At 45.5% G+C, this 68,505-nt stretch overlaps 1 protein-coding gene and 1 pseudogene across 2 annotated transcripts; both read right to left on the minus strand.

Moving 5' to 3' along the window:
* Window positions 1-1,074: 1,074 nt before the first annotated feature.
* On the minus strand, window positions 1,075-19,682 carry LOC126488729 (60S ribosomal protein L31-like; annotated as a pseudogene).
* Window positions 19,683-20,291: 609 nt separating this feature from the next.
* Window positions 20,292-46,397, minus strand: Casr (calcium sensing receptor). Of its 2 annotated transcripts, none has more exons than XM_050122382.1 (6): window positions 46,213-46,397; window positions 42,707-43,013; window positions 37,423-38,307; window positions 26,059-26,289; window positions 23,702-23,825; window positions 20,292-21,805 (listed from the first exon to the last, which is right to left on the minus strand). In XM_050122382.1, exons 1-6 carry the CDS (start codon window positions 46,395-46,397, stop codon window positions 20,292-20,294), a joined length of 3,246 nt encoding a protein of 1,081 aa, XP_049978339.1. The 2 variants fall into 2 exon arrangements, with proteins under 2 accessions (XP_049978339.1, XP_049978338.1); XM_050122381.1 differs by having other exon boundaries at window positions 23,702-23,861.
* Window positions 46,398-68,505: the final 22,108 nt, after the last annotated feature.

Consider the following 68,505-nt stretch of genomic DNA (forward strand, 5'->3'; position numbering starts at 1 on the left):
CTTACCTGGAACTTGCTGTTCTAAGAAGTCCGTTAATTAATTATCTTCATCTACAGAGTTCCTAGAAAACTCAAAATCTTCAACAGTACAAAGAAGGGTTTTACCCCTGGAAATGTTCGAGTCTCAACACCTTAAAGGTAGTGATCTCAGATGTGTGATGGGAACTCTCAGCGAGAGTTCAGATGACGTCTTTAAAACTAATGCCACCATATATGAAAGGTGATGACTTTCTATTCTTATACAATGGCAATTTAGGAAATGAGCAGAAGAAGATAAGAGATGCAGTAAAATGAGTTATCCATTTCGTTCCCTCGGTCTTCTGTCTGTCTGCCATCTGTGATTTATCTGTTGTGTGTGTCTAAAGCCTGTCTGCCCCTAGCAAAGGGCCTTGCTCTGTATTTCTTGAACAGCACAGAAAATATGGCTTGGGAAAAGAATGAGGGATTTTTCTACAGTAAAATGTTAAGAGAGTTTTACAAACTCCAAATGACCCACAACTGTAACACAAACCACAAACAGTGTGATCCCTTGTACCCATGTGTCGCTTCCAACATCATAGCAGATGTTTGTTTTCTTTAAGGTTGCTTTCAATCAGTTGGCTGCTTTCAGCATCTAATATCCTCCTCCTCCTCCTCCTCCTCCTCCTCCTCCTCCTCCTCCTCCTCCTCCTCCTCCTCCCTTTCCCCCTCCTCCTCCTCCTCCACCACCACTACCACCACCACCATCACCACCGCCAATGGGTATATTGTTTAAGATTAAAGCTATGTATTTAGGGGGGCTGGAGAGATGGCTCAGTGGTTAAGAGCATTGCCTCCTCTTTTAAAGGTCCTGAGTTCAATTTCCAGCAACCACATGGTAGCTCACAACTATCTGTAATGAGGTCTGGTGCCCTCTTCTGGCCTGTAGGCATATACACAGACAGAATATTGTATACATAATAAATAAATAAATAAATAAACAAACAAATAAATATTTGTAAAAGCAATTCCGTGGGGGGAGTGCAGGGCATAGTAAGATTGATTACATTGTTTCCTTTTTTGGGCAGTTCTCCAACTTTATTTGACATTCAACAGGTTAGTTCTCATCCACATTGACTGCCTGTAGATTTTTGAATGTGGTAACAGGCGCATAAATTACCAATGTGTAGAGCTTGTTTGGTGAGTCCTCATCCTCATTAGGTTTTTCCGAACAAACCTACCCAGTTACAGTATGGAACATTTCTTTTTATTTTTTATTTTTTTGGTTCCCCGTCGGGGAAAGTATGGAACATTCCTATTCCTTTGATGCAGACGGCTTTATTGAGCCTGGTATCAATCCGCACATCTGAAGTCCCTCCCCATCTCCTTCATGGCAAATTTCTGGATTTCTTTGAGTGCCCTGGGGGCACGATCCTTGAAGCCCACGCCAGGGATGCGCTTGTGAATGTTGATGGTGTATTCTCGGGTCACCATCTCATTGATGGCAGAACGGCCCTTCTTCTTCTCGCCACCCTTCTTGGCGGGAGCCCTTCTGCCAGGTTCAAGTTAGAAAAGGGTTACACTGTTTCTTAAAGGCAGGTTAGGTCACACAGGCGGAGCACACACTAGGGAAAGAGGCAGACTTCTTTGTTTTAAGTTATTCCAGGGGCATTATTAACTTGGTGGCGAGTCTGGCAGCAGCTCAGATTCTGACAGCGAGCATGTTTTCAGTGAAGTCCTTCCCAAGCTAAATTCCAGCCCACGGCTCACCAGTAGAAGGCATCCCATGCTTTCCAGGCTCCATAACCTTATGATCTGATGTCAGCCATTCCCCTCACCCTTGAGATACTCTCTATCTCCAAAGATCTTTCCTAAAGGAGTTTTTTAGTTTGTGTCCAAAACTGTTTTTGGCCCAAACCAGATACTCTTAGCTTTGCCTCTAATACCCCTAAGACCATTGCTTTTCTGAGCTGTCCAATAAAAGCATATTGCAATCCTCAAGAAATGCCTTCATAATAAACTGTTTATTACCACCCAAGAAGCTTCCACAGATTTTGGATAGGCAGTCTTGTCACCAAGTGGCCATTGGCACTTGGCTTATCCTTGCCAAGATGAGCTATCACAGAATTATTGAAGCACCACACGGTCCCACGCCAGGTTTTTCCCTCCTCAAAGATAAGCCCACACACTTACTTTATCATATACAAAGTCGGCTAGAAAGGAATGCAAACTCAAAACTGCAAGGGGGCGCACCTCAGTTTCAGCCATTATTCACCCATAGTCTGACTCCGTAGTTCGAATCTTACAGCTTTCTATCTTTTCCAGTTTTACTAAGCACTTCACAGGGATGTTTTCAATCAACTCATCAGCAGGTCTTGCAGCTTGCTACTGTTTTCTCCCCCCCCCCCCCCCGAGATGTTACAGCAGCTTGGGTGTGGAGGTCAGAGGACAACCCTGAGCCTTAGTCCTTGATATCCACCTCGTTCCGAGTCTCACGTCTGTCATTTTGCCTCCAGACACAGGGCTCCCGCTGACCTGCCGGCTTCTATCTCCCTGTGAAAGCACTGGGGTTGTAGATGTACGAGTGTGCACCCAGCCTTAACGCTGGTTCTGGACCTCAGAAAGCAGCTCCTAATGCCCGTGCACAAAAAGCCTTACCAACGGAGCCAGCTGACCAGCCACTTTTAATTTATTTTATTTTTAAGGAAATGTATTTATTTATTTAACATCCCGGCTGCAACGTCCCCTTCTTCCTCTCCTCCCACTCCCTCCCCACTCATCCTCTCTGTTCCCATCCCCCAACCCACTCCTCCATTTCTGTTTCAGAAAGGGCAGGTTTCTGGTGAGTATCCACAGGACTTGGCATATGAAGTTGCAGTAAGACTAAGCACTTCCCAGTGTATTAAGGCTGCTGCCCAGCCACTTCTAAACTTTTTGTTTAGAAGCAGTGGAGTGGAGCCAGGTGTGGCAGCACACACCTTTAATCCCAGCATGTGGGAGGCAGAGATAGGAGGATCTTTGTGAGTTCTAGGCTAGCCTGCTCTACATAGTGAGTTCCACGACACCCAGGGCTACACAGAGAGACCCTGTCTAAAAACATCAGAGAAGTTATTGCCGAAGTCTGCTTTCAGCCCATCAGGACAGGAACCTGCTCACTCTATAGATAGTCTCTTCTCTTTTGTAATGGTAAATTATTTATTCACGTCTTTTGTGTATTTCTATTGGATTTTTGTCCTTTTTTAAAAAGTTCCTGTTATTTGCCACCTTACTTCCTTTCCCTCACCTGAACAAGAAAAGTCCTTTTTTTTTTTTTTTTTTTTAATGTAATAGTACAAACCAGTAATTTCTGAGAGGAAAACTTTGAAGAAATTTCTCACCTTAGGCTTCTCCTGCAATTCAGATAAGCGCCACTAGGTGGTAGCAGATCTCTTGGCTATGACTTCCACCTCGCATTCAAATTAGTTTTCTGTATTAAAGACAGTACAGATTTAAATTGCGATTAATTTAAAACGTGATTTGAGCATTTAAAACTTTATAGATTATTATAATATTAATAATTATGATTTTTAAAAGCCAGGCATGGGAACGCAAACTTATTTTTTTAGATATATTTACTTTGTTATCTTACGTGTATGGGTGTTTTACACATACATATGTTTGTGCACCAAGTGTAACCCTGGCGCCTGCAGAGCGTTGGAGCTCCCGGGACTGGAGACACAGATGAAGTGCTTTGAACTGAATTGGGGTGCTCACAAGAGCAACAAGTGCTCTTAAATGCCGAGCAACTCTCTAGTGTTGTGTGCCGCCATATCTGGCTACTGTTTAAATACAAATAAAAATAATTTTTTTTTTTTTAAAAAAGCGTAAAAAGAAATGTGTGTAAATCTGTCTGTCATTCTTTCTCTAACCGGGTCTTATCCTTACACTAATTAGGATGTTACTCCTTTATTGTCTCTTATAGTTTCTTATGGGAATATGTTAGCAAAAACCAGTTGGCATAGCTTTAAGCTTGGCAGCCTTAACTTCTTGCGGCTCCTGTCTACTCCAGCACAAAGAATGTTGGGTATAGGGAATGGCCCAATTACCTTTTTTCATTTGTCCATAAGTTTCCATTTTTATTTTTAGAGTTTCACTTTTGTCTGTTTTGTTGGCAAAATCAAGAAATGAAATCTATGATTTGCTGAGACCAAAAGTCCCCCCTCTACCAAACTGGGCTTCAGCTGGAGGGCAGACGTTTCCCACTGAGTCACCCTGCGTCTGGAAGCTTTCTAACTGGAAATGTAGCTGTCTGTTTTACATGGGATCACATTTGCCACAAACTAGAGTTACTGCAATTATTTTTTTTTCCTTTTCTTGGGGAAGGGGACTGGCAATTGAAATGAGGTCCTTAGATGTAGTAAGCAAGCTCTCTACCACTGAACTATCTTACCGGACCTGATAATGATTTTATTTCTTAGTATTTTTCTTTTTCTTTCTTTTCTTTTTTCCGTTTCTTTCCTTTTTTTTTTCTTTTTGGTTTCTCAAGACAGGGTTTCTCTGTTTCTCTGGCTGGAACTAGCTCTGTAGACCAGGCTGGCCTTGGACTCACAGAAATCCCCCTGCCTCTGTGTCCTGAGTGCTGGTATTAAAGGTGTGTGCCACCACCGCTCAGCTATTTCTCTATCTCTTACAGTCTTGGGGGGGGATACAATTAATTTTAAAAAGGAAAACTCTATTTATAGAGGGAAATAAAATTACACTGTGAAGTTTTGAACAAGAATTGAATAAATCCTTACAGTTTTGAAAACAAATTCCCTTGGCTTTAACGTTTTCATACAAGTGTATATTGTATGTTGTATATCCCACAGTTCTTTTCCTAAGACATGTATGTATGTATGTGTGTATGTATGTATGCATGTATGTATGCGTGTATGTGTGTATGTATGTGTGTATGTATGCATGTATGTATGCGTGTATGTGTGTGTGTATGTGTGTATGTATGTGTGTATGTATGTATGTATGTGTGTATGTATGTATGTACATATGTATGTGTTTGTGATGTGCGTGCACGCTCAGATTGCTTGCAGGTACCTGAGTCCAGAAGAGGGTGTCAGATGCGCTGGAGCTGAAGTTGCTGGTGGTTGTGAGCTGCCAGCCGTGCATGATGGGAACAAAACTCTGGGCATCCCGCAGGCACAGACCAATTAACCTCTGAGCCGTTCCTCCACTCCCTTCCCTCTAGTTCCTATTGTAGGATTCCCAAACACTGAAGCAGACTGTGCAACAAGGACTTCTGAACCTCCATTCAGATCAAGCAATTATTATATATTTCCTATATGTATTTTAATATTTATACATTTGGGTGCACAGACATACTTGCAGACAAAAATTCCCTACTCAAAAATTAAAGTAGAATAAATAAAATTTCAAAAAAAATACCAGCCTTTAAAGGGCACATTTGCATTTCTCCAGTGCAAGTGCAGTGAGTCATGATTGGGGATGCCAAGTCCCTTGAGAGCTGTGCCATCTAAAAGAATTTTTATTTTATTTTTTTGTTTATCGTAGTGCTGGAGATCAAACCAAGGCATTAAACCAAGGCATAACTTTCATTTGTTTGTTTTTGTTTTGGGGATAGGATTTCTCTGTCTGTAGGTCAGGTTGGCCTTGAACTCACAGAGATCCAACTGCCTCTGCCTTCCAAGTCTTGAGTTTAATGGCATGAATCATCACTGCCTGGCAAGGTGTAACCCTTGATAGGTAAGTGTGCTACCACACTAAAATAGTCACGACATTAATATGTAATCTTCAAAATATATTTATTTTATGTGTTTATATACATCTAAGTGTATGTATGTGCACCACATGTGTGTAGGAGCCTGAGGAGGTCAGTAGCAGCAACAGATATTCTATAAGTGAAGATACAGATGTGGGTGCTAGAAATTGAACCTGGGTCTTGTGCAAGAGTAGTAATGGCTTTTAATTGTTGAACTACCTCTCTAGCCCCAAGAAAGGCCTTCACACATACAGACATAGACAGACAGACAGACAGACAGACAGACAGACAGACAGACCCCCCACATAACTCCAGTACTCAGAGGGCAGATAATTATCTATGTTTTGTGTGGTTATATGTACCTCTTATAAAGGAGGTAGTTATCTATGTCTGTGTGGATGTATGTATCTCTTTTAAAGGAGGTAGTTATCTATGTCTGTGTGGATATATGTATCTCTTTTAAAGGAGGTAGTTACCTATGTCTGTGTGGATATATGTATCTCTTTTAAAGGAGGTAGTTACCTATGTCTGTGTGGATATATGTATCTCTTTTAAAGGAGGTAGTTATCTATGTCTGTGTGGATGTATGTATCTCTTTTAAAGGAGGTAGTTATCTATGTCTGTGTGGATATATGTATCTCTTTTAAAGGAGGTAGTTATCTATGTCTGTGTGGATATATGTATCTCTTTTAAAGAAGACCGGGTCCACTGCCCTTTTAATATGTTGTCATCTTTGTTTTATCTGAGTTTCCTCTGCTGTGTTTAATTGATTGACTGCCAGTTCCGAGCAGCATGTGAGGTTTTTCAGAAGTGGCCGTGGTTTGAACCCACAGTCTTGGTTTGAACAACTCTTTCCTGGTTCAGGAAGATTTGCAACCATAGACTGTCAGATCAGAGAACCTACTCCCCCACACATGAGAAAGCCTAGACCCTGAAAGTGTAATGGTTTCCTGTTGTTGCTATAGTGTGTTACCACAGAGCAGACACTTCACATGACACAGATGTGTCATTTCACACATCGGGAGGTCGGAAATCCACGTGGGTCCCCTGGATTACATCATAGTGCCAGAAGGCTGGAGACAGGGACACCGGCTTCTTTCCCAGAGTCTGTTTTCCTTGGCTTCTGGTTGCTTCCACCAGAGCCAACAGAACGCCATCTTCAAGTCTCTCTCCTCACCCTAACTTCAACTGTCTGCCTCCTTCTGTTGGGTGAAGAACCCTAGAGATTACACGGGCCCACTCCAACAATCCAGGACACATTGTTGGTCTCGGGGTCATCAGATGAACAATCTGAGCTCCATAGGCAACCTAGTTACTCCTGGCCATTAACATAACAGTCACAGATTCAGTGGGCCAGGGCATGGGCATTATCGGGAGCCATTATGTAAGTAATTAGGAGTTTCTCACCAGGACTTTTAACACATGGCAGTCTCGGGTGTCTGTTTTGTACTGCAAAAAGATAGGCTGAGTAGAACCCTATCCAAGAGCTTAATGATCGAGGTATTTAAATTATTGTATGATAACTTTACCTTCAGACAGTGGAAGGCTAGCACGAGTGTGCCCATCTGAAGACAGTTAGGTTTTTTGTTGTGGTGGTTGTTGTTGTTTTTTGAGACCAACTTTCTCTGTAGCTTTGGAGCCTGTCCTGGAACTAGCTCTTGTAGATCAGGCTAGCCCCTAACTCATACAGATCCACCTGCCTCTGCCTCCCAAGTGCTGGAATTAAAGGTGTGTACCACCACCTGGCTGACAGTTAGATTTTGAAAATATATTTATTTTTATTTCATGTATATGTGTATATCTATGCACCATGTATGTGCAGTGCCCATAGAGGTCCGAAGAGGGAGCCAGGTCCTACTCTGGCAATGGAGTTACAGATGAGCCTCCAAGTAGTGAGACTCCTTAAACTTGACAGATATCCTCTGTCAAGTTTAAGGAGGTTATAACTGATCTTCCCAGGACTTGGCCATTATCTCAAATTTTCTCTCTGGGACCCTAAAAGTATTTCATCCACATTCAGCAGGAAGCAATCTAGAGAACACATTATTTGCATTCCCAAGAGAAAAGAGGGTGTGGTGGTCTTTGGCTATTTTGTAGGTCATGGATATTTGTTATATTTAGGGGAATATAGGCTAAAAAGACACCTATTAATATCAGATATTTTGTATTGGCATGGATTTTGGTATATGTGTACAAATTCAAACTCAATTTTGTTAAACTGTATAAATATATATATTTGTACTCTTGTTTAAAAGACTTTTGTATATTGATACAAACTTAAGGTAAGTTTTGTTATAGCACACTGTTAAACTGTTACTCTTGTTTAAAAAATTTGGTATGTTGATAACAATTTAAGGTTATCTTTGTTACATCATATTGTATATATGTTTTTGCTCATGTTTAAGGTCTTGTACCTATGCAGTTCATTTAAAAATGTAAGGTAATGTTGACAGAGGTTTCTTTCCTGCCCGATCCCTCAGTTGTTCAGCCCCAAAGAAACACACAGAGCTCTACATTAATTATAAACTGACTGGCCTATTAGCTCAGGCTTCTTATTAACTAATCTTACATCTTACAGTAACCCATAATTCTATTCTGTGTTAGCCATGTGGCTTGGTACCTTTTTATGAGGTGTTCTTATCTTGCTTCCTCTGTGTCTGGGTGACTACTGCAGACTGACCCTTCCGTCTTCTCAGAATTCTCCTGTTCTCATTGCCTCACCTCTACTTCCTGCCTGGCTATTGGCCAATCAGCGTTTTATTAAAATGATACAAGTGGCAGGATACAAGACCATTGTCCCACAGCAAGATAAAGGCAGGTGGTGGTGGCACACATCTTTAATTCCAGCACTCAGGAGGCAGAGGCAGGCAGATCTCAGTGAGTTTGAGGTCATCACAGACGGCATTGTTTAGAACGAACGCCAACACTAGGTCCCAACAGGTCAGGCTACAAATGAGAATAGACTTTACCAGTGCTTAAGTCCACTTCACCAACCGAAACTTCCCGAACAGGCCAGTTTCAGTGCGTAGATTTAAAGTCCCTCTGCCTTAATCTTTACACGCAGAGGCTAACCTGGACTAACCTGATAACCAAGCAGATAGCTTTCTTTTGGTGTCTCTTCCTGCCACAGCTGTACAAGGAACGGAACAGGGAAATGACCAATCCACTTTTCCCTTTGAGTTCTTCTTTTCTTTCTCACTTCTTTCTTCTTACAAAACCAACCTTTTTCAGGGGGTTATTTATTTTACTTTATATAATAAAGTGTTACCTGATTCTAGAGTCATAAAATAAACTGATGTAATTTTGCTTTTTTTTAAATTAAATTTTTAGAAGTGTGTGTGTGTGTGCCTTGCATTTGTGTGTGCCTGTTTTGTTCTTGATGGTAGCAAAGGAGGAGGGCTAAGCATCTCCTTGACCAAGCAAGGTAGGCCCACTCTGTGGTGAGAACAGAGCCCATAGGCATAGCCAAGAGCTCAAAGAATCAAGACAGACTCAGTATAGTGAGTAAGAAAGAATTTTTCAAGCAGGGCCTCCCCAAACTAGGATGGCAAGGGGCATGTATTGGGAAAACAAACACACGCTTGCACAGGAAAGACTCCCCATCATGTGCGTACACATCAGCATGCTGAGTCTGACGTCATACATGTTACAAAAACTAGTAGATGGGACTGCCTCTGGGTGGAGAATATAGCATTATATTAGCAAGGCTTACTCTAGGAGACATAAAAAGAATCAGAATGACCTTGTGATTTGCACTGATTTTTTCTTTGCATTTTATTGAAGGACAGTCCAGAAAGAGAGAGAGAGAGACAGAGACAGAGAGAGGGGAGAGAAAAAAGAGAAAGAAAGAAAGAAAGAAAGAAAGAAAGAAAGAAAGAAAGAAAGAAAAGAAAGAAAGAGAAAGAAATCGAACCATTAAATAATTGGTTCATTTGAGGACAAGGTGAAAATGTCACCTTATAAATGGAGCAAATGTCACAACTGGACTCAGCAAGCTCAGGCAAGTATTTCCTGCTCTGCTCCAAAGAGTGGTCTTGGCTTTGGCAGTAAAATTCGTCAGTTACCTTTTTTTCTTTTTTTTTCTGGCTTTGGAGACTGCACCCAGGGCCTCAGCATATGCTAAGATAAGCTTTCCCTCAACTCCCGAGTCATACACAGCCAGTTCTATCTAAAGGCTTTCAGTGAATTGAAACATTAACTCCATGGCAGACTTTCAGGTTCTTTCTGCTGTGATGGCTTGGCTAACTCTCCAGTGATTAATCTCCAGCCAAGTCAGGGAAATTCTCCAGTGTGACTTTTAAGCTGCTGAATTTTAAAGAATGCTGTGGCTGCTTCGTGATAATTTTCTATTACAGGAAAAAGTTAAAGCCCCTCTCCCCCAGAGGCAAAGAAATAAGTGTAGTTTCCTACGCTCTTGTTTAGCTTTAACAGCCAGGACCCCGCCCTGCGGTGGTGGAGCAAGCAGCCAGGACCCCGCCGGAAAGTGATGGCACACACCTTTGATTCCAGCATTGGGGAAGCAGAGGCAGGAGAATCTCTGTGAGTTCCAGGCCAGACTGGTTTACAGAGTGAGTTCCAGGACCACCAGGATGGTTACACAGAGAAACCTTGTCTTGAAAAGTCAATAAAATAAACAAACAAACAAAAACAACCACCATGACCTTTCATGGGTTTTCTTTTCACCACACATTTATTCCTACAGGGGGGTTATTATATTTTATTTAGATTTATTTTAATTTTGTGTGCACACACACAGGTCTGTGCCTGTGGATGACCTTGGGGGCCAGAAGAGGGAGTTAGGTCCACTGGGGCTGGGGTTACAGGTGGTTGTGAGGCTACTCAGGCAGGCAGTGGGAAGAGAACTTAGGTCCTCAGTAGGAGTGGCAACCCTCTTAGCTGCTTCTGTTAAATGACCATGGCGTAGGTGTCAGAATAAATGGGATAAAATTGAAGTCAACAAAAAATGATTTGGGCACAGGGCAGAGTCAGGAATTCTTTATGTTACTTTTACTTTTCAAATTTTTCTTTAATTTTGAAGTTATTTCTAAATAATAATAATAATAATAATAATAATAAAACAACCCCAATGAGCAAAAGGAAACCATGACTACAACATCATCATAGCTAATAACCCTGGTGACAGGTTTCTTTCTGTTTTATTATAAGTCGCCCTTCTAGAAGTTATTTTCGTTATCTCTATTTTGTGGTGCTGGGGCTCAAACCCAGGAGCTGGGGAGAGCTGGGCAAACACTAGAACGGAATGACATCCCCAGCTTTGCTTTTTATCTAATTGTGAGGGGGCGTTCATCTTTGTTTTCTCTTTGTGGAAAGCAGCTAATGGAAAATGAAACCCAGGAAAAGATTAAAAAGAAAATAAAACGATGCCCCATTCTAAGACCCAGACATAATCACTGACAGAGGACCATGTTCTTTTTTTCCCGCGCACCAGACGCTGCCACGCATGTGGAGAGGCACGTACACATGCCCGTCACTAAGAAGCAATACTAATGGTATGTAGCAGAACCACCAGACCCCACACTCCCTCCGAACTCCCCCTGCCTGCCCTGTCTCATCTGCCTGCAGGTTGCTCCCCCTGGCAAACACTCAGTCGTTTCTGCCTTTCTCCCAGAGTCATTTGATCCACCACCGCTGTGGACATGAAAGGGGATCACATTTTGCCCCCCCACCCCATCAAGAAAGTATGGGTTTCATTTGATGTTTGATCTTAAAAGATGTGGCTTGACTTGCTGGATGACAGATTGACCCATTTATCACAGCCCATGACCTCCCAGCATGCCCTGTGGGCTACAGACCTGCGTGTCACTGGCTATGACAGCTACAGGGCAGCCTCTGGGTCTGTTTTTTTTTTGGGGGGGGTCTTGGATGCGGAGGCAAGGTAGGGTAGGTAATGAAACCCTTGTTTAACAACCCTGTGAGGGATAAAGAGCAGATGGCTCTTGGTTGGGTTCCATCCAAACTTGAAAAACCGGCTTCCCAACATTTTGTGTCCAGGTGCCAGAGCATGAATCCCTTTCTGTTTAAGCAACAGAGTATCGGCTTCTGCTGTTTCCAGTCAGAATAGCTGATAGAAGGCACCATTGAATTCCATACTTTACAGTATTTAAAAGTAAATCTCATTATTTTGGTGTTTATCTGTATCTTACCCACATTCTTGAAGGTGATGCTTTTTCTTTCATTTTTTTACCCTTCTTTCTTCTGTCTGAGACAGGGACTTCCCTCTGTAGGTCAGGCTGATTCCAAACTGTTGATTCTCTGCTCCCTCCTGAATGCTGGCATTATCAGAGTGTGATACCACACCTGTTCTTTATTTATTTAAGACTTATTATGTTTGAAAGTGTGTGTGTGTGTGTGTGTGTGTGTGTGTGTGCGCGCGTGCGCGCGTGTGTGCTTGGCACATAAATTGGTGCTCAAAGAGGCCAGATAAGGGGGTGGGATCCCCTAGAGCTGGAGTTAGTGGCAATTGTGAACTGCTTGGTGTGGTTGCTGGGAACTGAACTCGGGGCCTCTGGAAAAGCAGTAAGCAGTCTTAACCGCTGATAACCGCTGAGCCAACTCTCTAACCTTATACCTACCTTTTAAAGTTTAACTGTCATTTTTTTTTTCAATGTTAGCCATTGAACTCAGGATCTCTGTACACCAATAATTTTACACCAATTACTAGGTTTGGTGCCTAACCCTAGTTTGCAGCTTTAGTAGGGGTACTGTACCTTCTTCACACAGGAAACTGAAGCAAAGTAAGTCTGCTATACTGGTTGAAATCCTGCTCTTGGTTTTCCAATAATTCACAAAGTCAATGGGTTCATGAATAAATAAATCAAAATGTTTCATAGACTCTGGGCTACTCTGAACTACAGAAAAGCTTTAAGGGGGCGGGGTGACTGCCTGAATTGAGTGAGTCTCATCTTAAATAATGTGCTTAGCCAGATGGTGGCGGTGCACGCTTTTAATCTCAACATTCGGGATGCAGAGGCAGGTGGATCTCTGTGAGTTCAGGACCAGCCTGGTCTATAGGACAGGCTCCAAAGCTACAGAGAAACCCGGCCTCAAAAAAAAAAAAAACTTATTTGTTTTAAAATTCAGCTACATGTTTCCTTTAAATTCTTTTATTTAGATGTTCTATTGCATATATTTAAGGTTGCAACATGATGCTGTAGGATGGGATGCAAATTCACACAGCCATCATTTCATAGAGCTGCCTGCATCCATTGTGTGCTACTGTAAGAGAATACCCAAGACCGTGTGATTTAAAAGAACTGAGATTTATTTCCTGCAATTCTAGAGTTTGCGAAGTTCAGAGTCAAAGGGCTCACACTTGATAAGGTCCTTCCCACCCTGTTACCTCCTGAAAGATAAAGCACGGGTGTGCTTACTGCTTACTCAAGGTTCACGGGAGCAGCGAGGAGGGTGGGGGGACAGGGGAGGAGAAAGGAGACTGGCTCGGACTGGTCTGGTCGGCAGGAACCCATCTCACATTCCAAGATAAAAGCACTAATGCACCAAGGACTGTAGCGTTAAGGAGGTTCACGAGAGTCCGTAATAAAGGATAACGAATGTTTACTGTGGAACACTCACAATAAGAGCCGCAGCGTTCCTCTGCTCTGTGGGCGCTGGGAACTGAGAATCAAACTCCAACAACCAACCGAAAGAAAGGGGGAAAGGGATGAACAGGCTTCCTGTCTGTGCTAATAGTCCCTCAGACCGCACCACAATGGGCCGGTATTCCAAAGATTATTGGCTGAATGAGTTCCCACAACACGTGAGGAACTGATTTCACCTGTTTTTGTTTGTTTTCTTTTTTTAAGGCAGGGTTTCAGTAGGTAGCCTCCACAGGCCTGGAACTCCTGGAACTCACAGAGACCCACCTGCTTCTGCCTCCAGAGTGTTGACTTTAAAGGTGTGCACCACCACACCCAGCCCTGAGAACCTCTTACAGGTTCCTTCTCACAAGGCTGCTTCCTCTAGGACAAGTTTCCACCACCTGTCTTGGGAGGATGTATTCAAGCCACCAGTCCAACTATTTGTTTATCTATGTATCCCTTTTCAGCAAGAAGGCCAAAATAAATTCATTCAGCAGGAATCAGAGATATAACTAGGGATTACTTTAGTCATTGTGTTGGGCATTACTTTCTAGAAATTTTCATCATTCTTAGTACTAATAGTATTCTTTTTTTAAAAAAAATCAGTAACATATCAGGCATGGTGTGGCGCACATCTGTAATCCCAGCACTTGGAAGGCACAGGCAAGAGGATGGAGGGGCCAAGGCCAAGGCCTTCCTTAAGTAGAAGGTGAGTTTGTGGCCAGTCTAGGCTACATAAGACCCTGTCCTGAAATAAAAACAAAGAAGTAAACAAAACAAAAACAAAACAAACAAAAAACAACCAAAAGCAACAATGAAAAACTCAACCAAACAAACAAGAAAACCCCCAAAACCCAAGACAAAATCAGCACCAGCCGTTCATTTTTCTGCTCCAGTAAACTCCGAGTAGAATGTAAATGTTGTTGACTGTCAGAGAGAAGTGAACAGTCAAAGAGATTCAGGGCGTTTTGAGCAAGGGCTGCAAGTTTAATGTCCAGGGAGAGGACCACATTCTTTCTAAAACATGTCTTGATGCTTTAGTCAGGCGTCAAGAGCTATACCGAACCCAAGGGCTTTTCCTGGGATTTCATCTCTTCTCTGTGTTCAGTAACCATGCAGGCAAGCATTTGTCTTCCAAATTCAAGGACTTAAGTTCTGGAGTTAACGGATTTTACAGCTGAGACAAGGTTTCTCTATGTAACAGTCCTGGCTGTCATAGAACTCACTAGGTAAACCAGGCTGACCTCAAACTCATAGAGATCTGCCTGCTTCTGGCTCCCAAGTGCTGGGATTAAATGTGTGAGCCATCACCACCTAGCTATTATTTATTTTTAATTGTTATTTTATTACATTATTTTATGTGTGGATGTTTTGCCCACATGCATATCTGTGTGCTACATGCCTAGCACCCTGGGAGGTCAGAAGAGGGTGTTTGGCCCCCTGGGAATGGAGTTATTGATGGCTGAGTGGTAATTGGGATCAAATTCTGCTCTCTCTGCAAGAGCAGCCAGTGCCCTTAACCAACGAACCATCTCTCCAGCCCCAGGAACTCTTAATATAAACAGATGGTCTTGCAGGCTCAGGGGAGGAGAGGAATGAGTAGCAATCCCCAGCCAAGGGAAATCCACCCCAGACTCATTTGATATTTGCGGTAGGGCTTTCCCTTCAAGTTCCTGATATGTCCTCAAGCTGGTCCTGGCCAGCTGGCCCTGTGGACCTTTACCGGTTCATTCCCCAGGACTCACCCCACTTGCTGAACACAGAAAAGCCCTTCCCTCTGTTCTCAGAATGCGCATATTCCGTGACTGGTCTCGTCCTTGCATGCAGGGCCCCATCTCGCTCTGCTTAACAGCCCACTTGTTGACACTGAGACAACCCTTGGGGCTTTTCATCTGTCTGCATCAGGAACCCAGGCTCTCCTGAAGATTTCACTACAACTGCCTCCTACTCCCGCTCCCCCAGTTCCACACATGTCTGATGTCCGTGTCTGCCTTTGTCCTTAGTGGACTCTAAAACAACCAATCAATGCATATCACTTCCTCTGGTGACTCACTCTGCACCCTTGCTGGTATTCTGTCTAACGATTTTTTCCCACTCCCTCTCTCCTTCCTTCTTCCTTCCTTCCTTCCTTCTTCCTTCCTTCCTTCTTCCTTCCTTCCTTCCTTCCTTCCTTCCTTCCTTCCTTCCTTCCTTCCTTCCTTCCTTTCCTCCTCCCCTCTTCCCTTTCATAGGTTCTTGCTCAGGATGGCCACCATTGCTCAATCCTCCAGCCTTGGCTTCCAGAGTACTAGGATCACAGGCAATATGCTACCCCATCCGTTTAACACTAATGATTTCAAACATGGGTGACAGGCAGAAAGAAACTCAGGCTCTGGGCAGAGGCAGACACAGCCATGTGTCTTTAACCAGGACAGAAGGCAGCATTGCCCCCAAATGTGACTTTCAGAGAGAAAGTTTCAGCATAGCCCAGCTTTCTCCATGTTTGAGACACTACCACATGAAAATGCACTAAGTTCCTGAGACTGTAGCCAGCCCCAATTAAATGCTTTCTTTCATAGAGTTGACTTGGTTATGGTGTCTCTTCACAACAAAAACAAAACAAAGATGAAAAACAAATGAACAAAAAAAAAAAACAGTGATGAAGACAATGATCATAAATTTAACTCATATAACCTTTTATGAAAGAGAAAACCAAACGCCAGTGTGATGAAGCTACCGTCTATTAGGTTTCTGCTGCTAAGGGATAGATTGGCCTAGCATGGCTCAGAACACAGGGTTCTGTAGCCAAACACAGGTTTCTGTAGTGAAAGTCCAGCGAGACTCAGAACACAGGGTTTACACTTTCCACACGAATCTGGAGAGAACACTGGCCAAGACCTGCTCCTGGGAAGGGTGAGTGTTGGGAGGAAGGGTTCCACAGTGAGAGCCAGAATGGAAGTCTGAGATGGTCTCTGTCTGATGTCTTAAAGCAGAGAGTTCAGGCAAAGCAACGACCCATAGGATAGATTTGGACTGGGAGGATAGTTTGGGAGTAGAGTGCTTGCCTTCTATGCTTTAAACCCCAAGTTCAGTTCCTAGCACTGAAAAATAACTGTTTCCTGCAGTTGCTAAAACAAATGACCACAAACCCAGTGGCTTAAAATAACACACATTTATTATCTTACAGTTAAAGAGATCAGAAGTCTTCAAAGGGTCTCTCGCTGGGCTGACACCCAGGTCTCCACCTCTGTGTTCCTTCCTGGAGATTCCTGGGGAGAATCGGGACTCTTACTCTGCCAGCTTCCAGAAACAACCCACACCCTGTTGTCTCTCACTTCCTTCCACACACAAAGTGGGGGGGGGGGGTGGATGGTCTGCAGCCTTCCTCCCGCTGTGCCACCTGTCACGATCATTCTGTAGGCTCCAGCCTCGGGATTGACTGGAAGGAATCTTAATTCAATCAGCAACTTAGATCACTGTGGCTTTGATGCAGCCACGTGCTCTGTTGTAATTGTGGCATCTTTGGTTGAATACTATTCTGTCTAGCACACAGGTCTGCACGGGCTTGTCAGTATTTTAGCCCGTTCCTTATTCGTGCCTGCTCTATGGGCTTGTTAACTACAGAGTCTCTGTATAGACACATTTGGGCAGCAGTCAAGGGGTCACCACATGGAGGGTTCATAGTCTCCTGGTCCCCAGGATGGACCTGGAGGGAGCTGAGGGAGCTTGCAGGCCTAGGAAGGGTCAGTCAGTTGAGACAGTGATTATCCACGAAAACCTCCACGGATCCCATGGTTGGGGAATGGCTTGGGGATACGATACTTTCGTGGTTTGGATATGGTTTCCAAGGGGTCTATTGTTGGGGGCTTGACCCCTAATGTGCTGGTGCTGAGAGGTGGGGCCTTGTGGGAGGACTTTTGGTCCCTGGGGGATCTGCTTTTTGAGGAGTTAAGGTAGTTCTTATGGAGACCCTGAAGTCTCAAGAGTGAGTTGTCGTGAGTAAAGCTAACCCCCAAATCACCCTCTGGGTTCTATTTTCATGTGTAATCCCTTCCTTCCAGTGCTTACTTGCCATTGTGGTGACCAATGATGGTCATATGGTCTTGGCCCACGAACCAGCAGAACTATGAGTTAAGAAAACCTCTTTTCCCTATAAAGTTAGCTTGCTTGGCTATTCTGTTACAGCAACAGAAAATAGACTGCCACAGATACACAAGAGGAAGCCAGCACAGAGACACGATTACTGACAGCTAGGCAAGATGGCTTCAGCAGTGCTAAGAGATGTCCTTGACTGAAGACTCACCCCATCATGTTACAACTTGCCTGGAAGGAGGAAGTGGGGGGGGGGAAACACCACATTTTTTAGCTGATACTTAAAAAATCTAATTCAAATGAGAAAACTCTGAAATTCCTCAGAAAAAAAAATTAACTATAGCTTCGGCTGCTGCCAGAATACGAATTTGAGATAAAATGTTGGTTGCTATAGAGACATAACGAAATTCCTCTCTTATCCCTGTGATTGAATGCAGAATTATGCCTGGTGTGGTGGTTCTATCTTTTTTTCTGATAGGGATAGTCCTAGAGATCATTTGATTCGCAAGTCCCTGTCATAGTGAGCACACTGCAGCAGCCAGTCGCGTGTTTTCCTTGATGAGCCTCAGCGTCTCCTCACGGGATAAGGAGAGGGCTTGAGGAAGAAGGGACGGTGTGCACTGTAATCAGGACAGGAAGGATGAACGTGTGACAGTTTCTATCCCCATAGTTTTTGAAAAGCCACTCAACTTTTGACGGCTATTTTGCTTGTTTGTTTATTTATTCTAGGGCCAGATGAAATGTTAAAAACGAACCCTCACTCTCAGCACTGCGTTTTGCTCAGAGGTGACAGCAGATGACAGCGGGCTCTGCCAGGCTGTGCCCTTTCTGGCTGGAGTGTTGGTATCTCACCAGGGCAGCTTTGTGTTCTGTGACCAGGCCACTCTCTCAATACCCTTCACGATCAAAATGCCAACTGTTATCCTAAAAACTCTCAGAAGGAAGTGGTCGGGGAGGACCCACCACAAACTGTAAAGTTAGGCCATTGATGGATTTACGCTCTAAGGCTTGGTCTTGGGGTCAGCATAGCTCAGTGGGATCTGTCTGAGAAACCGTCAATCAGCAATAGTGCTGGAAGTGGTACTCTTACCACAGAGGCAGAACACTGGGTTTCTGGAGGTGCTAGTAGGACGTGGATCCTGCTGATGCCTTGATCTGGCCCTCAAAAATTCTGAACTTATTCTGAATCAAACTATTGTGATCAGTGGATTAGGCCGTAGCATTTGAGTGCTTAGTAAGAGTTTTTCTTTAAGTTCTGTATTAGTCAGCTCTCTCAGCATAATACAATACGCCAGACAACTAGAGAGAAAAAAAGGTTAATCTTGATGCTGTGTTTGGTGTTTCTGGTCCCTGATAATGTGGACCATTGTTTTGGGTCCCTGGCGGGTGCTAGACAGCAACAATGGGCTTATGTTAGAGGAGACTCTTCATTTTATGAACAGGAAGTAAGAGACAGAAAGAGAATGGGGTGAGAGTCCCATAACCCCCTTCAAAGACATCTTGAACTATGTCCTACTAAGCCCCACCTTCCAAGAGGGACACCCAAGGGACCAATCTTCTAACATGTGGACCTTGAGGGTCACAATCCAAACTACAGCATAGTCTAAGCCAATGGAAATTAGTGGCTACTATATTGCTAATCATACTACACTAAGGGCTTATTAGGTATCAGGCGCCATGCTAAAATATGTTGCCACATGCTCTCACCCCATATGAGAGTTCCACGGGAAGAAAACTGTAACACCCTACTGTAGACTCAAAGAAGCTTACGGAAGTTGTGGTTCCTAGCCTACCACCGCTTATCCTGCCAGTGACCAAGCCAGAGCCTGAACCTTGATCACTGTGGCCCCAAGTTTGAGTTCCTAGCAGTAAGGTGACCTGTGAGCACCTTTAATCTCACTGCTAAGGGAACCATGGCCTTCCCTGGGAGCCACACTTGCCTCTGGGAGCTTATTCTCCACAGAGCCAGGTCTGGATCTGGCTTCGCAAAGCCTTTAGGGCAGGGTAGGAGGGGAGTTTCAGGAACCACGGGGTCTTGAAAGGGACCACATGTGCTCTGCTCCCCTGAGTGAGGGTACAGAGATGGGAAAGGACAACAGAATTCGATAATACTGCCTTGGAGACTCCAGACTGCAAGACTTTGGCAACAGAGCATTTTCTTAAGGGTCAAGCTACGCACAGCAATACTAATTACAGAGACAGCTCATTGGATTAATCAGTTTTTTTCCCAGGGCTTAGAGGTGAGCTTATGATCCCGAGATCTAAGCATGGCACTGCCATCAGGTCCTGGACGCACCCCGACATGGTGCCACAGGAAAGACGCAGGCTCGCTAGATGCCACACGGTAGCAGCAGCAGGGAGGATAAAAAGACCACACTTCTTAAGGTCTCCATAAATAAGAGAGGACACATCCCCATGATGTCTTGAACATGTAAAGTCCTGTCCACTGTCAATGCGTTAGACAGCCCCCATGACTGTCTAGCTTTCAGACTCAACTCTGGTAGTGGCAGATCTGATGTCCCATTGGTCTGTCTCTGGACTGTGATTCAGACCATGCTGTCCATGAAATCTCAGGGCAGGCATTTCTGGAACTATGTATGCATTCTTAAAGGAGGGAGCAGGTGGGTAGCTTAGAGCCTTGTTTTCACCTGAGCTGCTGGTGGATAGAGCAAAGAAGAGACTTCGATAAACTTGGGTGTGATACTGAGCTCTGGAAAACAAACCCCGAAACACGGCTCTTCTTTTAACTTTAAAGAGCACATTAGTCAGCCAATTTCATTTAAAGCAGTGCATCCCAAGTACAGGTATTTGATGTACCTATCATCCTGGCTTCCTGGGAGGAAAGGAAAAACTCATTCTTATTCCTGGGCATCTAAGAAAAGCTGTCGGCTCAACAGTTAATCTTTCCCTCCATTAGGAGTGCAGTATGTTTTCCGTGACGGAGCTACCTCCACCGCTAATGACAAAGCTCCGAGATGTAGACATGACCAGGGCTGGGGACATTTCTTCTGTACTTTCCATTTCTGGCTGGTGGTCCCCCACCATGGGCCCTTGCAGACCCGTTTCCTGCATAGTCATTTCTGAGTCCGTGTCTGCACACTGCAGTGGGAGCAGAGCCTGGTGTCTGCTCAAGGTGTCGTTGCTCTTCTGGGCCTCCAGGGAGTTGTGCCGCGTGGAGTTTCTGTGGGCCATAGCGCTCTTTTGAGGCTCGTCAAAGCTCAGAGAGAAGGTGACTGTGCCACTGCCAAAGATGACCTTCTGTTTGCATCTGGGCTGCTGTGGCGGCTGCTGCTGTTTCTGTAGAGTCAGCGGCTGCTGCTGCTGCTGCTGTTGTTGTTCTTGCTGGGTCAGGGCCAACCTCTGCGGTTGCTTCTGCCTCTCCAGCTGTGGGAACGGGTCTTCACTGTTGCTCTTGCTACTGATGGAGGAGGGAATGGAACCGGTGGAGCCTCCTAGGCTGCTGGACCGCTTCCGGGAGACGTTGCTGCGACGTAGCGTGGCACGGGCTGCCACTTTGAAAGCATGCGCCGCGGTGCTGCAACGCACCTCCTCGATGGTGTTCCGGGAAGGTTTGAAGAGGATGATGTAGACCTTGTTGAAGAAAATGCAGGCCAGCAAGCCAAAGCTGGCTGCCAGGATGGCGATCACCTCCACAGCGGAGACAAACTTGCCGTAGGTGCTGGCGTAGGCGGGAATGAAGGAGATCCAGACAATGAAGAAGATGAGCATGCTGAAGGTAATGAACTTGGCTTCGTTGAAATTCTCTGGCAGCTTCCGGGACTTGAAGGCGAAGAAAAAGCAGATGGCAGCCAGCAGGCAGGTGTAGCCGATGAGGGAGCCGAGCGCCATGAGTGAGCCCTCGTGGCACGTGATGAAGATGATTTCGTCCTCCAGCTCGTGGTTGCGGTAGCTGGAGGGGGGCGCCGTGTAGAGCCAGATCACGCAGATGACGATCTGCATGAAGGTGCAGAGGAAAACTAGCAGGAACTGCAGGTTGAGCCCCCACCACTTCCGGTGAAAGCTGGTGGGTATCTTGGCCTCAAAGACCAGGAGGACGCGGTTGGTCTTCACCAAGATGCACGAGATACAGAGCACGAAGCTGATGCCGAAGGCGGGCTGGCGCAGGCGGCACGTCCAGTCCTGGGGCTCCCCGATGAAGAACAGGGAGCTGGAGAAGCAGCAGAGCAGCGAGAAGAGCAAGAGGTAGGACAGCTCGCGGTTGGTGGCCTTGACGATGGGCGTGTTTCGGAACTTGATGAAGACGCCCAGCACAAAGGCGGTCAGGAAGATGCCCAGCACTGCAAAAAGAGTGAGAGCGATTCCGAAGGGCTCGGTCCACGCCAGAAACTCAATCTCCTTGGCAATGCAGGAAGTGTGGTTCTCATTGGACCAGAAGTCATCCGGGCACTTGTCACAGGCGCTAGCATCTGTAAAATGAACCAGTGCACGCAGATTCAATCACCGTGTGGTGCATGTGGAGGGTGGATGTGGTCGCTTCATATTTTACTTACTGATAATTTATTTTGACATCTATTAAGAGTAAACATCTTCGCAGGTTCTACTGCTCCCCTCTTCAACAATTGAGGGTGGCCCATTTTTTTTTTTAACACTGCAGTATTTTATAGCAGACACTACCTTGCACCCTAGCAATCTAACATGACACATCAACTCGGTTTCAAGCTTTGTCTGACTTACGATCTTTTTAAAATATGGGGCTTTTATGATTTATTTGTTTTTAATTTTTATGTGCATCGGTGTTTTGCTTGCATGTATGTCTGTATGAAGGTGTCAGATCCCCTGGAACTGGAGTTACATACAGTTGTGAGCTGCTGCTGTGTGGGTGCTGGGAATTGAATCTGAGTCTTCTGGAAGATCAGCCAGTGGTCTTCATCGCTGAGCCATCTTGCCAGCCCCAATTTAGGATTTTTTTTTTTAAAGTGAATTGTTCATACTTGAGGTTTTTCAGGATGGAGTTGTGGAAACAAACAGAGAGTAGCCTGGTTACATTAGTGACATGTGCTAACATTGCTGCTGTGTCCAGCACAGCCTAGTTATCTGGGGTATGTGACTGGCTTTGTTGCCATGCGAGAATAGCTGTCCCTTGTATGTGGCCAGCCTTCTCTGTTCTCAACTCCCAGTGAGGGAGGCCACATATTTATCTACATCAGTGGTTATCACAGTTCATACAGCTCCTCACGTTGTGGTGACCCCCAGCCATAAGATTATTCTTATTGCTACTTCCTAACAGTAATTTTGCTATGATTACAAATCTTAATGTAAATATCTGATACTCAACCCTTGTGAAAAGGTCGTTCAAGCCCATAGGGGTCATCACCCACGGGCTGAGAAACGCTGGCTTAGATAATGACTCTTTACTAAGTTGTCACTGCCTGCTAGGCAGGGTACAGTTTGGAGCAGGGAAGAGTATAAATTTTTCAATTAGAGATCCTGGCCATGCCATTGACTAGCTGTATAACTTTGGTCAGGCTCCTTAAATCTAGAAACCTGTTTCCTCATTTCTAAGATGGAGGGAATGATAGGCCCATTATCATGGTACGGTGGAAAGATCAAGACTTATAGTCAATATTTACCTCATGCTTCCAATATGCTAGTCAAAGTTTTATTTAAGAGGCATATGTTTAGAATTTATATATTAATTTGTTTAATTACCAGAGTTCCATAAGGGGTTTGATTGTGATTCTGCTTTAGACGAACTTGAGACTGAGCTGGAGAGATGACTCCGTGGTTAAGAGCACTTGCTACTCTTACAGAGGACCCATGTTGGAGTCCAGAAACTGACATGGCAGCTCATAACTATCTGTAACTCCGGTTCTAGGAGATCTGATACTCTCTTCTGACACCTCAGCCACCAGGCTTGTAGTCAGTGCTCATTCACACACACACACAAAATAGTAAATAAATGAATAAATGATGAATGAATGAATGAATGAATGAATGAAGAACTCGAGACCCAGGAAGACCATCAGAGAGACTGCAAACACACCAGGCACCAGCAGGCAATCTGTCACAGCCTGCTAAGCCTGGAGCAGATAGTACTGTGCCCATTAGGGCCATGGAGCTGTAAGAAAAGGGACACCCTGTTGGAGGGAGAGAGGTATGTGACAGGAATGTTTGTAAACGTGTGGAATGATACCCGACATTCCTTTCCTCTTCTCTCTCATGCCCAGTGGAATGCAGTGCTGAGGTATGCTCTCCTCGGAGGGAGAATGGTTCAAGCACTGGCTCCGCCCAGGTCACCCATGGGCTTTGCCTTGAGGGCAGCCCAAGTCCGGCACAGGATCTGTGAGGGTCTGGTCCTTTACCTGTCTCATCGCTGTACTCCCCATCAGGACACTCCACACACTCAAAGCAGCAGGTGGGCTCCCCCTCAATGATCCCCTTCCTGGTCCCTGCCAGACAGTCCCGGCTGCAGTTGGAGAAGGGTACCTGTAGACAGAGAGCACAGAAGGGAGAGGTTTGCAGCTGGGGGTGTGCGTGTCAAGATTCAGCCCTACAACTCATGAGTAAAGTGAGGAGTCTGGGTATGTAAGGATCAGTAAGGCTGACTCTGGGTCATTTTAGATGGAGAGAGGGTCAGGGTCCTTGCTCCTGTTCCCTGTAAAAGCAAAAGGTGGTCAAGCCAAGTGTGAACGTATTTGGCAGTTTGCTTCAAACACACAAGTAAAGTCCTGGGTCTCAGTTGATCTCAGTAGCAACTTCATGAAATTTGTAAATTGAAATTTGTAAAAATACATAATTTATAATTAAACGTATATGGTATTTTTGTGGTCACTTCAACAAAATTCTCAGAAAAGTGTCGTTTAGACTCTGAGATTTGTTGGGTTCCTACTGTGTGCTAGCTCTCAGATGATATTTCTATAGAAAATTGAAATTTAATTTATAATCCTGTCAAGTAGTTAGGAACACAAAAGACTGCATTTATAATGATTACCTCGGTTACACGTTTACTAACGATGAAGTTTATTTAGCATGCTCATAGCCTAACAGAGGACATTAGGTTTACAGGGAAGTGTACAGGGATAGCTCCAAGCAGGAGGAGAGATGAGACATGTACCAATGACAGGTAATTGCTTGCATTAATAAGGCAAATGCTAACCCGATAAAGTAATAGAGGTACAGGATGGTGGGATAGCCAGTCAGTTTGGGTTCTGGTCATTTTAAATGTAGACAAATTAGTGGGCATAAGACTTTAACCTGTGGAATTCCATAAACTTTCATCAGGGAAAGGTCAAGACCACATCTCGTAACTGAGAGGAGAATTTGCCCCAGGTGGGATTAACTGTCATAGGAGACCTCCCGATGGTAAAGCCATCTCACCTTCTGAGAAACAGAAAAATCATAGCAATTTGGCAATGAGAACAAGTTGACTCTTTGTTTACTTAATGAAAAGTGGCTCGGGAAGCTCAAATATCCTAACAGAAAGCCAATGCAAAGAGCCTCGCAGTGGATCTCAGCTAGACTCCCTAGGGATGTCTGCTTTTGCAGCGGAGCTGGGGTTCTGAATCTTGCTACACTTTAGCAGCCTAGTTAATGTTTTCGTTGCTAAACATGACGACCAAAAACAACATGGGGAGGAAATGGTTTATTCCGCCTTCAGGTTGCAGTCCACCATCACCGAAAGCCAGGACTGGAACTGGAGGCAGGAACTGAGGCAGAGGCCGCAGAGAAAAGCTGCTCACTGGCTTGCTCTCCATGGCTTGCTCACACTGCTTTTGTATGCAACTCAGGCAACAGCCACCTTGGGCTGGGCATTCCTACACCAATCATTAATCAATAAAACACTTCAAGGATTTCCCCAGAAGCAAATCTGATAGGACCATTTTTCTTTTCAATTGAGGTGTCCCTTTTTCCCCAGATGATCCTAGCTATGTCAAGTTGACAAAAAACTGGCCAGCACACGGCCACCCAGAATGGTCATCATCTCAGCATACCCTATGGCTTTTCTTAAGGAGCATCTTCACAGAGTGACAGGCTTCTGGTTATTAATCAGGCTTTCGTATGAGGCATGGGGCAGGACACCTTGACCAGAGTCATAAGCATCTTTCTCTTGGTCATAGAGTGAATGACCTTTCTGATGTGTGGGTCAGCCTGGAGCTATTTGAATGTCCCCATTCTAAAACATAGAGCTCTATTTTGGGCTCACATCTCTTCACGTTGAATAGAAATTGGGCTAGGAGGAAAATGCCATAAAAGACCGTCCCATGCATGCTGGACATTTAGCATCCCTGAACCCCAAGTGTTGAAGGCCATTAATACTTCCTGATCATTGTGACAGTCTATAAGGAAGTCGCTTCAATCTCCAGTTCAAACCCCCTCCATAAAAGTAGGTCAAATGTCTTCCTCAATGCCCCTTGAGAGCCATTGACTGGAGAGATGTTCGTTTAAATATTTTTGCTCTGGTTGGGGGAAGTTTTAGCCTGGGAAACTTAATGACTAGCTGGGGAGTTAAAAGAGGGGTGAGTAATAAAGTGTGGGTTCCCAGGCTCCCTCTCATCAATAGACACTCTTGCAGTTCGTGGGACCCCTGGACATTCAGTTTCCTATGCTCCCCAGACATTATCCGAGAAGCCAGTGATGGATCCCAGCCACGCCCCCAAGCCAGCAGCTCCCTGTCTGCGGCGGCTGTGTCTGCGGCGGCTGTGGCTTGCTCTGCTCATACCTCCCTGGAGAAGCCACTCCACAAGATCTTCTTCTCATTGATGAAGAGTCTCTCTCCCTTCTTGGCGTACGCGTTGTAATGCCCAACTTCCTTGAACACGATGGAGCCGTCCTCTGGGGAGAGGTGCCAGTTGATGATGGAATAGTTCCCCACCAGGTCACCACACTCATCGAATGTCACCTGCTCCCCCATGTTGTTGGTAAAGTTTAGGTGCCGCAGGTGCTTCAGGACCTGAAGATGAACAGAGATGAATGAATGGGAGCCATGAACCGCCACGCGTGGCTATGTTGGTTGTGTACTGTGAATGTTTCATAAGGAAGAAACCTGAACTGAAGAGATGTAACATGAGGGACTGTTCGTTGGGGTTTCTGTCCCGCCCGGTACCCCACATCCTGCAAGACCCCCAAAAATCACACAAAGATCTCCATAAGTTATAAAACTGATTGGCCCATTAGCTCAGGCGTCTTATTAGCTCTTGTAGCTTATATTAACCCATTATTCTTATCTATGTTAGCCATGTGGCTCAGTACCTTTTTCAATGGGGCAGATCACATTCTGCTTCTTGGTGGTCTGGGCTGGAATGCGGAGGAATGGGCTTCCTCCTTCCTAGCATTGTCCTGCTCTCATAGCCCTGCCTCTACTTTCTGTCTGGTTGACCCGCCTATACTTCCTGCCTGGCCAATCAGCGTTTATTTAAAACATGATTGGCAGAATATGGACAATTCTCCCGCACCAAAGAGGATGTGTTTCTCCAGTTTTTCTTAGAGTGCTTGCATGTGTCCGTGGTAGCTCTCGCAAGCCATGACTTTATTGACCATACAGTGTAAGTGGTGTAGGAAGCACTCTTTTGAAGATGGGGAGGAATACATCTTCCCCAACTACAGTTAACTGAAAACCTCTGCAGATGCAGCATGACCTTGTGGAACCATGACCTTCCTGGCAACCCCTGAGTCAGGTGTGGGGAGGGAGAGGAACAACACCCAGACTTTTGTTGTCTGAACTTTCTTTCCCTGTGGTTTTGAGTCTGTGGAGATGTCTTGCTGCCAAAATAGAAACAGAAAGAGTGCAGCTGGAGCCCTGGCCACCACTGTTGATAGTCAGTCATGGCATATTCTTGAGTTTATCTAAGGTCTTAGGGGTCACAGGGACCTCGTGCAAAAAGCAACTGTGATAATTGCTAATACACATGAGTTATTTAAGTGTTTAAATGCATTTTACTGCCTTTGAGGCACGATCCTTAGTGCTTCAGGCTATTTAATCCCAAAAACAGCATGAACACCCCCATCACAGCTTTTTGTTTGGTTGGTTTTGTTTTTGTTGTTTGAGGCAGGGTCTTACTGTGTAACTCTGGCTGGCCTGGAACTTACTTTGTAGATTGGACTGATCTTGAAATTAAAAGATCTGCCCACCCCTGCCTCTTGTGGGCAGGGTTTAAAGGCCTGTGCCACTATGCCCGGATCCACTGCCCGTTTTATTCAATGGGAAGCAGAGGCATAGAAAATCAAAGTACTTTGCCCAGGATCACAAGCCCATGCCTGGAAGCACCGTGCTCTGCTGAAGGCCTGGTTCTACAACCCTGAGGCACCAAGTGAGAAACCAGGTCCAGACAAGAGCACAGCACAGGCGTTTCTGCCACAGCTCAGGAGCACTTCTCTCTGTCCCCTTCAGATCCTGTTTTCCTGCCTGAGGTACAGTGTGGCCCGGCTGGGGTGGCTAAAGTGTCTCTCTCAGCTTGAGCACTGGCTTTGGGAAAGCATCTTGCAGTCTAACAGAAAGTTCATGCAGAGTTGCCATCCAGCCCAGCAGTTCTACACGCAGGTACCCGTTCAAGACACATGAATTAAGTACACGCCACACAAAAACTCCTTGTGTACAAATGTTCATAGTGACATTACCATAATAATCCAAAGTGGAAGCAATCCAAATGCCCATCGTTGGAATGACCGGATGAATGAAATATTTCCTTACGATGGGTTGGAGACTCTGTTCTAGAAATTCTACACCAACGATTGATTCAGGAAAACTCCTCTTCTTTAGGCACTGGGTTACTGAATGCTTTCCCCTTAAGGTCATGAATAAGACATGTATGTCCATTATCACTCTGCCTAGTGATATCACTATGATAACCAGTGAAATTGGGCTAAATCAAGCAGATTCAGACAAAAAATTTAAGACCTAGGTTCTGTAGCTCACTTCCTGAAACTAAGCACATAACAACAATAGACTTTTAAAATAGATTTTTAAAAGAAACAATTTCTGGGGCTGAAGAGACGGCTTGCTCAGCAGTTAAGAGTGCTTACTTCTCTTGCAGAGGACCCAGGTTCGGTTCCCAGCACCCATATGGTGCTGCTATTGACTGTAACTCCAGTTCCAGGTGATACATGCCTTCTTCTGGCCTCCACAGGCTCCTACATGCGTGTAGTGCACATAAACTTACACACACACACACACACACACACTGAATAAATAATAATTTATAAAAGAAACACTTTCTATTTTTTCTTTTGAGTACATTCCTTAATATATATTAACTCTTCCTCAGGAAGCATGCAAAAGTAATAATTTAAATTTTAACAAGTTCTGAAAAAACTATAAAAGATTTACTTATTTATTATGTATAAGTACTCTGCCTGCATGTATGCCTGCACACCAGAAGAGGGCACCAGATCCCATTATAGGTGGTTGTGAGCCACCATGTGGTTGCTGGGAATTGAACTCAGGCCCTCTGGAGCAATAGCCAGTGTTCTTAACCTCTGAGCCATTTCTCCAACCCCAAGCTCTGGATTTTTTTTGCCTTTATAATCCTGTTTATAATTCTCCCTCTCTCTCTCTCTTTCTCTCTCTGGTTTGAGAGAGAATATTTTTGCGTGTGAATGTGGTGCATTGCATGTGTGTGTGCATGTCACGCATCTGTGCATGTGGTGGTAGAGGTAGAAGAAGAACATCTAGTTCTGCTCTGTTCACTGGGGAAAGGCTCTCCCACTGAAAGGAACTAGACTGCTGGCCAGCGAGCCCCAGTGATCTCCTCATCCTGCTTTCACAGCTCTGGAGTGATGGGCACATGAGCTGCGTTTACATAGGCTTTCGGAGTCAAACTCAGGCCCTGATGCTTGCATATCAAGTGTGCTCCTCCAGGGTGCCATCTCTCCAGCCCCTTGTGCATACTCTTAATGTCTTTATCACAGTATTCCTGTCATTTGCTCCTTAATAATGCAGAAGGTTTTGAGCAAATTTATCAAGCCATACTGTCTGTGGCTGAGACAAAGGGAATGGGGCTTTCCTTTTCCTGGGGGCACTGATCAAGTGTCAATCACTGTTAGGGCATCATTAAAATAATTTAAAATCACTATGAGTGTCAATGAGAAGCCCCTACTATGAGCACGTCTAACATTTATTTTCCTATGAAGAAGCTAGGAAGTGTGGATTGGACAGTTTCCCCTGCCCCCAACTGTTGGAATCTCTGCTCCTTCCCTGACTGTCTTGGGCAAAAGGACTATCAATTAAGCAGTCAATAGAACCACTCTTACACCAACACCAGCTTCTGGGAACGCCCAAGGGACGCTCTGTGGAAGCGCCACTGAAGTCTCAACACTTGCTCTGGCTTTGGGGGTGCAGTGCTGACTGACCGCTAGAAGCAGTGTAAGTGGAACTTCCTCTGTATATCTGCTTATCTAAGTCAGGGAACGTCCACTGGGCAGCTGGCAGGGGGACTGCTGTGCCGGTGCACATGAGACAGTGTTAGGACCGGTGTAGACACAGCCTCTGCACGAAAGGTGTCCTGTGACTGACACAGACTGTGTTTCCAGTTCTTTAGGTCTAGCCAGCTCCCTTGGGAGAGTGGCTGGCAAACTGAGTCACGGGGGCATCAAGGTGTGGCTGACTCTCAGAAGCAGGGAATCTCAGGGAACTACAGGCCTTCCTGTGTGAGGGCAGAGGTCTGAGAGCTGCACAGAGAGGTAGTGGTGGCAATGGCCGTGACGCTGACGTTGGTAAGAGCACCAGCAGTTCCAAAGGCCAAGGGCCTAAAGACACCCCAGGGCTGGGAGCTGTATTCTTGGCCGCTGTCAAAGGCTGAGGAATCCAAACTTTGAGGCCAACACAAGAGTTGTAACACTTGTCGGGCTGAGTCCCAGCACCCGAGGCTTGCCTGAGAACCATGAGCCAGAGGGAGCCGGCTGCTGCCGTTCCCTCTCATCTGATGCCGTCACTGCCTCCTTCAAATAGCTGCGGGGAGAAAAACTGCCGAAGACCAGCCCTTATTTCTCGTCTACGCATAAGTAATAGATACTCGGGAAATAGTGGCCATATGATCCCTGACGTACCAGGACCGCAGCCAGCTGATTGGGAACATGACTCTTCTCTGAGACCGCACACCAGGGAGAAGGTGTGTGGTCGGTCCACGCACTGTCTTGTCACTAACTTCACTTCTGTTTTCTTTCGGCACATGTCTGTGGCCAAGTCTCCTCCTTCCTTTAGCTGTTTATTTCACAAGTAGGGCCAAACAGGCCGGTTTGAGGAGGAGAGATACAGTAGTATTTGATACAGCCAAGAAGACGTTGGGTCTCCCCTGGCATGGTCAGTCAGATCCATCTGTAGCTTCTCCCACAACACACTTGCTCCCTGGAGAAAGCATGTACATGAACTTGGGTGCGAGGACAGGCGTCCAAGTTCAACACCGCACCAGTGTCTTCCTTGGGACCCATCGTTGGGCCAGCAGCCTCTTGGGTTCTAGAAAGCGTGTGTGCAGAGGGACCTATGGGCCACACTGCTCTTTCAGAGAAAGCACTGGCCTTGACAGGACACGGGTCATCTGGATGTGGCCTTTCTTACCGGCTAGCTATCTGACTTCGGTAAAATAATTGTAGTTACCCTGGGTCTTTCCCTATACACAAAGCAATGGTGCTCAAGATCTCTGTTTACTGAACCTGTATCCGTCATAGGCACCACCCCCAGGACTATGCATATTAACTGATCATTAACTTATAACAAACTTGTAAGTCTTGAGACGCCCATTTCTCAGGCCAGGGAAGTGGGGCATAGGGCATTAAGCGGCATCCTAAGGTCAGAAAATGGTTGGCAGCTGAGAATGGCTGAGTCAGGAGGGGGAGTCCAAACTGAACAGATGACATCACCGCCTGCTCATGTGTAGCAGTTAGATTGGATGGGCCATAAGACTCTCTGTCTCTAGGTCAACAGCTTAACTAGTAGGAAATTTAGGTTGAGAGGGAATTTTAAAAATGGGATGGAAGGTGGGGGCTCGAAGAAAAGCCTCAGTGGTTAAGAACTTGTTGCTTTTGCAGAGGACCTGGGTTTAGTTCCCAGCATCCACATGGTGGCCACAATCCTTAACTCTAGTTCCAGGGAGTTTGATGCCATCTTTCTGGCCTCACTGAGCATCAGGAATGCAGGCAATACATAGACATCCATGCAGGCAAACACTCATACACATAAATAAAAACAAGTCTTTAAAATAAGATAAAATAAAAGTGGGGTGGGGTAAGAATCAAGAGGCCATAATTGGAAAAGTAGTCCAAAATGAATGATGCTGTGATTATCATTTATGGTTTATGCTTTTCTTCTTTGAGATTTAAAAATGTTAAATATACTCTCCGGAGAAACAATCTGCATAGGATAAAGCCTGCCCATAGAAGTGTAAAGTTCTGAGTTCTATTCAGACACACACCTTTGTTTCTCTTTCTGCCATCACCCCACCAGGCTCTTTGATGCTCGTCCCCATTTAGTCAACCCCACAGCCTCACTGCAAGGACCACCACTGTTCTGACGCTAGACAAAGCCAGAACGCCTTGTGAGTGGTTTGTGCTCTTCCTCCTCCTCTCGAGTCTGCTGTGAAGCTAACATTCCTCTGACTCATCTGTCCAGTCTGCACTTGGCACCAGCATTCTTCCACACAGACCCTTCTCCATGAACCCCACCTATTCCTCAGGACCAGCTGGCATGACATTTTCCATTTCCTTCTTTACTTCAGATTCTAATTAATTTGGATGGTATTATAGTCTTTCATCCTTAGTAATATGAGTGAGAAATATATTTTAGTCAAAATTTGTGTCTAGTCCAATACTAGTCCAGTACCTTGTTTGCTTACTAAGTCTTATTTCTTTAAAAAAATTTTAAAAATTATTATTATTTTATTCTGTTGGTGGGTATTTTGCCTTCATGGATATCAGCATACCGTGTTCATGACTGGTGCTGGGAGAAGCCAGAAGACAGTGTAGGCTCCTTAAGGCTGGAGTCTCCATGTGGATGCTAGGACTGAGCCTGAGTCCTCCGGAAGAGTAAGCAGCTGGTACTGGTAAATTGCCAGGCCATCTCTACAGCCTCCTAAGCTCCATTTCTCACTTTTAAATAAATTATTAATAAGTTTTATGTGTATGGATGTTTTCTCTGAATGCATGGTCATGTCTGTGTTCCATGTTTAGAGGCAAGAAGAGGTCACTGAGGCCCCTACAACTGGAATTAGAGATGCTTGTGAGCCACCATGTGAGTGATGGGAATTGAACCCAGGTTGCTTGGAAGAAGAATCAGTGCTCTTAGGCTCTCAGCCATCTCTCCAGTCCTTATTTTTTTTAAGTATCTTTACTAGTTCTTTTGGCATGCTAGCTTGTAAGTTTTATATTTGAGCACGTTATATCCTGCAGTATTTGCCTTTAAGTCATATAATAGGGAACATCGAGGTGAAAAATCACTTTATACTTAATAGCAATGAGAGAGAGTCTTTAGACTGATTATTCCTGGCAAACACACACACACACACACACGCACACACGCACAAACATCTATTTTTAAAAATGGCATTGGGATTTGAAGCCAAAACCTCGTGACTTCTAGGTAAGCTCTCTCCCACTGACTTATAGCTAGTGAGGATGTGGGGAAAAGGGAACCTCTGTACAGTACTGGCAAGAATGTAAATTAGATTAGCCACTATGACTGCCAGTATGGAGTTTCCCCAAAAAGCTAAAAGTGGAATTACCATATGACCCTGGGTATGGATCCAGAGAGTCCAGGTCAGCATGCCACAGATACCTGCACATTTCAGGACTACTCATATAACCAGGTCACTAGGTGTCCGTCAGCAGATGAATATACACATGCATACATGCAAACATACACACATACATGTACACATGCAACGAACATATGCATGCATACATACATATACACATACATACATATACATATGCAATGAACATATGCATGCATGCATACACACACATACATACATATACATATGCAATGGAGCTTTCATCAGTCACAGATGAGAATGAAATTATGTCATTGGGTGAAAATAGATAGAAACAAAGATGATCCGAGTAAGAAAATAAACCAGACTTAGAAAGACAAATATCACGTCTTGATGTTTCTCTTATTTGTGGATCCTAGATTTATACAGATACCCAAATCTCATGTACGGAGGTGAGATTGTCTGGGAGAAGGATTCAGAACGTCTGGGAGACTGAATATGGTCAAAGCACATGGCATACTTGAATTAAAGTGTCTGTGAAGCTCATCACTATGTACACCGAATACACGTCAATAAGAAGCAATTAAAATAAAAAAGTATTTAGGTATTTCTCCCAGAAAAAGCGTTCTTCTGTTTTCAGAATCAAAAAAGGGAATGATAATTCCACTGAAAAAGAAAAAAAAAGATTCTTCTTGAGTACATACATCAGCACAGTGTGCTGATTTTTTATTTTCTTTGTGGAGTGACGGGAGGAAAAAGAATGAGTAAATGAGGGGAGAGAAATGCAGGCATAATGAACCACAGTGCCTTCACGTATCTCTGAGAAGGACATGTGGATCTCCAAGAAGAGCAAGTTCTGAGAATGCCACTTTCTTGTGTGGTGATATTTCCATCTTGTGGCCTTCACGGGTATTTCCACCAAAGGGCTCTAGAGTCAAGATGTATGCATTGTGAGCCTGAATGGGAAACACCTATCCGCATACATTCTAGGAATCACTAGAGGTTAGCCAGACACAAGAGCCTAGAAATCTTCCACTCCCAGGCAGGACTTTCCATCAACTGAAGAAGCCGAGGCTTGGCAGGAAGCCAGCAAAAGTGAGGACGAGAGATGAACAGAATGGACGTTCATGGGAATCTGACTTGAAGAGATTTCCAGGAGAAAATGAGTTTTGACAAAAAGGAAACGTTCCTGGTAGCTTGGAAATAAAATGTGATGCTCCTCGTGGGTGCCTTTCATGGGACATAGACACGAGGAGATGAAAGACAAAGATACCACGCCAACAGCTAATGAGAAACAAGATTTCCGCACCAAAAATTAATGAGCTCTTTGAAGGGTAATGTGAAGCAAATGGCTTAGAAGCAAAGAGCTGAGAGGTGGCAGACACAGAGCTGCAAGCTGACTCTCGGATTAGACTGTACATAGGCGGCAGGCTTCTACATATATCTCCCGATGGCAGTCACTGCTTACTGGTAGGTACATCTATAGTGAGAGACGTGACCAAGATCTTAGAGTCTGGAGGCTTCCAGGGCTCAGTGGAGACTATAAGAGAAGATGCGTTGGCTAGTGCCAGGTGCCATTCATCCTCAGAGCTCAGGACCCACTCTCCATTCTGCACCCATCCCTCCTTCTTAACCTTTATGAAAGTAAAGCTACCGTAGCGGCTACACACAATGACACAGAGGAGAGGTACACAGAGACGGGGATGGAACTACCTGTGCTGGGAATACCTCTAAGCTTTGTAGCAAGAACAGCCACAAAATTTCCTCCCCCCACTTTGTGCAGGTCAATTTGGTTTGCATTTTCTATTCCATTACTAATATGTTTGAGCCATTTCCTTCCTCCATCTTACGTCCTAATCTGGGAGGAGATCACAGGAGAGCCATGTTTCTCACCAGAAATGTCTTTCTATTCAACCCTACCCTGCTCCTGTAGCATGTTCAAGAGCCAAGTCTTCCTTTCATGGAACACGGATGTGACGAGATGGAAGACAATGATATTTATCACCTAGAGATTGTCCTTTAATTCATCTTAAAATTCTGCAACTGAGCCGGGCAGTGGTGACACACACCTTTAATCCCAGAACTCAGGAGGCAGAGGCAGGTGGATCTCTGTGAGTTCGAGGCCAGTCTGGTCTACAGAGTGAGTTCCAGGACATCCAGGGCTACACAGAGAAACCCTGACTTGAAAAACAAACAAAAAAATCTGCAGCTGAAACATGACTCCAGAAGTCTTCATTGTAGCTTCACTGTCTGCTTTGGTAGTAGTTCAGTGTGAAGAAGGAGGTTTGGGTATTCCACAGAGATCAGAAACTTTGGGATAGCAGTGGTGTTTGAGTGAGGTTTTTTCGTTCAAGGAGGGTGGGAACGTGTGAGTCCTGGCTTGTTTTATGAGCACAGATAGTTACTCCTTAGAACCACATGGGAGTCTCTACATTAACACGCATAAGCTATACACTCTTTGTTTCTCGGTATCTTCCCTGAATGGTAGCTGAGATCTATATATAAATCTGTTTACTTATCATATTTTGTCAACTGATTGATTATAAGTATGTTAAGATATCAATATGGTAAGGACTGGGGGAATGGCTCAGCCAGCAAAATGCTTGCCCTGCCAGTGTGAGGACTTGGGATCAGATTTCCAGCACTTACATAGAAGGCCAGCCATCATAACACATCTCTGTAATCATCACTTTGGGGGAAGGAGGAGGAAACAGAGACAAGAAACACGTTGACCATCAATGAGATCCAGGTTTGAGACCTTGTCTCAAAATATTAGGTGGACAGCTATTGAAGACATCAAACAGTTGATCTCTGGCTTCTGCAGGCATGTGACACATGCCCCCCCCCACATGAACATACACTACACACTCACACATACAAATTATGACCGTGATAGCCACACATCTGTTTATAGCTTGCAAGTTTACAACTTGCTTTCATATCTCTGTATCTTTATATTTGTATTTTCATATATCTGTATCATCTTGAAATGACACTTGGTTAGAGAGCAGGTCCGATATAAGGGCTGTGTTACAGGGGAAGAAGCTGTTGCTTAGAGAGACCTGGCTTGCCTAAGATCACAGCTTAGAAAGGGGGTGCTTGGAGAGAGAGAGAGAGAGAGAGAGAGAGAGAGAGAGAGAGGAGGCTGGAAAAAAATTTTGAAAAAGCAAGGGGGTGCTGAAATTGAATCATTTGATTCAGAGCCAGGGGATAACCCCATTCCATTCTCACGAAGTCTCTCTGATAAAATCTGGAACCGAGAAAAACATACAAAGAGTGTAAAACAGAGTCCGCATGAAAAACCAAAGTTCACATGTAAGACAGGAGCAGACGTGTCAGATACAGTCTGGGCCTGGTTGTTTCCTTCAGAAGTTCGTGGGTTGACAAACATTGTGATGTCACTTCCGTGTGTAATTCAGAACTTCAAGACAACTAAGCGGCTATCCTGTAAAATACCTGCAAGACCTCCACTTACACGCTGATTTTCCTAGCATTTGGGCTAGTGTTTCCCTTTGAAACATTTATCTTTTTAGGTTTGCCTTGCCTTCCACATTCTTGTGTCCCAAGCTTGTGCTTACCTGGCCAACTGGCCAGTCCAGCACAGGCTGAGTGACGTCACAGCGAATGCAGTGTCTGAACACAGCACTGCTTTCCTACTTGTTGGAGTACGGAATAGAATAGGTATTAACCAAATACCGCTTATTCACAAGGGAAGATACCTTTAGCTCAGGTGTTTACCAAGCCACACTAAATCAGCTCCCAGACACTTGAGAACTTGCAGGAGGTGTCTAGACAACGGACTAGTAATCAGTTGAGCTGTAGCTGTCCAGCAACAGCTAATCAAACACCAGCAGTTTGGTCGAAGTCAGTCTCTCAGATGTTTGAAAAGGTTTCAGGAATCCAAAGTTCTACTTGGTGCTCATTTTGATATTGTGATTTTTGTAATCACTCTGGTTACTAAGATCGTCCCTATCTTAGCTGACTTAGAATCACCTGGGAGATGAAGGCATACCCACGAGTGTGTCTAAGAAGGTGCCCTCAGAGGGGACAGCCTGAAGAGAGACTCATTCTGAGGCAAGCACCATCCCACTGCCTGCGGGAATGGAAGGAGGGGAAGAGCAGGTCCTTGCCTCTGCTTCCTGGTTGGTCAGGAAGTGAACAGATCTTTTATGCCACATACTATGACGGCTGTGATGTCCTTCCCAAGAATATGAGACCAAATGTGTTGTAGACTAAACCCTTGGAAACCATGAACCGGGTTGGTCTCTCAAGTACTTGTGTGGTGCTGACACAAAAGAAAACAATGCAGTCATTATGTTTCTTTCCTGGGTCAGCCTGATTCTGCCTTATGACACACAGAACTGCTAGCTGAGTGAGAGACTTACCTGCCAGGCCTCAACCTTCTTGATGTCTGCACAGGACCCATTGGTGAACAGCCCTCGTCCGGGTAAGCAGGTGTATATGTCTTGCAGGGCATGGGCAATGGAGTAGACAGCTAAGTACACGTTGTAGGAGATCCGTAAATGTTCATAATCCATGTAAGGTGTCTCCACGCTGCTGATGTTCTCATCCCCTGTGCAGAGGGGTCGGAAGGCAGTGGAGCTATTGCTTAACCTGCTGCCACCTTCCTCGTGACTTCTTAGGAAGGTGTCCACAGGCAAAGGCCCTTTGGCGCCTTCTTGCAGGTGGCAATTGAAAGTCTCTTCCCAAAACTCTTTGGCAAACCCATTGTGGACCGACTTCCGGGGATGGACTTTCTGCAGGAATTCTCGGAAGCCTGGGATCTGCCCAGCCTTCAGACCGAACCCAATGGTGCCCCCAACCACGTGGAAGTATTCAGGCATAGCAATCAAGGAGGAGCTGGCCCAGGCCTCGCTGGCCAGCCAGATCCTGCCTGTGATGTTGCGCCGCACAATCTCCTTGATGAGGGGCTCTAGGTCTGGGCCGCTGGAGAAAACGACGATGACCTTGGCTGTGGAGTTCTGGATCACTTCCACCACCTGCTGAATCTCCTTCTTATCCGAGTACTGGGAGATAAGCTCGCTGAAGTCGATGCAGATGTCCCTCTCCTCGGCTTCCTCCCGGAACTTCTCAATGCCTGGCCGGCCGTAGTCGTCATCGGCTGCGATGGTGCCCACCCAGTTCCAGCGGAAGTACTCGATGATGTCGGCCATGGCGGTAGCCTGGTGCTCATCATTGGGGATGGTGCGGAGGAAGGATTTGTATTGATTCTTATTGCTAAGAAGCCTGCTGGAGGAGGCATAACTCACCTGGGAAAAGTCAAGCCATGAGTGAGTGAGTGAGGTTCCAGCCGAGTTCCAAGGCTTACCTTAATGTCACTTGTCAAACAAGTTTAATGTGGGCAGGATGGAGGTGAGTGAAAACTCAGTTTCACCCAGACACGAACCCTGTTAGCTTATTGGGGGAGCTTCCTAGTTCCCAGGGCGTGATTCTTCATGATGCTACCTTGAAACTGGGTCTAGCAATAACCTTCGCACCTCTATAGAGAAACGTACTAATCTCTTCAAGGAGTCCTGTGCCCCCTGTACCTTCTAGCTTCCTCTAACGCTTCTCGTTGGTTGTACTAGATCTATGTGTTCACTTGACGCATGCTTTGCCTGTTGGGCCCAGCTTCTGATCTGAACTTTATAACTGCCTCCACTGCTATGAGTGCTTTGTACTTAATCCGCCTCTTGGAGAATCAGCTTTTCTCTGGTTATGAATTTCAGTCTCTTCAAAGGACCCCAAAGAGGTCCTTCCTCCTCCTCTGCTCATTTTCCCTCTTCCCATTTCCCGTCTGTTTCCCTGGGCTCCTCTCCTAGTTGCCCCTGTTCTTTAGGTAAAACTAACACCAATTCTGGCAAATTCTGTTTAGCTTTTAGGTTCAGTTAAATCATTCAAGCTCAGTATGTAAATTCAGTTGCCCTGAACTTCAATAGCAATAACAAACATCACCAGTAAAACACCCTTTTTTCTGCCTTGTCAGTGTTTCAACCATCATACAAAGCCCCTTGTTGAGCTTCAGGGGAGGACTAAACCTCCATGCCTAGCTTCTGATGGGAACCTCTAAAACACTGCGGGAGCTTAAAAGGAGGTCTGGAGAAGGTGTGCTGTTGACAGGCCCCCCTCTGCACTGGAGGCAGCTCTGCGTTTGCTCATAAATGTCCCTCAGGGAAGAAATTCTTTGATGTCGAGAAATGACTGCTGGGAAAGAGCCCAGGTACCACTATGTAGTATAGAGCTCTGCAATGTTTTAAAAAATATTGTGATTGAGCTAGGTGGTGGTGCACGCCTTAATCCCAACACTCAGGGGGCAGAAGCAGGCATATCTCTGTGAGTTTGAGGCCAGCCTAGTCCTCAGAGTGAATTCCAGGATAGTCAGGGATACACAGAAAAACCTGGTCTCAACAAACAAACAAACAAACAAAAATCCTAGCACAGAAGATTGACAGCGGAAGAGCTGGCTAACCCAGGGTCCCTTCTCCCCAGGGAAGAGCTGGCTAACCCAGGGTCCCTTCTCCCCAGGCACCAGCAGATTCCTGAAAGCTACAGAGGACCCACACCTCTGCTTGGGCCCCTGGTAGCACCCCAGGTGTCCTCACAGCTCACCAATCAGGGAGTCCCAAGTTAGTAGAGCATATCTTCTGAAGAACAGAACAGGTTTCCTCGTAACAGCATCCTTCTGGGAAGTGGCACAAAGCTCAACAGTGTTTGTCCACTAGTTTTCTAAAGCTCGCTTGAACTTCTTCAGAAACCAAGCGGAAGAGACGCGCAAGGATGCTTTTCCTATACTTCTTACTAATTAGCTTTGTTTGGGCAATGTTTCAAAGTCAACATTTCCAACAGGCTTCTTTTCATCGATTGAGAGTCTTTACATGAAGAGCGTCAAAGATACTGGCCTAGGAAAGACTCAGTCAAATTTGCCAAAGGCAAGCATAGCTTCTCTGGCCGGGTTTTGATCATAGATGCTGTAATTCAAAACTGACAACTTTTGAAATCTGAATAATCCCCTCTTGCTCCCACAGAAGTTCAGGGTCTAGGTGGTTAGATGAAATGACTTGTGTACATGTTTCTAGAGCCTGTTTGGAGGTCTCTGCAGGGAGCACAGCTACTTGGTACCCTCGACTGTGATCCTCTTCTGTTCAGGGAAGATCCCCCTTGACCATGTGAACAGTGTCAGGAGGAGCGTACGTGTGGTGAGGGAGGAAGGGGAAACCTGCCTAAGCAGCCAGATCAGCCGCATCAATCCTGGCGACCAATGATGGGGAGGGGCAGATGTCCCATCCAGACCACTGTCACATCCAAAATGTGTCACATTCAAAAATGTTATTAATTTTTGAAAGCTTTGTGGATCCAAAAAACTGACTCGGGAGTCAGGGTTTTACAAAGACAAAATTTACCATTACTAACGTTTGCCCATCATTGGTCATTTCTTTATTTTCTTTGGAAAAAAATGAAACAAAAATGTTCATAAAGGGATACAAATTAAAGCTCAAACTACCTCTCATGGACATAGTCTCTTAATGTATTTACTATAATATTCAACCAGTTTGAAATGATGGCCTATAAAATCAAGAAATGTCACTCAAAGAAAAGCCCTTAAAGCCACATCAAACTTTTCTTGACAGAGGGGAAAACTAAGTGGATAATTCAAAAACCTTCTGACCACAGTTTCTTCCAGCTGGTCTTTTTTTTTTTTTTTTTTTTTTTTTTTTTTTTTTTTTTTTTTTTTTTTTTTTTTTTTTTTACAGTCACTTGGTGGTACGGCTGAGTGTAACAGGGCTGGGCATGGGGCCCTACCCACAGAGCAGAGTTTCCTTGCTCTGTCCTGTATCCACTGGGGAATGATCAATGCTCTGCATAGGCTGTAGCCTAGCTTATCAACCCGTAACCTCTGCAGGAGGGACCCAAGCAGAGTGACTTTTAGAGCTCCCTGAGTGATTCTAAAGTGAAGCTACAGCAAAGAACTCCCGATGAAGATGAATCTATTAGTTTGACTGACAATCACTATAGGTTTTTTTGTTTGTTTTTGAGACAGAGTATCACTGTGTTGGTAGTGCTGGAACTCACTGTGTAGAGCAGGCTGGTCTCAAACTCAGTGTGTGTGCACCACGGCACACAGCCAGCTGCAGTCTTCTTAACACATTCATCATTCACACCCTTGGCCTTTGACCCTCGCCATGCAGAAGCGAAGCTCTCTCCTTCTCATTCTTTTCTTTCTTCTTTCCTTTTTATCTAATGCCGCTTCCATCTCCTAGCACTCGGCTACCAGATGACAGCTCATGGTCAGGGTGCACTGAAAATAGTGCCGCACAGTCTGCCAGACTTAAACATATCCAACCTGACTAATGCAGACCGGGACAGAACATTATGGTACAAAAATGACAAAGCCAGGGCTTTCTTATGGGCCACATCTTTACTTCCTGGAAGCAAGGGTTTCATACACAATGACAAGAGTGTCTGTGTTGTTGCATGTCTGCAAAAGGATTGAGGCTGTCCGCAAAGAAGCAGACCCCCTTGCAAGAAGAGAAATGGCAATTCATTCATATGAATTTTGAATATTAAATTTTAAATATTAAACACTGAAAAAAAAAACCTGAAGTCTGATCTCTAATTTACAATCGACGGCTAGCCCACAACCAAGCTTATCCATGGACATTTAAGCTCTACTTGCAATTCACACTTCTAAGATCTACTTGCAATTCACACTATGATGAAGGGATGTAATAGATCCATAGTCACTAATTCCAAGAGAGGTTGGCTGGATGGGTCATAGTGCCAAAGGGGACAATCAGGTAATAAGATGGCATTTAGAGTTTGCTGTCATGTGGTATGGAGGAGGAACGCAGCTTTGAATCAATGCTTATCAATACTTGCTTTGGTGAGTGATTGGTATGTGAAGATGCACCTTCCTCCCGCCCAGGATGGAGACTGTTTGTTCATGTGGGCTCTGTAAATATTTGTTGGCAGAAATTAGAGCATGCTCCATTTCAGAATGTGGGGACAGTGATCATACTTCTGCTTTAAGGGGAGACCTGCTTTCTTTCCCACTGAGCTAAAGTGACGATAGGGAAATTTTGAGGGGACAGAATTAGGGGCAGATATTTCTCTTTTGATGGTGGTATTCACATCCTGGGGCGTTATCCTTGCGATAAACAAAGAATGCCAGTTACTAAAGGAGTAAACTGGGAAATAACAGGAAAAAAAGATCAGGATATGTACATGCAAGTTATGTTTAAAAGAGAACTGGAAGAGCAGTGATGGTCTCAAGGTGTCAGAGACCCCAAGCGCTCATGGTACAGGGCCGAAACAACCTTTGTTCCCGTGGCAAGCCACAGAGGACACTGCTAGCCGCAGATCTCCAAACCTGGTCCTCCTCCTCCCAGCCTCTGGTGCCCATCTAAGAAGATGCCAGTTGGCCTGGAGAGATGGCTCAGTGGTTAAATGGTCGAACTGTTCTTTGAGAGAACCTGAATTCCATTCCCAACACCCATGTTGGGTTGCTCACAACCACTTGTAACTCCAGTTCCAGGAGATCTGACTCCTCTGATTACCAAAGGTAGACACAGGCACTCACGTACATACCTGTAAGTGCACATGCACGCGCGCGCGCACACACACACACACTTAAGAATAATAAAAATAAGTTCTAGAGGGAGGTGTCAGTACCTGTGGGATGTAGAAGAGCCCAAGCAGGTTGGCCACGGCCGTGGAGACGCCCGAGCCGGTCGCTCCCACCACTGCGATAGTGGAAGGGATGTGCTCTGAGCAGTTGCAGAACTCATCCAGGTTCAAGGAATCGATTTTGTTCTGGGCAACAAAACTCAAGGTGGCCTCCAAGGCCTTGGAGACAGTGTTACAGGTGTCGAATATCCTGTATCCCAGCGTCATGTTGGGAAGAAGGCTGGGGCTGCTGTTTATCTCCTCGATGGCAAATATCATGGCTTGTAACCATCGAAATCCACGGAAGTTGTACCTGGAAAAAAAGGCACGGACATCGTGGGAGAGTCTGGTCAGCTGGTTAGTGTACTGGCCTCCGGAGCTGGGCTTGGATCTGGGCTCTATTACCCTGCCATTTTGGGATCTGGTTCAAGGCCCTTTGTGTGACAACAGGAACATTTTCCAATTGGGCTGGCTTTAAAGATGTCATGAGATTTTGAATTAGGGAACAACAATAAGAAGGACTATTTTGGTACTTAATGAATAATTTATAGCTGCGTTCTCTAGCATAAGATTCTCAGTAGCTGGCGTGGAGGGTTAGTGGATGTAAGGCGTGGCTGAGTGTTGTGCCTGCCTCTGTGACAACAGCACTCGGCAGGTGGGAGCAGAAGGGTTGTGAGTTGCAGGCCAGTCCTTGGTTACATGGCAAATCCTTGCCTTGAAAAAAGTCACCAGGGGACTGTAAATATGTTAGGGTATCAGTATGTGGGACCTAAAAACAACCCCAGGCTTACAGACTTGTCGTAAATTTAGACTGTGACATTGCTGGAGGTTGAAGTAGAAAGTGAAGTGAACCCTCCGTAGAAATGAGCCTTTGAAGACCATGCACAGATGGGGTAGTAGATGCCTTGAGAATCATATAGGCGGCGGTGGCGCATGCCTTTAGTCCCAGCACTTGGGAAGCAAGGGTAGGCCAATCTCTGTGAGTTCGAGGCTAGTCAGGACCCAGAGATACACTGTCTTGGGGAAAAAAAGCAAAAAAAAAAAAAAAAAAAAAAAAAAAGGTATGCTTTGGGCTAATTCATAGTTTCTGTTTCAAAAAATGATCATTATTGCTTTTTGAAGAAAATTATTTTAAGTAAAAATCAGATAAATCAACAATGAAATGGTGTTTGTTTTTCATCCTCCTGAGCCTTGGAGGGTGAAGGCTGAAGAGATGTGGTACTCAGTGAATCTGAATCCAGCAGAAAAGCCAGCACAGGCTCCTCCTCTGTGCTGTGGACTCATGACTCTAACTCAGTGGCAGGAGGGACCTGACCAGTCCACCGGATGGTCGCGTTTCCAGAGCTCCTGATCTACCCTGAATGTGAAATCTGCCCTGCCGCTTTATGCTTCTTGCACTATTTAATTACTTGTCTCAAACTTGTAAGATTTCTAGGAGATACTAAATTATTTTCAGCATAGTAATTAAATATTAATTTTATTAAACCACTGCTAAGGTGATTTAGCTGTCTTTAATACATTTCCAGGGCAAACCCCTTGTTTGTTTTGATATCTATTCTGTAAAGAACAGCGCAGACAGCGCTTGTCCACTTGGGTCATGCGAAGGATACAGTCAATATTAACACTATTCTGCACTTATGTTTCCTAAATTCACGAGAAAAAATATGAAAATGTTATTGGCTGTCCTTATGGCATGAACAGAAACCCAGTTTTGTTCGGATAACGTTGATCTTTCACTCTCATTTCCAGCTTTCGGGAAGTTCAAGGTGAAAGGCTGGGTCCCTTCTAGAAGTTGCAGGGTGCAGAGGGAAAGTGCTGCTCTCTGAAGAGCAGAGTAATGTGTGATGTGCGCTCACGGCCTCTGTGGTGTCCCCATCTAAGGGAGGTCCCACTATATAGTTCTAAAGGGATCACAGCCAAGGAGGGACCGTCAGATTGAAGACAGACAAAATGGTGACGGATTAAAAGAAACCGTATCGGGGGAGGGACTATATGAGCAATGGGATTCAAGATCATGAAGGGGAAATCTACAGAGACAGCTGGACCAAGCTCGTGGGAACTCATGCACTCTAGATCGACAGCTGTGGGGCCTGCAAGGGACTGAACTAGGCCCTCTGCGTGTGGGAGACAATTGTGGTGCTTGGACTATCAGAGGGACCCCTGGCAGTGGGCTAGCTTGTTGGAGCCCATTCTTTATGGTGGGATGCCTTGCTCAGCCTTGATGCAGGAGGGAGGGGGCCTGCCTCAACTTAATGTGCCAGGCTTCATTGACTCCACATGGGAGGGCTTACCCTTTGGAAGGAGTAGATGGCGGGTAGGCTGGAGAGGAAGCAAGTAGGGGAGAAGGGAGGAGAGGTGGGTGGGAGAACTGTGGTTGGGGAGTAAAATGAAGAAAAATAAATGAAAAATAAAAGAAATTACATATAAGAGGAGCTGATGAGAAAACAGAGACTATTGAGTTGGAGACGAAAAGATTTTGGGGGTCATGTTAGCTGCCTTCAGATGTTTTGAGAGGCCATAAGATGCTTAAGCAACCTGTGATGTCCCATCTCGCCAGGTATGTCCTCTGTGTGTGACAGGGTCAAAGGTGCGTAGTGTGGGGAGTAGGGTAGAGAATGGAGGTCCAGCTTTTTTTTTTTTTTTCAAGACAGGGTTTCTCCGTAGCTTTTTGGTTCCTGTCCTGGAACTAGCTCTTGTAGACCAGGCTGGCCTCGAACTCACAGAGATCTGCCTGCCTCTGCCTCCCAAGTGCTGGGATTAAAGGCCTGCGCCACCACGGCCGGCCGGGCTTTTTATGAGAAAGATGCTTTAACAGAGAAAGTCTCCAAATGCAATGGCTTGTATTTAGAAACTGCTTGCTTGAGTCTTAGTGGCTACATTGTTTCTTTTAACTAAACCCATTTATTGAAGAGGAACAACAAAACAAAGGGAAGCGGCCAATGCTCATGAGTCATTGGAGCACGTAGGCTAAAGAGAAATTTCCTATGGAAGTTTACAAGAGCTAAATGGGGCTTCCTTCTATAAATTTCTAATTACTCAGTCAATGAATGGATAAATTAATTAATATTGCAGGATTGATGATGAAACTCAAGTGAGTTCTAGAAAGGGCTGTACCAGACTGTGAGACAAGGTCCTGCTGCTGAGACAGGGTTTTACGTAACCTGGAACTCTCAGTCCTGCTTAATTGCTGGAATTTCAGTCTGTACCACCCTGCATCTTGCATTGAGCAGCATCGCTGCCGGATGCTGTCACTAGAACAATGATGCTCTAGTATCAAATGACTGGCCCTTGGCCAGCCTGGTCTTTTCTATGTGATACCCTGGTGTTTTATTTTATTTTATTTTTTTTAGAAAAAGACTTCTTTAGGGAAAGAAAACCGAGGAGTCAATATGCCTCAGCATGATAGCCCACTATTTGCAAAAAGAGAGAAAAGGTTTTTAATGTTCTTTTGGGTCTAGCTAGTTTCTCTATCTACCCAGAGATAGACAGTCCTTGATACAGCCTTTCCTTACCTGATGCACTCCACGGACTCTGGCCTTGACTTCAGATCTTGATCTTTGGCTGCTACTCCAAAATGGATAGGAAAGAGACCCCCAAGAATAATGTCCCCCTTCTTTTGGGCTCGCTGGTCGGGCCCGTAGGCAGAGGAGTGACAGGCAAGAGCCAAGAGGGCCAAACAGCAGCTATAAGATGCCATGGCTCTGCCTTCTCTCTAGGGGGGCAGTCAAAGGTGCTAGTGGTCTGGGGGCCCCAAAAATGTCCCCCTTTGGTGCAGTTCACGCCTTCTGGTGGGGACACATGTCTACAGAGTGGTTAAGGACACAACAGAAGTGATTGCGCTTGTTTCTCCATTTCTGCCTTCTCCGTTGCAGAGGTGTAGGATGGTTGGTCCTCGAGTCCTGAGAAGCGACATCATGTAGCCACCGCCCCAGGTGCTGAAAGAGAGAAAGAGAGAGAGAGAGAGAGAGAGAGAGAGAGAGAGAGAGAGAGAGAGAAAAAAAGAAAGACTACATCACATCTGTATGATGACAGAGGTAGCTGAGAATTTCCATTTCACGGGGCTCAGAGGTAGCAGATTGAGATGCATGGCTTAGAATCACAGTTTTACTGTACTGTGTGTGAGTCACAGAAAATGTCAGTTGCCTGTATTGCAGAAGGGCTGTATCCAGTTCTGAGAGGCAACATTCTGAAGAGGCCACTCATAAGTGTCGTTAAGTGTGGGCTGCTCTTCATCTGCTGACCATAAACCGCTCATCCTTCTGCATGAAGGATGCATGGAAATGACCCAGAAGTAAGAGCTCGTTCAGTTAAAATACCAATGACACTTTATTCCCCGTATGTTTGTATAGAAAACACAGAACAAGTTACATTTAAATTCAAACCTGACGTCAGATCCAGCAAAAGTGTCAGAGAAAATCCTTCGTTCTTTACTTATTTTTATGGCCCACACCCTTTAGTTAAGGTCTCTGTTTCCAGTGTGTAATGTAACAATTTACAAGACTTTTAAGAACAGTTTATAGGAAACACAGTCTCTTAAACGGTGGGTGTAACAGCAGGTCATGCAATTAGCTGTGGGGAATCCTGGCAATTTTGATAGAGGCCAGCAAGATGTCTCAGTGAGTAAAAGTGCTTGCTGTGCAAGCCGATGACCCGAGGATCTGAGTTCAACTCCTGAAAGGGCAGAATGGACTCTTAAACATTGTCCTTTGATCTTAATGTGTACAGCGGCAAACATACCCCTCCCCCCAGTTTAACTTTAAAAGGAAAAGAAATTTTGGCAATAGGAAAGACTTTGTGAAGAAGCTATGACCAGAAATTAATTCCAAATCAAATGCATGTTGAATCTGAGGCACTCTGGCAGCATTTGCACAGACTGCACCATGTGACTTCACTACAGCTGTGGTTCTGAACCCACAAGGACCATGGCACTAGCCTGCCATCACACTGGGTGACAAGCTAACGCTTCCGGAAATGCCTCCTTTTAAGACAATTGTGTGTACAAACTGCAGTGTTCCATTAAACATACCAAGTTTCTGTCTGTTATTATTTTCTTTTTAAGATTTATTTATTTTTATTGTGTATATAGTATTCTGCCTGCAAGCATGTCTACAGGCCAGGAGAGGGCACCAGATCTCATTACAGATGGTTGTGAGCCACCATGTGGTTGCTGGAACTTGAACCTAGGTCAGGACCTTTATAAGAGCAGGCAGTGCTCTTAACCACAGAGCCATCTTTCAGCCCAAAGTTTTCTGTTCTTAGACACAGTGGTTTAGAGCAGAAAGCAGATGTTTAATGTGTCCCTGTTGCCATTCCTTGGCATGTATTGAAACATTGTGTCTTCAGATTGTATTGTGTCAGAAGGTTTGATTTTTAAACTTTGCCATTTCAGTTGCTGACTTGATTGTCTTAAAAAAAAATTCAACAATTTTGGCTTGGGGATGGGGCATATTTTCAACAATATGTATTGTTGTCAGAAGGTTTGATTTTCAAACTTTGCCATTTGAGTTGCTGACTTGATTGTCTTAAAAAAAATTCAACAAATTTGGTTTGGGGTTGGGGCATATTTTCAACAACTTCTGATTTCTAAACAGATTTCTGTCATTTTTGTACTACATATTTATATGAAGCGGCATGCTCAGCATCAATGGTTATAAACCAAATATCAATGAACTCTCAAGAACACTGAAGATGAGGCATCGTTTTTAGCTGAGATTTAATTTTTCATGTAAAAATAAACACACACACCCATATCAGTAGTATGCAAATTCCTGTTGCCCTTATTAAATGTTAAAATTATATGCATACTATATATCCTATAGGGTTTTGTTCTTATTTTAATACAGGATCTCTCTATAGGTTTGGCTGGCCTGGAGCTCTCTATATAGGCCAGGCTAGCCTCAGACTCACAGAGACCCATCTGCCTGCCCTCCCCCCAGTGCTAGGATCTAAGGTATGCACCACCATGCCTGACTCCTATAAGATTTAATTGTAAACTAGTCACAGCCAAGAGTTATTTGAGCAGAGGTTTGATTTGGAAATTGCCTGTGTAAGATTCCCCTGTGGGCTTATCCATGCAGGAATGTCTTGACTATTACAGTGCAGGTGGGCCCAGCCCACGGTGACTGGCCCCAGTCCTAGGTAGGTGGGCCCGGCCTAGTGAGGATCATGTAAGGGACCCTGTAAGCAGGATTCCTCATGGTTTCCATTCCAGGTTCCCGGCTTGAATTCCTGCCTTGATCTCCCTCCGTGAAGGGCTTTGATCTCCAAATGTAAGATGAAATAAACCTATGTAGCCCTAGCTGTCCTGGAACTCACTCTGTAGACAAGGCTGTCCTTGAACTCACAGACATTCCCCCCCCCCCCTGCCTTGAGTGCTGAGTGTAGGGGAAACTCTGCCCAATTGGGGGCATGTTCGCTTCGGGCTAAAGTTTACATATAAATCTGGCAGCGTGAGCCCTGCTGCTCTCTTTTTTTTTTTATATCTTCTGCTCATCGCTGGATCCCTGATGTTGTAAGCTATTCCTTCATTAAAATTTGCTGTTTCATATTAAGCTAGCCTGGTTATTACGCCAATGACAGCTGAGATTAAAGGCATGACGGTTTTTGTTTTTCACAGTAACAGAATGAAACTAGACCATTAAATAGTCTTAATACTTTTCTGATTTATTATCCATAAAGATTTTGTGTGACTATTCTATATGTCTATATACCTAAATCCATATCTTTTTTTTCCCCCAGAAAACAGTGGTGACAAGTGCAAAGGGGTAAGGGTCCTGGTTAATTATGGATCAGTCACAGATTCTGACTGTAGCCTTTCTGCTGTAGCCTGATTGGCCTGCTGAGAACCTCTGCTGTGTTTACCCCACATCCCAGTCCCCCCCCCCCACTGGGTGGGTCAAATGTCGATTGCCTTTTGATGTGGTCTAGTAGATAGTCTTTCTCAAGTCCAGGGCCAGGGACTGTACTGTCACCCAAACCTCCTCATCCAGATGCCTCTCCAAGCTGCTTTGCCTTAACAAGTCCCTAACTCCTCTCCCTCCAAGATTTGCTGCTCATTCCTGTTTTCTCTTACAGAACTTTATTTTCTACCCACCAAGAAAGAAGCTGGGGCATCAGCCCTGTTTCCTTGGCCGTCCCATCAGCACCCTTCACACTGCAGAGCCTACTTCCTAAATCCCCCTGGAATCCACCTAATTCTCCCATCTTCTCCCAAATTGGAAATTCACCCAATTTCCAAGGGCATCTAAAAGTCTATTTTTTTTTTACCTGAATTTATACTTTTTTTCCTAACTCGCCTTCCCAGTGTAAGTGAATTTTTATTGTTGTTGTTTAGTTTTTGAAACAGGTCTTGTTAGAACTCTCTACGTAGCCCCCAGGCTGTCCTCAAACTTGAGATTCTCCTGCCTCAGCCTCAAGGCTTAGAGGCATGTCCTACCATACTCAGATGCAGCCTTTGGTTTTGTCACTTTGTGATATATCTTTGCAAGCCTTGCTCTGCTGCATGGAGGTGTATGTTACAGCCGAGGGCCACACACTCTAGGGAAGGATGGCTCTGTAGTTTAAGACTCTCACGGAGCCGAACCTCACCACTGGACTGTTCCTGCCCTTGGTGTGCCAAGGAAACAGGCTTCTGACTTGGTTAGGGTGGCTTTTCCCCTGCATTCTTTCCTAACTAGTTATTCCTAACAGTGCCTGTCTTGAGTCACAACTCAGTTATTCTCTTTACGTTAAGTTTATTTAAATCACATCAGCCCTGTTTGCCTTTCTCCAAGGCAGCAACACACACAAAGCCAATGCTAATATTTGTTTTGTCTCCCCCCTCCCTGCTAACTGGCAGACACATATCGGAAACAGCTGGTTCCGAGACTAAGAGGTCCTCGCCATCGTGAGGAGAGCAGAAGGGGTGTTTCAGGACAGACAGGTGCTTTCTCACTGAGTTCCTTACCCAAGAGGTGTGGGAGGGAGATGGGGTCTCTAGGTGGATGATAATTTATTCAAGGAACATTTACTGGGCTCCCCTTGTGTTAGACACCAGGGCATATGAGACACCAGGGAAAGAAATGCAAAATTCTTGCCTTCCAGGTATTTATAGTTTAAAAGGAGACAGAACATGCATTATAATTACAACAGTGCAATTATTATAATGAAGCGGGAACTAGGGACAGAGCCAGCACAGACCCGAGTGATGTTCTCTGGTGATAGCTTTGGGATTGAATTGACTCACAGTTTTGAATGACACACAGCAGAGGCTGGCTCTTCCTCATCGTGGAAGCCTACCACAAAGTGCCACATCTGAAATCTAGTAGATGTTAACTGAGTGACTGAAGCGGGATTGTAGAGATCAGGTATGGCTGAGCAACTTGCAGACAGACTAGAGAAAGCAGCCACCCTCCCTCCCTGACTTAAGGACTCTGTGGGCAGGACTTCCTCATGGTCTCAGGCGCATCTACAGCGCTGAACAAGGAACCTGAAGCTGAATGGATACGTAAAAAGAATCTGTTGGGCTTGCCTTTGTGCAAAAAAGTAAGAGGTCCTTGGTTCGGCTAAGACCCACGGTTCAGTTGGAGTTGCCGGAGGATGAAGACAGGCTTGTCATCAACATCTCCACTTTCAGTTGTCACCAGAGTAAAGCCCTCCCTTACCTCTCTTTGATCTTAACATTTCTGGAAGCTGTGTAATTCTCCAGTCAAACGATCTTGTCCACCTAGAGAAAACCCAGGAGCAGATCTTCTGCATGCAAAACCTCTACACATTCTACACATGGTTAAGGCCCAGGAAGCTCAAAAACGGTAATTTCTCTGTTTGAGGGCTTTAGATATAAAATTTCTAGATTGCCTATGAAAGACTGTGGAGAAAAAAATGTTTGCAAAGCCGAATCGATTTCCAGTGGTGTCCCCTGTCTTTATAGGCTGAGCCCAAGGACTTCCCCCTGGTTTTTTGTAATCTGTGTCCTCTTTGCCGCGCTGACTGTGAGCACAACCTGTGGGGGTTTGAACTAGTGTTGTGGAAAGGAGGAAAAACGTAATGAGGAAGAACAGGCGGAAATAACCCGGAGACATTAAATATCAAACAGCAAACTTGTGTACCTCTGGCTCTGGCTACAGCTTTCCTTACTCTTGCAGCCGTCCATGGTAAGGGCTTCTGAACACCCTTGTTGCCTAAGAATTAGAGAGGGACATCCTATCTGCCATCATCAGTGTGACCATCCCCCATCAGCATGACTGTCCCCAGTCCCGGGTCAGTCTTCATTTCTTCTCTTATTTTGCAATGGGGGTCTCTTTCAGCACTGTAGGGAGCGCAGACTGCCCTGTCACACTCTGCTGCCCCTCTCCAGCCTGGCTTGTTTCTGGCCAGCTGCACAGGTTTGGCGCCCCACCCCCGCCCCTGCGCCCAATCTCCCTGACAACAGGTGTGACTTTTGGAGAGTCCACGCCTCATTTAGCCCTGGTAATGGCTTAATTGAGTCGGAAAAATGCAAGGACAGGAGCGTGATTAAAAACCAGCTGAGCTGGGTTCCTGTTAGTCGCTGGAACTCTACAGGAAGGGAGGGAGGCAGATGAACAGGAGCTGGGAGGAGCAGCCTAGGACTTGACGCACTGTGGAGAGAAGCCAGAGGAAGCAAAGGCAGGAGAGGAACAGGCGAGGGTGCTGATGTCCATTGACTTTGCTTTTGGAGAGTCCTAACAGGCAGAGTCCTGCCTCTGCCCACAAGGTGGAAGGCTGCATGTATGACTGTGGGCTGCATACCCATATGTAGCATGTCCAGAACACAAGTGCTGCAGGAGGAGCTCACGATGCTCTCAAGAAAAAAAGAAAAAAATAGCGATGGAAGTTGAGAAGTGTAAATTCAAGACCAGGACTCTCTGCTCCTGAATTTTAAGATAGAAAACGTTGTGGGGTGGGGATTTGCTGCATGGACCCTGTATATGACTAGTTTCCAGAGAGAACTGGCTGAGTTACTGGGGCCACAGATCAAGAGTTAAGAAGCCTTTTTTTCTTCTGCCCTATTTCACTTCATGCCTACGAGAGCTCTGCTGATGGATGTGTGGATGCCCACCAGGGTTAAGGAAATGGATCATTTGAACTGCAGAGATACCCAAGTCACATCTTTATAAACACAGCAGACCTTCCAGCCTTACATCATAAAGCATCACGGGATCACCTTCCACGCCACGTGGATCCCTGACTTGCAGTCTGCTGTCCTAACACTTTCCACCGCCTAGGGTCCTGGGTACAACGAGTTTAGAAACTGATGTGCTCTCTGCCACCGGGTACATTTACCTTCAAAGGCCCCGAGGAGTCCTCCAGAAAAGGTCACCGCCTCTTGCAAATAGACATTTGTTCCCACCCCCACAACGCTGTGAAACATGGGCTTGGAAGCACAGAAATGGCGAAAAGCCTGAGACCCCGAATCTGAGATTTTCCTCAGTTCTCTGAACAAATTGTCTCACGAGGAGACACACCTCCCTCCCCCAGTGTGGGTGTCACATGCATTTCAAGGGCAGATTCTGGCTTCAATCTGCTCCCCTAGAGTGTCTGTACTGCCTGCTATGGGCCAGCACAAGGAGCCCTTCCCACATTGCAGCTCCACAGCTCTGCATAGTGCAGGGACCAGCCACAGGGAGTGATGTCCCAGAAAGCTAGGTGCCTGAAGGAAAGAAAAGAAAATAGGGGATGAACACAAAAGATGTCACAGACCTACTGTTTGTGAGCGAAATTCAAAATGCAATTAAAGGTTGTAATATTTGCTAAATATTTCCCATGTTGGTCAGCTTCCAGACAGGGTCCAGGCATTCAGGGTGGTCTGGGTGGTAGACTCACTGTGGGCAGTTTCGAGCTGCTAATAGTTTAACAACCAATTTGTTAAAAACTTGAGCACTGAGTAAACCCTGAGTATTCGCTCTTAGGAGGGGCAGGATGTCTGGCATGCAGAAGTCCTGGGTGTAGTCAGGCCTTACTTTGTGTGTGCACACCTATTAAAAAGGGCCTACAGAGACCAAGAGACCTGGCAGCACAAGACTTACTAGGTGTGTGTGTGTTTAAAGTGGTCCAAAGTATTTCATAGGTACTGCAAACTCCTCCATGTCTTTTTGTTTTGCCTATCAAGAAGTTGCAACTTGGATCTGTTTCCCAATTCTCATTAAGACAGACATCTAAAGCTGCAATGGGGCATTTACTATTCTCAAAAACAAAAAAACAAACAAACAAAAAACCCATTGACACTTCCTGCTTGTCTTCAGCCTCCATCTCCACACCTCGTAGGATCTTTCCTTTTCACATACACAGGAGGAAATCTGGAGGGTTGCCATGGGCAATGTGGCTGTCATCAGGTGAAACCTGTGTGTCATTAGGGGGCTACTGGAGCCACGCTGGCCTCCTTCATGGAAGGAATAGATTTAAGTAGACTACCTTGCCACATCGTTAATCGTAGATGTACAGGTTTACAGGTAGAAGAGATCCAGACGGCTGATCTACCTTTCTGGGAATTGGCTTGTCATGTCAAAACCGCAGTGACTAGAATCAGGAGTTGGGACTCACAACATCCTGAAAAAGAGTTTAAGGACATCACTAGGCAGGTGTGTCCCGTCCCGTCTCCCTCCACCCCCTGACATTTGTCAGTACAGCACTTCTTAAAAATGCCTGCTTGAATCTTAGAAGATTAAGCTTCTCTAAGTTACAGCATAAAATCTACTCCCTATGGGACCGCCTTTCATTTTAACTGGACTGCAGGTGAACACCATTGAATTAAGCACAATCCGCAGTCAACCATCTGCCTCCCATATGTATTTCTTTGTTATTTTTATGATGACCCTACCGGCCTGAACAAAGAGTTCTCGGGTTTCTTCCCAGGCTATGAATCCTGAACTGTAGAGTCACTACGCCCTCTTTCCCTCTCATTCTATGCTATAAATATTTTTAAAAATTCCAAGAGAAGTTTATTATACCAAGGGTGATTAGACCTTGGTGATGGAATTCTGAACTTCGACTGTTTCTTGTGAGATTAAGAGAAATAAACATGTATTACTTTATATGGGCTGCCGAGGCTTGGTTTTCTTTGCTAACCCCATTGTCTAGGGTTTCTATTGCTGTGAAGAGACACCATGACCATGGGCAACTCTTCTAAAGGAAAACAGTTCGTTGGGCTGGCTGGCTCACAGTTTCAGAGGTTCAGTTCAGTTATTAGCACGGCAGAAAGCATGGCGGTGTACAGGCAGATAGGATGCAGGAGATGGAGCTAAGAGGTCTACATCTTGATCTTCAGGCAGCAGAAAGAGACTGTGTATCACACTGGGTATAGCTTGAGTATATGAGACCTCGAAGTCCACTCCCTTCCTCCAGTGAGGTCGTATCTACTCCAATAAGGCCACACCTCCTAATAGTGCCACCTCCTATGGCCAAGCATTCAAACACATGTGGGGGCCATAGCTATTCAAACCACCACACCCTTGCTTCACCAGCCTGTGTTACTTTTAAACCCAGAAATGATGTACTGTAAAATGTTACTAACAGAACGTTTATGGGGCTGGAGAAATGGCTCAGCAATGAAGAGCACTTTGGAGAGGACTTGAGTTTGGTCGTCAGCGTGAAGGATAGGTGACTTATGACTACCTCTAGCTCCAGTTCCAATGGATCCAACACCCTCTTCTGGCCTCTGTGGGTACCCAGCTGCACATTCTTGCCCACACACCACATACACACACATAAAAGATGGCTGAACAAATGAACACAAACATTAAACATGAAAAGTCACAGGTTTTTTTGCCTAGATATAAGGCCCAGCCTTCAGATCTGTTTATGGCAATCTATGCTTTTAGATTCAGACCTCCATCCCATTTCCCACTGGGCCCGTGTCTCCCTTTTCATCGCTCATTTTCTCCTGAAATAAACTTCTCATTGAAAAAGAACAGACATCAGGCATGTGCACAACCACATGTGGATTTGAAACCATCTGTGGAGTTGGTGTCAAGCTAAGAGAATCTGAACATCAGAGTCTGGCCCAGGTCTCCCCAGTCACAATGCTCCCCTGGGGGACTAGGGCTGACCACCGCCACTCCAGCTTTGACCTTCGTCTAGATGAGCTGTGCATTCTACCCTCTTGGCTGCACACACACTGTGCAAACTCTCCAACAGGAGGCTTTCCTCTCCGCTTTAGGTTTCAGCCTTCTGTGTCTGGCTTCTTTTGCTTAACATGTTTGCAGAACTCAGCCATGCTTTTCTTCTCCGTTGCATAGCACAGCCACGTGTCAGTCAGCAGGGAGGGATGGTCTCGTGCTAAGAGGTTATGAAAGTCCCAGCGCACTCACACAGACAGATTCGAGTTTGTCACTCAGTCCGTCTTCTCCTTTTAAAACGTTTTTTTTTTGCTTACTTTATTTTCTCTGTATGGGCGTTTTGCCTGCCTGCATGTCTGTGCGGCCCATGTGTTTCTGGTGCCCTCAGAGGCCAGATGAGGATGTGTGATCTCCTGGAGCAGGAGTTACAGACAGTTTTGAGCTTTCATGTGGGTGTTGGGAATCAAAGCCAAGTCCCCTGGAAGTTAGCCACTGCTCTTAGCCGCTGAGTCATCTCTCCAGCCACCCTCACTTTCCCAACCATGATTTTTAAAAATAGTTTTAAATTTTCAGACTGAGTCTCACTAAATCTCTTTAGCTCAGGCTGGCCTGGGATTCAGAAATCTGCCTGCCGCTGCCTCCTGAGTGGGACTGACATACCACCTGGCTCTACATTTTCATTTTTTACAAAGCAACAGGTTTTCGTAAGGGATGTCCAGACACGTTTCATGTTGGTTGATTCTCACCTCCCTGTCCCCTTTCCATGCTACACCTTTTTTGCTCCTGGTTCTTGTTCTACTGTCTTCTTCACTCCCTGTCCTTAGAGTCCTCTGATCCCCAGTGTTGTGGCTCCTTTTACTTCCTCCAGTTAAAGGTCAGACCTACAGATGCCCTTTGTCTTTCTGAGCCTGGCTTACCTTACCTTCCAGCTCCGCCCACTTTCCTCCAGCTCTCACTTTGATTTCTTTGCCTTCGTTTTATATTGTTACATCGTGTTTACCTGAACATTTTTATTATTTCAAACTTTGTAAAGGAATACCATACTGTGTGTAATCTTCTGCTACTTTTTCTCACTTCAGATAATTCACCTGTGTTTCTGCTCCAGGTTATGATTTTGACTGTGGTAGGTTTCACTATATGACGAGCTCACAGATCCCTCTAAAGGGCGTTTGAGATTTTTTCAATCATCACTTCCACGGAAGACCTCAAGGAAAATTCAAGGCATTTGACATATGTAAATGCCACTAACTTTCTGCAGAATTTTAAGGTCAATAAATGACATAATCTCACTTGGGGGAACAGGATCCAAGTCTATCTTATATGTTTATAAAATTATGAAGGAATATATAAGTTATTGCCTGAAAAATGATCTAAGAATCTCTTTTAAAATTAAGGCTGTTTCTTTTGCCTGGTTATCACTACAGTGGAAAAAAGAAAATCAGAGACAAAATGCTCATTTCTGTAGAGACAGAATCAAATCAGTTTCCTTGTTCCGGGCATAGCATCTCCAGGACCTTTATTTTAGAAACTTCAAGTTATGTCATATTTTTTTCTAGAGATTTCTATCAATATCCCATAGACCTTTGCTACCTCTTTCTGCCATCATTCAGGGTAAGCTAACAATCATGGGTGTCACACGTCTGAGAGGAACAGACTAACAGACCTCAGTGCCTGCTCCCTGTGATGTCACAATGTGGCTGATGGCCACCCACGTCCCTGTCACTCAAGTTGTCCTACCTGTGTGTTATATGCCTTCTTGGGAAGTCCTTTTGGAATCTGTGTCAGTGTTTTAATGCCCAAATTTACCATTTTGCCACTGGTAAAACTGAGTTTGATTTTATTTTTGAGGAACCAAGTCTCTTGGTTAAATTCATTTTGAGTGTTGTTCCCAGTTTTAAAGGAACATCTCTCTTGTCAGGAAATAGTCATAGACTCATTAGTGGGCCTCTCCTGACTTCCCCTCGAGCCACCCTTCAAAACAAACAAACCAAGTGGAAAAAACAAATCTTGGAGTACACCAGTTGCTTCCAGGAGGAGGGTGGCCATTAGTGACGATTCCTGAAGCTGTCCCGAGGGAGGAAAATCCCAGCTGTGCGTTCCCTAGATAAAGCCCCCTTCAAAGCAAATGGAAACGCATCCCCTCCACCCCCAGTGCTGGGAATTTAACCCAGGGTGTTAGCCACACTGGAAAACACTCTGCTGCTGAGGCACGGCCCTAGCTAAGGGGCATCCACTTTCAGAAGCCTAATGTTAAAGAGGCCACCGGGCTGGGTTCTTTGGCCTGCATCAGCAGCAGCAAGTATGGAAACTGGTCAGAACTGTGAGCTCCCTGTCCTGACCATCCCCTGAACCGGAAGCCCCAAGCTCTAACAAGCCCTCTGCACGACAGGCCTGAGAATCTCAGCTAAATTATCTCTTAATCTGCAACAGCCCAAGGTCATATTCTGCGGCTACCTGAAACCAAGAATGATTTCTTTGTTGTTTTGTTTTAAATGAATTTTTCCCTTCCAGCACTGTAGTTCCAGCAATTCTGCCAAGCAAAACCCACACCTTGGAGACACTAGATTTTCCTGCTGGCGTGTCAACCCACTCCAGTTTCCCCAAAGTCTATGGTGCAGCAAGCTGTTTAACCCTGCGCAGCTGCATTCTAGGAAGCCACTCAGAAAGCATTGGTGCCTCAGTCTTCTCAATTTCTGAGAGCTAATGAAACAGCCACTGTACACAGGAGGCAACTTCCACCCCCCTTGCAGCCACAGCTGAAGGGAAGCTGTAGCTGAAGGGAAGGGACTTACCTGTGGGGCTGTCATCTTCTCCACCCTTTCCCAGAAGTCCCATGAGGTCTATTTTAAATTGAACCTCATTATTAAATCCCTTCCTCGCTTACGGAAAATGACTAAATTTTTTTTTCTTCACAGTTTATCCACTGGTCCCAAATATGATGGCCTGAGACTCTTAAACGGGGCTTTTAGAAGTCCTTGTCTTCCTGCCTGGTCTGGTCTCCCAGGAATTTTTAGGGCCCTACCAGAGCTGCCTTCTAAAGGTCTGTCTGCATTCTGTGCTTCCGCAGCATGCTCTTTCCCTCTGCCTTGCCTCCCCTGGCCTCTGGGAGGCACCGAGGTCACAACTGGCCAACATCAGTGAGAATGGCCAGCCTCCCAGAGTCACACGGTGCCCCTCCTTGCTGCTCAGGGGCCTGTTGAGAGTTCTTTACCCCCTTTGAAATAAGACTTGATCTTCTCATTCTCACTTCCCTCCATCCCTCCTTTCCCTTTAGCCTCTGAAAGTTTCCAAACTGATTTTTAAGTCTCCTAATCTCCCTGTAAATTGTCTCAAAGTCACGGGCCCTTTCTTAGTTTTGTGCCACTTTGTGCCGATTTCATTGGGCCAGGACTCGATACCGCTCATGGGTGGCTTGTTTGCATAGGCACGTTTTCCTAATGTCTATGACTGTGTTGCAAAGTAGATTTGAGTAGTTATGGCAAAGGCTAAGTCACCATGTCTAAAATGTTTAAAGTTCGGCCCCTTACAGAAAAGTCTGCCGAGGCCTGGGTGAGGCTGGGCACAAACCCCTACTCCTGTCATACACCAGACAACGGGGCTCTGGCAATGCATCTGGAGAGAGTTGCATGGTTTGCAGTTTAGGAGTTCATTTCACCAGGAGTCTCAATAGGAGGAATGAGTTTGATAGTCTGACTGTGGTTAGTGATGGAGCTCAGCTCTTGCTGCTGGTCCTCATCTGGCTCCAGGCACCTGGAGTTGGGGGTTTGTTTACTGTTTGTTGACAAGAACAAGGCAGAGTGGAAGCTGGAGCTGGGACACACACCTCCCCCATCATGGGAAATGCCTGTAGGGAAGACCAGGAAGTCAAGCTGTAGGTCTGACTCCCCTGACCCTTGGAGACTGCCCAGCGGGTCAGGGTCAGCTTCTATGGCAAATGGACTGCCTTCTAGTGAAATGACCTAAAGGCACAGTTTGCTTGGTGGGGTTTTGGCTGGTAAGCAGAAATACCATTTCTCAAATAGTCCGGGCATGACGGGCATGCAAGAGATAAGCTATGTCTGCAGAGAGGGGAGAGAAGCCGCTCACTCTTGGTTTTAATTCTGCTCGCAGAGAACCTCCCCATGAAGTTGCTCTCCTGTGTTTCCCTTCCTCATTTTCTTCTTAGTAATTCCCTGAGACACAGAGCGGGGTCGTCGTGGAGAGACTAGGGGACAGTGATCAGAAAGGGCAGGCTGGTGTCACCATCCTTTAAATGGGGCCTGGCGGGACAGGTGGAAGTAGGCTGGGGCAAGAGGTGGGACAGGAAGGGAGGTACAGTTTGGCGCAGCCAGCCCCGTGCTGTCTATCACACTCCCAGCCATGCATTGCACCACTGATGAGCTTGGAACAATTAGGTCCTCCTCCTTGTGGCAGAGGAGGACCACTGTGGGGTATTAGGCTAAGAGCCTAGGCCCCAGTCCCTGGCATCTATCTCAGCCCCCAGGCCTGGTCTGGACTTCAAATCCCAGCAGGGTGGGGTCAGGACCACTCCCCAGGGTACTTAAGTGATCCCCCAAAAGAAGAACACGTGGTCCCCCTTTCTTCCTCCCAGGGGTCACGTTTCTGCGGCTTCCCGGTTTCCCCCTCGGGGCCACCAGAGAGTGCAGATCTCCCATTAAACCTGGATATTTCTTAATTCGGCTTGTTTTGATTTGGCTTGATTGGGAATTTTTGCGTGGTCAGAGAGCTCGCTTAGGAAATATTCCTAACATGGGGTAGTATATGAAGAGGATGCTAACAGTGCTTGCAGGGGAGTCCAGCTCATTGACTTGGTGACCTGTTGTTGTCATCTACAAACGTATTCACAGATATCTGGGACTGTAGATGGCCTATGGGCTGCAGGTTGAACATCCTCATAGAGGACTGGAGCTCGGATTGGGTGATCTGTGGGAGGGTTTACAGAAGCTGGGCTTGGCAGGCAGCCAGAAGCAGCTGCCAATCAATCTGAACAGTTCTTGCCTTGAAGGAAGGACGCCTGGAGCCTGGCTGGGGCTGGAACTGTAAAGAGGCAGCTGCCGGCGACTGGAAACCAGGCCAGCAAAATGACGAATCCATTCTATTGATTGAATGATGTTAGTGTTTCCGTGTGCGCTCAAACGCAATGGCAGAGTGGCTCGTTCTCTGTCTTTATCACAGTCACGGCGTGGCCTTGCTTGACACTCTGGTTCAACAGGAGAGCAGCGAGGCCTCACCAAAGGCTGAAGGAAGTGGCCAGGCTTTTCCTCATTGGCATTGACTGCATCATTTTCTCCGAAGTCACAAAAATCACAGGGTAGTGGAGTCGGGAAGGATTTTGAAAAGCCTCTAATCCAAGCCCTCTAGGTCCAAGGAAATGTACGCTCAGAGATGTCACCTGATTTGCCATTGTCACGCAGCAGCTGGCAAGTATCATAACTGGTAACCCCGAGCACTCACCAGAATGGGCTTGGCTTCCGACAGGCCTCATTTCCTATTGCTCAAGTCCACGTGGCCCTTCCAATTCTTCATGATCCTTCCAACCAGCATATATATGCAAGCTAACTTTATTCAGAAGAAAGCAATAAAAAAGATCAGAATAGAGCACAAGGGAGCCGCTGACCTCATGAACAATTGCACACTAACAAGGGCCTTTTGAAGGTTCTGTCCACTGTTTGGAATGCACACCAACAAGAACCTTCTCAAGGTTCGGCCCACTGTTTGGAATGCTCTCTCAGTCCTCTGATCCTGCACATTCCACCGGTAGGTTCTTTTTCACCCTTCAGGAAGGGCTCACAATCTTCATCTCCACAAAGCCCTTCCCGACTCTCAGTGCTGTGTGCCTCTGCCTGGCACTTCCCTTTCAAAGTCTCTTGTCTTTGCCAGGAAGTCAGGGTCTGTCTTGTCTATGCTTTGTGCTCAACTAGCAAATATAATGTAAAAAGAAAAAAGATAAATATAAAAAAAAAATTAAAGCTGTCTCACCCCAAGCCTAGTGGAAGTTTTATGACTGTCATTCTTTTTCTAGTACAACTTTAGGGGGAAAAAAGGATTCTGAAGGATTCTGGAATCCCTTCTTGGCTCTTAGAATAAACTAAGAGTGAACACAAACAAAGAACAAAAAAGGCAAAGTAAAAATGCTGAGGTGTTGCCAGTGGGGGATGAATCTGAGGCTCCCAAGGTCACCCACCCTTCCTGTGATGGCTTATCTGGATGTGCGGGTGTGTTGGAAGAGCTGGTCACACCCGGAGCCACACAGGAGATTCTGGTTCAGAGCAGCAGCAGCTTTTGAGTCTCTTGGGTAGGTTGACTCAGTTAGCTCCTATGCGTGGAGCCTCAGAGGCTGAGTTAGAAGCTGCCCGATGTCCCTTCCGATCCTGCTGCAGTCTATGGTATTCCTGCTGCGAGCTTCCCAGAGCCCACCCGGGCTCCTTTCCCCGTGTCAGCAACCCGCATCCGCCTGCACCAGCCGCACCAGAGCAGAAAGATCTCAGCTCAGTTTGCAAACCAGCCTGTCTTGGTGTCAGCAGGAGGTTGGTCTGGTTTGTAAAGGATCTCTCTGGAGCATTGGCCCTCTGGCTAGGGGACACCACCTCCGCACTTTACAGTTTCTCGGTTGTATCTCTTTCAGCACACAGAAGCTGGGCGTCAGTGTTGGGTTCCTTGACACCTTAAGAACCAGGAGACCCTTCTGCACCGAAAGAACACATAGGGTCCAAGTTACTCCCCGGGAGCTTTCTCAGAATAGTTCAGCGTCAGTGTCCCATTTTACAAACGGGTGTACTGAGGCTCCAAGAGGGAGGAGACTTAAGGTGATGACAGGGGCTGGGCAGTGTTCTGAGTAGAGGCTGTGGTAAGTAAGGATAGAAGCCATCTCATTACGAATTATCAGGGTGTAAACTTCACACAGAAGCAAACAAGCTACGGTAGGAAGGGCCCCCTCCTAGGAGTGTAAGGATGCATCCAGATGGGAAGAATTGAGGTTTGAAAAGGTACTAGAAGCCATCTACCTTCTCTCATTCATCAGCTGCTGACTGGTGTCCTGTGGTCCCTGCTCACTGTCATGGCTGTCATTGTGTGCATGGTTTCTGCTTTAAGAAATGATGGCAACATTCTCCCTTCTTCCTGAATCTTCCTTGGGTGAAGCAACTTGATTAGAAGCCGGATGTTCTATGTATCTCTGTGCACACAGGTATTGGTGAGCACTACTACTTAGTGGAAGAGAAAATCGAAGGGTCAGAGGTCAAGGAGCCAGCCTCTTTTCTGTCCCAGTGAACTCATTTTGTAGCATCTTCTTTGAGATGCTATTGTCCTTGAAAAGGTATCCCACAAACAGACCAGCTGCCTATCCTGGAGAAAGCAGGGGACGAGATACCTCTTTCTGGATGATTCTTTGGGAATGGACTAGGCAGGAAGGAGCAGGCCCAATAGATGTGGATCCGGGTGTTTACGTGGAGACTGTGGTAGCTTAATGGATGCAAGTGGAAGTGGGAGAGGATGAGAGTGTTTATAGATAAATAAAGGAGCCGAGGTGAGTAGTGGGCAAAATGGTACTGTGTGTTCACTGGCATTGTTTGTTCCGTGCGCCAGCAATCTCACGGGCACACGGTCCCTCTGTGTAAGTGGATGAACTGGGGGAGACTCAGCGCGGCAAAGAGACTCGGGCAAAGAACACTAAGAATGACAGACAGACAGACTGCGCTCTTTGTGAATATTCCCTTTGTCACTGTTTTTGACAAAACACAAAGATTCTCTGTCTTGACTGTTCAAAGATCCATTGAGTTTGGGTCTCGAGTCTGAAGAACCCAGAACTTTTGAGCCTTTGTAGATCTCACCCTGCCCCATGTGGACCATCCAGGACCATCCAGCGGGAGATGGGGAGGTATATGGGGTCTGCCCTGAGATGAGAGCGGGCAGCATCAAGACCGCTGCTAGGAGAGGGAGGAGTGATGGGTCGCAAGGCAGGAAACAAGCAGAAAGAACATGGATGATAGCCTTGGGTCAAACACATACCAACACTGAGTTAAATACAACCAATCAGCAGCCTCTCTGCGTCAGAACTTACAGATCTTCCTTTTTTTTGAGACAGGGTTTCATGCAGTCCAGGCTGGCCTCAGATTTACTATGTAGCTGAGGATAACTCTGAACTTCTGATCCTCATACCTCTGTCTCCCAAATGCTAGGGTTATAAGCATGTGGTACCATGCCTGGTTTACAAAGGCAGGGAATTGAAGCCAGTGTACGCTAGGTAAGTCTACAACTGAGCTATACTCCCGGCCCCTTAGCAGTCTAGTTAGTGCACGTTGTAAAATCTCCAAGAAGCACTAGCAGGTAAAGCAGAGCCTTAACAAGAAAAGCAAATGCCGCTCGGTTATACTTTCATTCCCCACTCCAAGCATTAAGTTTGGGAAATTCTGTGGCTTGTTTGGTTCATCTTCAGCTGATTATGATCACCAAAGATGCTGATATTACAGAATGCTGCTCTGTATTTTTCTAGAAAATTTCAGTCCGTGTCACACTGGATTCTCAGTATTAAGAGTCAGTTACCCCCCCTCCGCCCCCCAAACCCTTCTCTGGCTCCTGGCTTGCTGTCACCAACAGCCAACATTCTCTGGGAAGCCACTGGGAAGAATGCAGCGTTGGTGGGGGCTGGAGGTTGGAGGAAGAGCAGCAAGCAGTGGCTAGACACAAGCAGATTCTAGGAGGACAAACCTTTTTTCTCTGTTCTGTCTGCCCCTTGTCTTTCTGAAAACTTTTTATTAACCTATAACTTACTTCAATCAAGTTTGCAGTTCTTAAGATTACAACTCGATTAATTTTTGCCCAAGGGTGGATCCAGGCAACAACTATCCAGATTGAGACCATACACACTTCCAGCTCCCCAGAAGGCCCTATGGTCCTCCCACTCAAGTGCATCCCCAGCTGCTCCTCTGCTTTCAGATCTTAGCTAGCTTTGGCATATTCCTTAGCTTCCTAGGTAACTCATAGCATGAAGCTTCATGTTCCTGGGTGGTTAGCGTGCAGTTCCAGAGGCAGACATAGCTCATGACTCAGCTTCCACACGTGCTGATTGTGGTAGATAGAACTCCTTCTTGCCTATGTGTGCATGCAGGTGAGCTAGGCTGATCCTCGTCACAGGATGCTACACACTTGGCCTTACATGCAAGATAAAGTGGAGCTGGTAGAAAACAGTGAGTCTAAGAAGCAGTAATGTTCTAAGAAAAAAAAAAGCCTGCAAATTCCCCACTGAGGTCAAACTGCAAGGCCAGGGTTCCTCTAGCCTAACGTGCAAAATGCTAAAGAACATGGTACTCCCACGAATTTCTGTCCTGTCAATACATCTCAGGTGTCTAAACACCGACTCAGCATCCCATCCACCCAGCACCATAGGTTGCACGACTCCAACCTTCCGCCTTAACCTTAGTCACTGTGAACCACCCACAGCCCAGCCCTTCCCAGACTCAGGCTTTGAACGAACTTCTGCTTTAAGTCATAGGTAAGCAGCATTCACAGAAACCTTGACCAACAGCTCCTTCCCTTCTCCATGTGACTTTGATGACCTCAGTATTGGTGACCCCTGGTCTAATCCAGTGGTTCTCAACCTTCCTAATGCGAAGACCCTTTAATATGGCACCTCGTGTTGGGATGACCCCCCCCCACCACCACCATAAAATTAGTTTTGCTGCTACTTCACAACTGTCATTTCACTACCGTTATGAATTGGAATGTAAATATCTGATATTCAGGATGATCTTAGGTGGTCCCACGTGAAAGGATCGAGAACCGCAGGTCTAATCTATTACTCTGGGCACCAAGATTGCGTCGCTGATTCCCGAGCTGGCTTGTGCCTCTTTAATACTAAAGATGTGATCTGTTGGATTTTGAAAATATGACAGCCATACCCTTGCCTGGGCTCATGAGATACATCACAGATTCTTTTTCTCTAGAGAGGTTCACAGGCTCTCAACCTCTACAAACGATCAAACTGCCACTTTCCAGCCTGGACCTTCCTGGAGGACACTGGGCTTCATCCAGAGAACACACCTGATACCTCTCACCTCTGATTCGCATGAAGCTGTCCTTGGCTAGCCTATCTTGAATGGCTGATTCCGAACTGGTCTCTCTGTTTTGATTCTTAGTCTGAGATAATCTATTTCTCTCACTTGCCAAGTAACAGAGCACTCTTTGAGATATAAACCAGTTTATTCCAGCCGTCATACGAAGAGGGAAGTGTTCAAAACCCAAACAATCACCAGGCCAGTTTGGAAGGGCTCTTCTTTGCTCATGCGTCACCACGTCCAGCCACCCTGGCTTCTACCTACTTCTGAGACACACCAGCCTCTTCAACCTAGCTTTCTATTTTACCTGGAAATGCTCTTCCATTGGCTTTTCTGCCCCCCGCCCCGCTTCATGTGTTACTTTATTATTGTTCCTCAACATATTATTCCTAGTATATCCCCTTAGTTTTATAACACTTATTTATAATCATATACCCGGAATATAATTTATATTTAAGACAACTACTTTCCCTACATAGTAGTTGAATGTCCGATTTCCAGTTCCAAACCCAAAGTAGGCCCTTGAGGGAGACTTGTCCATCCTGGTCACAACTGAACCACCATTTCACGACTAGAATTTAATAGGGGTCAATAAATAGTCACTGAGTAGATAAACTGATTCTTCACATTTTTGGCTCCTTTTTAAAAAGTTAAAATTGCATTAGTTTGTTTATTGTGTGCAGACATGTGGGTGAAGGTGCTACAGAGTACATACAGAGGTCAGAGGACGACTTGCTAGAGCTACTCTCTCTTACCACATGAGTCCTGCGGACTGAACTCAGGTCATCAGTCTCGGCCACACGTGCCTTTTCCTGTGGAGCCATCTCACTGGCCCCACTCTGGCTCTTACCTCTCGTCAGATCCTGTAGATGGTGTCTCTTAAATAACCTTGATTCTTTCCTCTTCATTCTAGCATCACCACAGTACTCCGGGTTACAGGGCCATTAGCCCACAGATCCCGGTTTGGCAACTGACAACCTCTTATACCTACTGCCTGCCCCCTCCCGAGTTCCCTTTCAACCCATTCTTCTTGCAGCGGCATGGTTTTGAATACACACACCTGTACTCAAATCACCCCAATGCTTTCTCTTTGCTCTAAGAGTTAAGACCGCACTTTTCATAGCGATCTTTACAGCTCTGGCCTGGCTTAGTTCCCCCCTCAGCTCCACCCTCAGTCTCCTGGCTTTGTTCCACACCTCCATTCTGCTTCCGATGTGACTAAGTCTCTCTTCTTCTCATCTCAACGCCCTTGTACCTTGTACGCACGGCTCCTTCTGCTAGAATCTGCTTCTCCTCTCTCTTTGCTCATTCTTGAGTCTCAGCTTATGTGTCGATGAACTAAGAAAACTTGCCTGAGTCCTCCCTGCCCCCCTCCGCCCATCTGTGCAGCTGCTTGACCTCACAGGAGAGCAATCTCCCTTCATCAACGGTCTCAGAGGATGTTCTGATGGTGTACTGAATTCTTCTTTCCTGCCCTATATCCTCCATTAGATGGGGCTCTCTAATGAAGCCCCTAACCACAGGATGAGGTGAGGTCTTTTGGACTGACTTTTGTGTCTGTAACACATGAGAGAATGCTTGGCATATAGAAATTGCTCAATAAAACACACAACCAACAAGTGAATTTTAAAATGTGGGTACTTCAAGTGACAAAATTATACCTACAACTTATTAGTAACAATGGTTCATTGCTGATAAGGCATGATTCCTTGTGTCCAAAGCCCCCACAGGCTTATCCAATGAATGGCAGTCCTCTAGTTTAAAGAATCTGGACATTCTTTAACAGCCAGAACCTAGTGAGCTCTTCCAGCCATTAGAATGGTTCTGTTATTATCACTATTTAAAATGGTCTGCGTGTGTGTGTGTGTGTCTGTGTGTGTGCGCGTGCACGCGCATGTGCATGCATGTAGTGTATATATGTGTCAGTGCATATGTGTTCATATACATGCAGAAGCCAGAGGTCAAGGCCAGGAAACCCCCTCAAAGGCTTCAGCCTTATCATTACTATTACACTTTTTGAGACAGGTTCTCTCAGTGGCCTGGAGGTCGCTGATTGGCTAGACTTGCACTGGCTGGCCAGCAAGCCCCAGGGATCCTCCTTCCTTCACTGGGATTACAGGTGCATGCTGCAGTGCCTGATTTTTTTCAAAATCTGAGTTCTGGGGATCTACAACTCAGTTCCTCATGTTCTCAAGGCAAGCGCTTTCCTGACTGAGCCATCTCCGCAGGCCAGGGATTGCTGTGATTGTCTTCTTTCCTTTATTATGCACCATGGGAATGACGCAACTTTCAAGGTTCCAGATTCTACTCTTGTGTCATATATACAACTCACTCACACACACATGTGTGTGTGTATATATATATATGTATATATATATAATTATAAAAATTGAAAACAAAACCACAAGCAAGTAGAGCAGTTCTTATTATGTAGCCCCAGTGAACCTCAAATCCCTGATCTTTCTTCTGTTGCCTCCCGAGTGCTGCTATGGGCACATGCCACCAAGTCAGGCTCATGATCAGTGTCTGCATAAATTTCTAAATCCTCAAAGAACTCCCAGGGACATAGGGAACCGACTGGGTCCTTCTATCATTGCAAAGGAGACATTCCAGATGGAAACCATCCCATTGACAGGCTGTAGGAAGCCAGACATGGTGGGCGGTATTTAAGACTCAGACTGTGTTTGCCAGTCTACTCTCA

Source organism: Alexandromys fortis, unplaced genomic scaffold (genome assembly GCF_014885135.2).
Source record: "Alexandromys fortis isolate MF-2015 unplaced genomic scaffold, M_Fortis_MF-2015_v1.1 scaffold_187, whole genome shotgun sequence".
NCBI lineage: Eukaryota > Metazoa > Chordata > Mammalia > Rodentia > Cricetidae > Alexandromys > Alexandromys fortis.

Excerpts from the sequence above, each read along its gene's own strand:
- Casr (XM_050122381.1), bottom strand. The coding sequence starts at position 46,397 with ATGGCATCTTATAGCTGCTGTTTGGCCCTCTTGGCTCTTGCCTGTCAC. Across the intron at positions 43,014-46,212 it reads GAGTCCGTGGAGTGCATCAG|GTACAACTTCCGTGGATTTC; the intron begins GTAAGGAAAGGC and ends CTTTTTTTCCAG. Across the intron at positions 21,806-23,701 it reads GGAGTACAGCGATGAGACAG|ATGCTAGCGCCTGTGACAAG; the intron begins GTAAAGGACCAG and ends TTCATTTTACAG.